The 72,089-nt window shown below is 41.9% G+C and overlaps 1 protein-coding gene and 1 pseudogene across 1 annotated transcript; one reads left to right on the forward strand and one right to left on the reverse strand.

The window, feature by feature from the left end:
• Positions 1 to 6,512: 6,512 nt before the first annotated feature.
• LOC136469319 (uncharacterized) lies at positions 6,513 to 48,544 on the forward strand (annotated as a pseudogene).
• A 19,235-nt stretch (positions 48,545 to 67,779) lies between these two features.
• LOC136469320 (uncharacterized) lies at positions 67,780 to 68,298 on the reverse strand. The gene has a single exon (XM_066467554.1). It carries the CDS (start codon positions 68,296 to 68,298, stop codon positions 67,780 to 67,782), a length of 519 nt encoding a protein of 172 aa, XP_066323651.1.
• Positions 68,299 to 72,089: the final 3,791 nt, after the last annotated feature.

Genomic DNA, 72,089 nt, shown 5'->3' on the forward strand with positions numbered 1-72,089 from the left:
GGGTAAAATTCATCAAATTGAATATTTTCCGCTGCGTATTTAAAGTTGTAATTTTCATTATTAAATTTGAACCAACGGGAGAATTTAATTTTGAAAAATGGATATGTCTTTAGTTTATTATAATATTGTTATTATTCTGACCAATGTTGATTAATGGCAATATTATGATGTTTTGTCATGCATTAATTCTATTTCTGCCCAACGGTGATGTAGAATTAGTGTAAAGGACAATTGTATGTTTTAATTTTGATGAACGTTGGAACTAAGGCATGCAATTGTTATTATTATGCTTATGTTCTCACTATATATGAATTGTGTTTTCAGACGGATACAACTTGATGGGTTGTATCAAAGAGATCCCCACTCTCAAAGGTGATAACTATATGGAGTGGAAGAAAAAGATTGACCTGACCTTTATCTTGGCTGAGGTGGACTGGGTAGTCACCTCACCATGTCCCACTAAGCTTGTGGCACTGGTGAGGGAGACAAACAAGGTTGATGCCGCTTGGGCAACCAGAGAGAGGGATTTTGCATCCCAAAAGATGTCCTATGACCTTGAGCATAGGAAATGGGTCACTACCAACAAGAAATGTATGGTTGTGATAAAGAACACGATTGAACCTGCAATTGTGGGCTCAATCCCAGAGTGTGACACCATCACCGAGTACCTCGATAGAATAAAGAGTCAGTTCACTGGCTCTTCAAAGATAATTGCTACCCAGCTGATAAAGCAGCTAGTGATAGAGAGGTACTCTAGAAATGGTGGCATAAGAGAGCACATACTAAGGATGAGCAATTTGGCATCCAAGCTAAAACCAATGGATCTGGCTCTCAAGGAAGAGCTCCTTATCCATCTGATTTTTGCTTCCTTGCCAAAGGAGTTTGACACTTTTGTTGTCAACTACAACATATAGCCCGAGAAGTGGGACATGGAGAGGCTCATAGCTATGTGTGTGCAAGAAAAGGAGAGAATGAAAGCTGCCAATGGTGGCACTATCAATTATCTGAAAGACAATAAGAAAAAGAATACTAATGCTAACTTCTCCTCAAAGTCAAAGGGAAAGGGTCCCATGCTGCATCAACCTCAGTAAAACAAGTTCATAGTAGAGAAAGATCAGTGTCTCTATTGCAAGAAGACAGGATATTATAAGAAAGATTGTCCCGATTACTTAAAGATGATCATGGCAAAGAATGGTGAGAACATTATTACGTTCATAAATGAATCCTTGTATGTACAGTATTCAAAATCTACTTGGTGTATTGACTCAGGTGCAACTATTCATGTTGCTAATTCTTTACAGGGATTCCGTTCGACGAGGACTACGCAAAGAAGAGAAAGACACGTTAAAGTTGCAAATGGAGTCCGAGCAGATGTCGAAGCTATTGGCGATCTTGTTCTAGAGCTTGTTGATGGCTTCACACTTTTACTTAGAGATGTACTTTATGTTCCTTCTTTATAGAGAAACTTGATTAGTGTTTCATGCTTGGACAATGATGGATATGATTGCCATTTTGGAAATGGCATATGTAAGATAACATTTAATAATGCATGTGTTGGTCTTGCTATCTTACAAAATGAGCTTTATTTGTTATCACTACGTGATGATGTGAATGTTGTATGCGATGATGGGAACGTTGCGTGCGACAATGAGAATGTATCCTCATATGCGGATATAAATAGAAAATGAAAGAGAGCTCACGATGCGTTGTCGAAATTATGGCACTGTCGTTTAGGCCATATTTTGAGGGGGAGAATAGAAAGATTAGTTAAGAATGATATTCTTCCTCCATTAGAGCTCCCAGATTTAGAACAATGCGGAGAATGCATAAAAGGAAAGTATGTAAAGAAAATTAAGAAAGATGCCAAACGAAGCGTAAGAATTCTATAGATTATTCACACAGACATCTGTGGTCCGTTTCCTGTAAAGAGTGTGGATGGTTATGATTCATTCATATGATTCATAGATGATTACTCCCATTATGGCTATATTTATCCAATTAAAGAAAGAACAGAAGTATTGGATAAATTTAAGATATTTAAGGCAGAAGTTGAAAACCAACACAATTTAAAGATCAAGATAGTCAGGTCTGACCGTGGGGGGAGTACTACAGTCGACATACCCCATATGGCCAAGTTCCTTGACCTTTTGTAAGGTTCTTACAAGAGAATGACATAGTAGCCTAGTATTCTACACCGGGCGAACCTCAGCAGAATGGAGTAGCTAAAAGACGCAATTGTACCCTGATGGATATGGTGTGCAGCATGATAAGTTACTCCACCTTACCGTTAAGCTTGTGGATGGAGGCGTTAAAAACCACCATTCATATTCTCAATAGAGTACCAAGTAAGTCGGTGCCCAAAATACTGTATGAGTTATGGACAGGAAGAGTACCCTCACTAATCCACTTACGCGTGTGGGGGAGTCCTGCTGAGGCTAAAGTATTTAACCCAAACATTGAGAAACTAGATCCTAAAATAGTAAGTTGCCATTTCATTGGCTACCTAGAAAAGTCAAAAAGTTTTTGTTTCTACTGTCTAGACAGACATACAAAGTTTGTGGAAACAAGACACGTTGTCTTCCTAGAGGATGAAATGACGACGGGGAGCATGGTAGCTCAAGAAATTGACCTTGAAGAGAAGCAGGTGTATACGCCCACTCCAATGATTCATGAGCCATTTTTCTCACTACCTGCTGTCGCTACACCAACAGTGCAAGATACTGTGGTGCCAGCACCTGTTGATATTCCGCCTGTGGCAACAATGAATGACGATGAGGAACCTGTTCTTCAGGATCCGGTAGAACCTATTGCCACACATGAGGGGGAGCAACAACAGTCTCAAACAGAAGATGTGCCAAATGTGGAGGCCCCTAGAAGGTCTCAAAGAGTTAGAAAATCAGATATTCCTACTGACTATGAAGTATACAACACTGAGGAATTTCAAATGGAGGATGATCCCACCTCATTTGAAGAAGCCATGAGAAGTGATCATTCATCAAAGTGGCTTGAGGCCATGAAAGATGAAATAAAATATATGAATGCTAATAAAGTTTGGGACTTGGAAATAATTCCTAAAGGAGCCAAAACAGTAGGCTGTAAATGGGTCTACAAAACAAACCTTGACTCTCAAGGGAATATAGAGAGATATAAAGCACGACTTATGGCAAAAGGCTTTACACAAAGAGAAGTGATTGATTACAATGAGACCTTTTCTCCAGTCTCATGTAAAGATTCCTTCAGAATCATAATGGCATTAATGACACATTACGATTTAGAATTACATCCGATGGATGTAAAGACGACATTTCTCAACAGAGACTTGGAGGAAAATGTTTACATGGCACAACCGAAAGGTTTTGTCATTGAAGGAAAAGAACGAATGGGATGCCGCATAAAGAAATCCATTTATGGATTAAAACAAGCTTCAAGACAGTGGTACTTGAAGTTTGATCAGACAATAAATTTTTTTGGGTTTAACGAGAAAGTTGAGGACAATTGTGTCTATGCAAAGTTTAAGAATGGGAAGTTTATCTTCCTTGTCCTATATGTGGACGACATCTTACTTGCTAGTAGTGATGTCAGTCTACTACTGGAGACAAAGAAGTTTTTATCCTCAAAATTTGATATGAAAGATCTTGGTGAAGCCTCGTTCGTTCTAGGGATCGAGATTCATCGAGATAGAAGTAAAGGGGTATTAGGACTATCACAAAAGGCATACATAGAAAAAATCTTAAAGAAATTCAGTATGCACAAATGTAGTCCTTCACCTGCTCCTATAGTCAAGGGCGATAAATATGGGGATTTTCAATGCCCTATGAACCAATATGAGATCGATCAAATGAAAGCGATTCTATATGCTTCAGCTGTCGGAAGCTTGCAATATGCTCAAGTATGTACGCGCCCTGACCTGGCATTTGTTACTGGGTTACTTGACAGATTCTAGAGCAATCCTAGAACAGAACACTAGAAATTGGTAAAGAAAGTCTTGCGTTATTTGCAAGGAACGAAAGGCCTCATGATGATGTATAGAAGATCTGATTCACTCCATATAGTGGGATATTCAGATTCTGATTATGCGGGAGATGATAGAAAATCCACGTCTGGATATGTATTCACTCTCGCAGGGGGAGCTATTTCATGGAAAAGCTCAAAGCAAACCATCACTACATCGTCCACAATGTATGTCGAGTTTGTAGCGTGTTATGAGGCAACGGGGCAGGTGAACTGGCTAAAGAAGTTCATACCCGGTTTGAAGGTGGTTGACGACATCTATAGACCACTTAAGTTATACTGCGATAATAATCCGACAGTACGGTATGCTCACAACAATAAGTCAAGTGGTGCTGCGAAATACATTGACATAAAGTATTATGTTGTGAAAGATAAAGTCCGGGATCATGTCATAAGCCTTGAGCATATAAGTACCGAAAAGATGCTCGCGGATCCGCTTACAAAAGGCTTACCACCCAACGTGTTCAGAGAACATGTAGCCGGTATGGGTTTAAGGAAAAGCCTATAATTCCTGGACAAAAGAAGGCCCAAAGATAAGTATCTATTTCAGAATAGAGTGGTGTGTTGTAGCTATTAAATCTATTGGCAATTGACCGTGACGATGAAACATGCCCTATGCGCTAATCTATAATGGAATGAACAAAAGTAAATGATATAAAATTAAAAGATGGTAGGAGATCAAGGGGGGAGATTGTTAGATTGATCTCTAATCTCAAACTAGACCCAACGGTCCAATTGGGCCTTTAATTCGCATCTTGATCGGGGGCGCCCAACCCACTATGGCTGGAGGGCCCCTGTCACACTACGCAATAAATAGAGGTGGGGGCCGGTGGCTCAAGTCACGAGGTTCGCCTGAGCCGAGCTCCCCACCGACAAACCCTAAACCCGATCTAGAGGGCGCGCAGCCAGTGACGGGAAGCCACCAGCAGCGCCGCCACTGGACTACGTCACCGCGACCACTGCACGGCGCCGCCACCCGTCTTCCCCGACCGTCGCTGCCCTAGCGCAAACACCGACTCCATGGTGGACGCGAGCAGATCCTCCTCCACTGCGGTGTCAGGTTTGACACGTCCATTTTCTACCTCTCCATTTCTCTCGTTCTACCTACTGTTACTGCACTAATAGATGTTCTAGGATTCATGATTCTATTCAACAGCAAGTACCCAGCTAGATCCATGCTCCTAGTGATCCTATAGGTCTAACACCTGTCAAAACCAGCATAAAGTTTTTTTGCATCGGCCTATTAGAAGAATCATTGGGGCACCTCTTCATTCACTGTCTCTTTGCTTCAGCTTGCTTGGCCTGGTTACAAATTCAAGTAAACCCTCACCTAGATTTTTTTTAAAAAAATCTAGAGAACTTCAGGAGACAATTACATGTGCCTTTCTTCATGAAAATTATAATCTTAATGTGTTGGACCATTTGGGAAGCACAGAATGGCCTCATCTTCAATCAACTGCTGCCTTCTTCACTCGAAGACTCAAAGAGAGCTTTCATGTCAGAATTTGTGCTGTTCCTAGTACGTGCAAAAAAGAAGCTTTTTTCTTTTATTGATTCATGGTTAAACAGTCTTGTTCAATCTCCTTAGTTTGGCTTTTTTTCTTTATATATATATGTTTTGTTTCTTGAGCACCTTTGCTCCGCCTGCTACTTTTGTTTGTAACAAAACTTTGTTTTGTTTGGTTATATTAATTCCAGTAGAGGCCTGCGCCTCCTCTACGTTTTTCTAAAAAAAAGGCCAAGTATCCAACCACCCTGCTACTTCATTTTTTTCTAAACAAAAATAAAGTGAGCCTAGTTCAACTGGTTGGTGGAAGGTGTGGTCATGCAACCGAACATCCAGGTTTAGGTCCTCTAAATTTGGATGCCTATTTGTCTTCTTCATGAAAAAAACAGCTAGTTCCTCCTAGGCTGGATCTCGTTTTTTTCTTTCTAAAAACATGGGTCCAGTATGTTGCCTTAGAAATAACCTGCGTATAAGAGTATACCTTTTTTTAAAGGTCACATAGTTTGTGATTTCTAAAAGGCCAAGTAGACAAAATTTGCACTTACTCCCACACAAAGAATTTAGCTTATAACTCTGGCAAGTAATTATTGAGTACAGTTTACCCTCCTTGTTTGTAAGGAAGTATAGTAGTAATTAAAAATATCTATTAATATTGTGAGCGGAACTCATCATTCTCAATTATCAATAATATAAAAAAATTATTATATTATTACTGAGTGCAGGAAAGACAGCCAAATTAACATGAAACGGCTAATCGCCGGCCGGGAGACCGGAGACGTTACACATCCTTTGCACTACTGCCATTTTTCCTTCTGCAGGCATCTCTGACCAGTGAAAGAGATTAAAGTTAAATTCAGAAAAAAAAACATGTGGTAAGCAAGTTCCCCATCCTTTTATTTTACAAATAATAAAGGCTCAAGAGCGCCCTCCAAAATCCCATTACGCCTCGCTCCCCTCCCCTCCTCCAAAATCCTACTCCACCCTGCTTTCTGCCATGGCTGAAACCGGTGGTTCTTCGACTACCATCGCGGACCCGGAGGAGAACATCGACGCCGTCTCTGCCGCCGGCAACGCTGCTGACAACAAAGAAACCCCCAAGGCGCGCCGGAATCGGATGCGGATGATCGCGGAGAGGAAGCGCCGTAGTCGGCTGAGGAATTACTTCGGCGAGCTGCAGGCGCTCGTGCCCCACGTCACTGACAAGGTAAGGCTCTCGATCAGATGACACGATCGATGCGAATTGCAATTCTCTGATGCGATAGCTAGCTAGGGCTTGGAAGAAGATGCAGTCACTCAGTCACTGGTGAATTAATGGTGGATACTGTGATCTGATTTGTTGAGTTTCTGACGACGTACAGAGTGACAAGGGGAACGTAGTGGGACAGGCGATCGACTACATCCAGTCGCTAGAGAAGACCAAGGCCATGCTGGAGAAGCGCAAGCAGGAGCTGGCGCTGGCGCGGCAGGTGGCCGCTGAGGGGGCGGCCTCCTCCTCGTCGGCGCCACCACAGACCGCCCAGGGGATGGCGCCGGCGGCCATGTTTTTGGACGTCCCAGATGGCTGCCACGACGATGTGCCGCCGTCGCCGCTGCAGCCACTTGCTGCGGCCGTGCCAATATCTGCGGACGTCCCGCAGCCACAGCCGCTGCAGCAGCCACTTGCTGCAGCAGTGCCAGCGCCACCGCAGCTCCCCATGGCGGCCGCGGGGCAAGTCGGATTCCAGACATTTTCATGGCCGAACCTTGTGCTCAGCGTGTCGAACGACAACGCGTACATCAACGTATCCGTGCCGCGCCACCTCGGCATGCAGAACATGGTCATGGTGCTGTCCGTGCTGAACAACCACGGGATCGACGTCGTCACGGCGCAGGTCGATTCCGACGCTGCCCGCTCCGTGCTCAACATCTATGCCCGTGTAAGTAGCTTCTACTTGATGGAGCATCATATCCTCTTGGTTTCATGGTTGTTGTAGTGGCTTGTTTGTATACAGGAATGGGAACTCGCATTAGTTAGTAACCATGACGTGGGGGAACTGGTTAGTATTTTTATTGGGTGTTTGGTTTGAGAAATGAAATCATTCTGGATGAGGTGGTGTATCACAAGTCCATTACTTAAGGCCTCGTTCGGTTATTGCGGTTTGATTCCCGGCCTCACCATTTCTTCGGTTATTTCTACAAGACCAGAACCGTTCCCTGGCCAGAAACGACCCGGAACGTCATAACCGAAACGAAGCCTAAGTGTGTGTTTGGTTTGAAGAATGGTTTGGTCCATCTTCTTTTCACTCCTCACTTTTTTTATTTGGTTTGTGGAATAGAATGAGTTGATTCATCATCACCTCATTTCTGGCAAGCTAATAATTGTATATGCATGAGAAATGAGTTGATTCCACCAAAATTCATGGGATGAACTCATGATGCATCACCTCATGAAGTATGGATGACTCTACAAACCAAACACACCGTAAATTTACCTCATATTAGTATTGAACTGTTATTTAGCTTGTGATGAATAAGGTGATGATAGATCAAACTATTTCATTCCACAAATCAAACAAAAAAGTATGGAGTGAGAAGATGATGATGGACCAACTCATTCCTTAAACCAAACACCCTATTAGAGGATTGGGGAGAGCCCGGAATTCAGTAGGTGGCTATCTCTCTGTTAACGAGGAGCCTGCCTGACCATTTACAAAGGTGACGCACAAAATGGTTTGATCTAAATACTGACCAACCTAAATGTAGCTAGACTATTGGACAAACATGGTTACTCTGCCTTTTGAATCTAGCTAAACTAATCAACAAATATGGTTATTCTTCCTTACTCGATTTCTTGCTTTTAAATTGAGATTTTGGTTTGCAAAACGGCTTGCAGAAGCTGAGACTGCGTGATTTGGTAACCATAAGAAAACAGTATGTTACTAGAGGTCTATTTTATTTTCAATATGTATTTTTTTTATGGAAACATGCTTTTGGAGTTGACGTAACAAACTACTCAAGCCAATCACTAAGGTTAGAAATACATATATGACCCAAGTTCCCATATCCTTCAATTCTTTTGACTGCACTGTGGATTTGTAACTCTGTAGGAATTATTATGTGACTAACTCTATGATTAACTTCTTGTTTCACATAAATGCTACTAGTTGGTCCGATTAATATAACTTTATTAATGGAGTCTAGCTAGTATTTCATCAAAAGGTTTGTTTTGCCATATTGATTTGATTAGTTCAGCAGTACACTATTTGAATAGTCACTCGGTAGTCAAGGCCACTTGTTACTTGAATGATGTGTGTACCATCTTGCAGTTCCATGTTCCACCAAAGATGAATTTGCATTCTGAGCATGATATCTTTCACCCTAGCAGTAATACAACATGAATGCATAAACATGCATATATATCCAAGAGGGAGAACCCAGTCACAAACAATAATGCCCACTGTAGACATTTTGCCACACTCTATATATCAGAATTCATTGTTCGAAAAAATATATCAGAATTCAGGCACCAATATCTAATTCAATATATATCTTCGTTGAATCTGACAACAATGCATTACCTGACAAAGTATATTCATACTTTTAGATATATACATATATATCTCATGCAGAGAACTTGCTTATTTGCATGAGGTAACCTTTATGACATCTCACTAACATTCACATCTTTTGACAAAATAGGTGATTAGAATGGACGGAGAGAATCCTTCACCAGAGGAAGTGTACAAGCTAGCTATGTCGGAGATCCTGCTATTGCTCAACACCAATTAGGCCGGATGCACCATCAGGGCCCCAAGGGCGTCTCAAGCAGCGCCACCGCCCGTACATTATTGATCTGCTCTGGACTGGAGCGATCGATCAGAACAAATAAACTTGTTTACTTAATTTGCATTTTTCATTTCGAAGGTTTGAGAACTGTGTGTGCTGCATGGGTCCGTTCTGGTCGAACTGATCGAGTACCATGCATTGGTGTGTCGACGATCCTTCAGAGCGTCTCGTCGTGTCGTAAATCCACTGTTGTCTTGAGAATTGTTGATGAACCGCTTTAAATTCTGAATCATGGCTTGTCTAGATATGGGGGTGTAAGGGTGTTTTTGTTCTGGTGGTGTGCACTGTGCAGCAGCTTGATTTTTATGATCCTGTGGATCCAATGACTCCAGTTAGAAAATGCGTTAGGAGCGCATAAATCCCAGCTCAGAGAGATATGTTGTCGTGATGAATGCGTCATGGAGCTCCATGCATGTGTCAATCAGCTCTGGTCAAATTGACCATGACCCGTGATTGTGTCAGTGTGTGTATGGAAGTTCCTTGATAGCATTTGGCCGTGTTGTAGGTATTATATTGTCTTCTCAATTGTTGAACCATCTAATTTTCTGGATCATTTGTTTGTCAAGATTGGATTGGTACTGCTGTCCTGATTAGTTTAGCATGGAATTTCCTTTGCACCGGGTTTTCAGTAGAAGCCCATTGCATGAGGAAACTGCAGATGGACGAAGCCCTACCGATTTATGTAGTGCGTTCCTGTTGGATTGTCCAGCAGGAAAAAAAAATGAAGGGCCCTAGCTCCAAGTCCAATACTGTTAAATGATTCGAGCTTGTGATTGGTCTGATGTGGTCCTCCTTGACCATCCCTCAGTCCCTTAGCCCAGCTGCCAACTACGACCATGGCTATCCCCTGGATCGGCTCATGTGATGGCCACTTTCATAAATTGTAAGTTGAGGTTCGTAAAGAAATAGTGTTTGTCACCTATCATATTGAATCTAGCTAAATTAATTGAAGAATATGGTGTTTCTTTCTTGTCTGATCTCATCCTTTTAACTGGAGATGTCCTTTTGTAAATGGCTTGCATAAGTTGAGGCTAGCTGTGGTTTGAGAATTGTATGAAAATTGTATGTTTGAGGTCCATTTTGTGATAGTATGTGTGCATATATGGCGAAACATGCTTTTGTGCCTTGAAAAAAATGCATCTATATATAATTTCTGCTACATGAATTTGAAAAGGACCATGAACTGTTGAATTAGGGGTATGGGCATGCACATCAAGAAGCCTACAGAATGGGATCAAAATATCGACAACCTTAGCTAATAAACTAATAGACTAATATAGTTACTCTGCCTTATTTCTATTGGTTCTCTAAATGATATACATCAGTTGAGGCTGTATGATTCATAGTACGTTAGATCTTTATTTTGTCGCACTTTAGTGGAAAAAGGTTATCCAAATAAGGACACAATCTACATAAGTTGAGGCTGCATAGTTGTAGCTAGTAATAACAACCATATGGATAATGTACAGAAATAGTGCATCAAACCTTTATGTTGTTGTACTTGAATGGGAAAAGTGATCAAGATACCAATCATACTAAATCTAACCAAACTAATCAATAGAGACACGGTTGTTATTCTTCCTTTTCTGTTCTCATCCTTTTAGCGAGAGATGTTGATCTGCAAACGGCTTGCAAAAGTTGAGATTACGTGTATATTGCTTGGTATTGTACGGAGATAGTACCCTAGAGGTCTATTTTGTGATAGTGTATATATGTTTATGGAAAACCTGCATTTGGATATGATGTAACAAACTACTCAAGCCTACCACTAAGGTTAGAAAAAAAATACCAAGTGTTTATTAGAGGTGCAGTTTTTCACAATGTGTATTTTTTTGGACAACATCCTTTTAGAGCTGATGTAACGAAGTGCCCAATCTACCACTAAGGTCAATCTGATCTGAATGAATAACAGGTGTACTCTGGTTATTGATAACATGCTAATCACTCAATTAAAATCACCTCAGGATAGAACTTACCATCTAAATATATAATATCTCAAATCCTAAACAGCTATTGATAATCTAGATTATGTTTAATTAACAGTAAATGAGAGTAGGATGGTTTTGAAGTTTGATTATAAGCGGCGGGAGAAGTGGTGTGCAGAACAGTTTTTTTTGCTGCTCCTCCATTCTAGTACAAATTGTAAAGAGTTTTGATCAATGTCCACCTGTGGAGGAGGTGGTTCTTTTGCCCATTTGCCTCAGCTTTAGAAAATAAAGCAGGAGTAGGTTGAGGAGCTCAACCAAAAGGCCCCAAAATAAGCAAACAAATGCATGAAGGATTGAAATTGAAAGGTTAAGTTATGCCTATCTACTCCATTCAGTGCTTAAACAATTCAGAAAAAAACACCATCTAAATAGTACACAATGTACAGTCTTACCTTTTTTGTACAACCATTTAGCCTTAGTTGACGAAACAATGGGTGGCCGACTATTTAGCATTTATGTGAACACTATTTATGGAAGGAATGGGTGTACTCCAATGTGTTATTGCATTTTTATTATTTGATATAGTGCTTTGTTGAAAAATGAAGATTTTAAAGAGTTGATAACTTTTGTTGCCAATTTGAATTTGTTTCACAAAATAATTTATTGTTTTGACTCTGTTTCTCGTCGGATCTTGTTTGTTCTTTTTTCATAATACCTCTCTAAACATGTCTTACACATCTTAGTATACATGTTAGTCCTATTGATTAAGTTGTCATTACAGTCAGCAAAAACCATAATAGAATATGACATCACATATTCCTTAAACAGTCTCAAGGACCACTTCATCTTAGGAGCCGATTGATGTGTACCACAAATTCCTTCTTGAATCTCTTCCATGGAAACATAGGCTTGATATGAATCCAAACACTTCGAAAGAGAATCATCTTTAGCGTTTCAACTGTGTACAAGTCACCATCAGTTAAAATATAATTAAATGCTAATCGCCGAATCATTCTATCCACTTCATAGCTAGGATTATGTAAACAGAGTAATAATATGTCTCCTCTAGATACAATAACCTGAGTGTCACCATGGTTTTGGGACATAATGACCGAGTTAGCACTCTTAACAGGCATACTGGCCAAGCTACTTTCAGAATCTGGACAAACCAATTTTGGCATGTGAGCTAGAAAACTAGCCAATTCGGTCTTTAGAGTGAAGCATAGTATAGATTCTGGCCATGCTGGTTTTCACAAATCTGGACAAGCTAGTTTTATTCTAGAACATCCATATCAACAAGCTTTAGCATCAGCTCTTCAATAATATAAACATGTATCTTCTAAGCATTATAGCCAGATTTTTTGGTGATAATATATGTGCTCGAAAATTCTCAGGCCCAGAGGTATAGGATATATAGCAAATTCATCAAAGTAAGATAAAACATCTAGGTACTTGTCAAGGTAATCATTCAGTGACCCATCTAGACAACGAATGGTCTTTGACACTTTCTGTGGTGCTAACAATGAGTCACCAAAAGCTTTTACATGTTTAAATCCTTGGATTTCAAAAATTTTAATAAGCCTAATGTATGAGCTTTATATGTAGCTTGATTGTTAATTCAAAAGTATTCTGATCAGCTAGAGGTCTAAAAAACATCATTATTGGGTAAAATAAACATAGCACCAATGCATTGACATTCATTGCAAAACGACCAACAAAATACAACTTACATTTAGTATAAGTAACATATCTGGCTTCTAAACCATGCTCATTATCAATCCAATGTTCAAAAATAAATTCTGCTATAATTCGGGAATTCAAATATTCAAATGCCAAATCATATTCAATAAGTGCATATGCCTCCTTATTAATTCTTACCACTGAAAATAGGACCAGCAACATATGTACAATAACATTGGCTTGACACATGCTACTATGCCAGTACTAGATAATAAATAATGCCTCAACTTAGTAGAAGCATAATATAGCGATAAGCATAATTTATCACTAAAGGTTTATATTGTCTCTGTCCAAAAGTCAACAATCGACATATGTGATAATAATATATTCCTTTCCTTCCATATCTTGAGCCAAAACAACGCCAATTACCTTCTCCTCCACAACCACATAAAGCTTAAAGGGTGCTCGCCACCTATGCACCCAAAGCACAAGTGGTGAAAACAAGCATTCCTCAGTTTTCTCAAAAGTTTCTTGACCCCCAAACAAATAAAAATAAATTAGTCCTCATCTCTTAATAATTGAAGGATAGGAATAATAAAAGCAATAATCATTCCTGGCAAATTTGATATGCTCGAATAATTCACCTTTCTTAGGAAAGGCCACAAATCCTTGTTACATGTAGGCACCTAGATTTTCATTATAGCATGGATTTTTTAGGATCCACTTAATTATATGCCATTTTCATAAACCTAAAAAACTTTATAGCAGATGCACCAAAAGCATATTTAATTAAGTGGGTTCAACTTCAAAGTATACATACATAACTTTTCAAAAGCAAGGTGTAAATTGATCAAATAAGATTTCAAGATTGCTGAGTTAACTGCTATGTCATCAATGTAGACTAATAATAATATGATGCCAAATCAATTCACTAAAGCATCTTGTTTGCTGTCCCATAATTAAGCACGATTTTTACCCTTTGTTGGTTTATTTGTAAACCTAGCCGTGCATCACCACAAAAGAGTGAGAGTTATCCATTGTTCGCCTAAATGATCATTTAGTCCATGTTAAACACCATTCAAGCATGCTGCATTGTAGTACACCATTTCTACTTAATTGGTCGTTTATCCCACTTAAATGGTCATTTTGCCCGTTTAAATGGTTGTTGTTGACGGTTGTTAATGTCAATCATAAACCGTCAACATATCCTACATATATACTTAATTCCATCACCAAACATAGGTATAGGGTTTTTAACTAATGAATTCCACACGTTTTGGTGAATATGTGAATGCAGGACGATTTATTCAGAAAACAGCCCCGAGACCACTGCCATACACTCCAAATGAGCAAACCGACGACAACAAGTGATTCAACTCGTGAAAACTGCAAAAGGCAACTCAATACGGAGTCAAGGACCCACCGCCAAAGGGGGAGGCCCAACTGCCACGAAAGTGGGCCGGCCGGCCCAACCCCTAGACTGGCCGGCCCACTCCGGAGCCCGTTCGGTCTCCGCCGCCTCGTATGCGTTTCTAAGATCTACACCATTAATTTTAAGGCGGTTTTAAGTCGGTTTATCCAACGGTGATCGAAGGAGTTGACGCAGATCGATGACGTGGCAATGCCTTGTCCCTACTCCATCTCCCCTATATAAGGAGCCCTCTGCCCCCTCTAGGAGGCCATCATCCCATAGAGAGCCATCTCTCATTCAGATCAAGATACACCACAAGAGAGAAATCTCCACAAAGCTTTCAAGATGTAGAAGTAGAATAGCTCTAGTTGAGAGTTAGGGAGAATTGAGCCATGCTCAGGTTCTGAAGAAATCTTCGGAGGCCAGGTATATCTTTATATCTTACCTTTGCAAGACTTATGCTTTAATATAGTTATCTTCCCTATTTACTTTTATGCCTTTCATGTGTATGGTTAATATAGTTTTCATATCTTAGCATGGGATCTTCGCTCGCATAGAGTGTTTTAGTTATCATATGTGACTAGAGTAGTAATCCGTAGTATAGACATGGTTTCTAGACTATAGGTTACCTGAGATTGCGTTCAATCCTACGATTAGTTGTGGTAGCCCCAGGGGTGACATCTCTGTCAGGCCGTTGTAATCCACCATGTTAGGATTGGTGTTCGTAGAGCTTTAGGCAGCCTTCCCCTAACTACGCTTTCTCAACCCCCTTGAGAGTTGGAAAGGTACTGTTGCTCCAAAGTGTTATTGTGTATGATCGCTATATTTACCCATGATTTAGTTATACCCTATAGAACCAAAGTAATAGAAAAGTATTCAGGAACCTTGAACTCACCCGTTGTCCTCTCAATTTAGCTGGACTGCTCATTTATGGAATTCTCTTATGTGTGTGTTATTATTCATAACTCTTATCATAAACAACACGTAACCTCACTTTAGTTTAGTCAGTATACTAGTTAGTAGATACATGATGGTGAACTATCAACTTCCTTAACCATTGTTTCCCTGAGGATAAATACGATACCTTAGAATACTCTCGGGTGAAAGCTACAACGGTATATGTGCGTTTACGGATTTATCTGTGTGCGTTTAAAAATACCTACAGTTGTTTAGCCCAAATAATGGCAACAATATATCGGTGTCCAACTCTTTACCATTTAGCATTTTGGAAAACATAAGCTACCTCTCTTGGTGAAACTCGAGAATACTAGAGGGTCCTTTGTCTAAAACCAGAGGATTTGGTTTTCATAGAGGCTGCAACGAGCGTGCCACTATGAGTGCATGTACAGTGCTTAGGTATTTGGTGCATATTTGTGCTAACACACACACATTTCAGTGGGTGAAACATGCTCTATATCTTTACCGTTTTATGCATTTTTTGGTCAAAAACCTTGCAAAAATCATACATAGCACAAATCAAACCATATTACAGTACATATCACTACTAGAGAAACGGGTTTTAGTCCCGGTTTTCCCAACCGGGACTAAATTCCCGGGACAAAGGTCCACCCACGGAAGAAAAAAATAAAGGAAATCCTCGAGGCCTCGCTTGCTCTACGTGAGATTCGAACCCAACACCTCTCTCCTCGCACGTAGGTACATTACCAACTCAACTGCACACCACTTGTGACAGAGTCATGTGCGCTCTCCTTTTGAATAGACTCGTGGGAGACCTTTAGTCCCGGGTAAAAGACCTTTAGTCCCGGTTGAAGATACCAACCGGGACTAAAAGGTCACTCTTTAGTCCCGGTTGGTGTTACCAACCGGGACTAAAGATGACTTTTAGTCCCAGTTGGTATTACGAACCGGGACTAAAAGTCCTTTAGTCCCGAACGCAAAAAATATCAAGACTAAAGGCTAAAATCGAAGTGGGTGAAAGGTCTGTTTTCTAGTAGTGTATATATACTTTCATATATGTAATGTAACTAGTTTTAGTAGCATTTCAAATCATATGGTAATTAATAGAGGAAATATATGGTATGAAACACATCCATGGTGAGTGCCAATGCCCGCTGCATGAAATATAGATAAGAGATCAAAGTCTTTCCCTACTCTCAAAAAGCAAGGATCCGCTATCTTTCACTCTGAACCTTCGTGACAGTGGCTCTCAATCACACACAACTTTGAATCCTACGATAAATTTGTTTGCGTGAGGTAATAAAACTCTATGCTAGATCACTACCATTCGATGAGCTTGTTGGTGTGAGGTAAAACTCTATACCATATCACTAACATTCGTGTCTTGCTACAAAAAATAGGTGACTAGAATGGGCTAGGTGCAAAGAATCTTTTGTCAGAGGAAGCGTGCATTGCTGTGTCAGAGATCATGGTATAGCTCAACCGCAGCTAGGCCGAAGCCGCCATCAAGGCCTCAAGAGCATTTCAAGTAGCACTACTTCTCGTAAATTTGCTCAGCTTGCAGTCTCTAGATTGGAGTGATATGAATGGAAGTTTGGAACAAACTTGCCTACTTAATTTTCATTTTTCATTTGAGAATTTGAGAATGCGTGTTAAATGGATTAGGTTTGGGCAAACTAAGTACCGTGCATCTTTATGTTGATGTTCTTTAAGAGTGCCTCATTGTGTCATAATTTAACTATAGTTGTACTTTCACCTTCTGAATTATTACTGATGGACCGTTTTAAATTCTAGATCATATCTTGTTTAGATCGGTGTTCCTGTTGTAATGGTATAATGGTATACACTATGAAGGAGCTTGATGGAGGCGACTCTATATATATGCATCATCCTTTGGCTCCATGCATGTGTTAGCTAGTCACGTCATGTCCACGTGATTGTGAACCGTGACTGTGTCACTGTGTATGTTTGGATGTTCCATGATAGCGCTTGGTCATGCCGTAGGCTTCATATTGTCATGTTCTAAATTGTTAAACTGTTTAAATTTTTGGTTTGTTTGCTCATCTAGATTAGACTAGTAAACAGGCCCATGCATTGCAATGGGATGTACATCTTGTTGCGCAGTTACATGGACGACTTGTAGCTTGGAGATTTTTTTTCAAATGCCATGGGTTCCAATTCTTCATCTATTGGATGGTCCTCCTGACGAAATGATTCATCATAGCTATGTACCTAGACATACACTGTGTTAGACCGTGTTCCTAGGATTGCATGCACCCATTGAAAATACATTGTCATCATCTTACTTTTGAGTAGTACTATTTGCTCCTCTAGATGGAATGTGTCTAACAATTAAACATGCATCTGAATTGCAATGGGATGTATATATCTTGTTGCATATCTGTTTGGATTTGACTTGTAGCTTGGAGATTTTGGGCCTGTTTGGTTACCAGCCACTGTTGGCTACGCCAAAGGTATGGCGCGCCACACTTGTAGAGTCCAATTTCAGCGCCACACTCTGTGGTAGCTTTCGTACCGCAATTTTTTGTGGAAGCCTTTGTTGCGTCACCAACCAAGAAGGTGCTTTCGATTTTTATGGGGAGCCATAGCTATGGCGTGGCGACGTGCAGTGAGCAACCCAACCACGCCCTTTACTTTATTCAACGTCATGCGTTCCAATTCTTCATCTATCAAATGGCCTTCCTAATCGAATAATTGACCGTAGCTACATACCTATACATGCATTGTGTTGGATTGTGTCCTATCCTGGCTTGCATACACCCATTACACTACTACAGAATTGACTGTCACTGTCGGCCCATCACTGTCAGTTTCTTACAAACTGGTAGTGATAGGGCTGATGGCAAATAACCGACAGTGGTAGGAGACCAACCGGCAATGATATTTGGGTCATCACTGCCGCTTTATATCACTGTCAGTTTTAGCTATGAACCGGCAGTGATGTTGGGTCATGACTGCCGGTTTTTTGCTAAAACCGACAGTGATACTATCACTGCTAGTTCGTGGCTTGAACTAGCAGTGATAGGCTGCACGAAAAACTTTATAACTTTCTCATATGATGTCCGATTAAGATGATCTTTATACCAAAGTTGTAGTACTTTTCAAGATCTACAACTTTGTAGTTCAAACATTTTTGATATGAGGTCATTTTGGATGTCCAAATATGCATCATAATATTTTATAGAGTTAATACCAAAGGAGTCCATATGCTCTATAGTCACAGGTGAGTGTGTAATTGTAGAAAAGGATCTCTGATGGAGAAACAATCAAAATAAATGTTTTAGATCTCGAAATTTTTTGCAACTTTGTACTTCACAACTTTTTTATTTAAAGTTGTGTTTTGATGCTGAAATATTTGTTTCACAAGATTTATAGAAGTTAATACCAAAGGAATTCATATGCTCTATAGTCATAAGTGTGTAGTTGTAGTTAAGGATCTCGGACGGAGAAGCACTAAAACAAAAGTTGTAGATCTCGAAAAGTTATGCAACATTGTAGTTGACAACTTTTTTGTTTGAAATCAACTATCCAACGAAAATCATATTTGAAATTCTCACATTTGAAATTTAAAATTTTCAAACGACCTCGGATGGAGAAACAACAAAAACAAAAGTTGTAGATCTCGAAAAGTTATGCAACTTTGTAGTTGATAACTTTTTCATTTAAAATCATTTATCCAAAAAAAATTATGGCCAAATTTCCTCACATTTGAAATTCAAATTTTTTAAACGACCTCTGATGGAGAAAGGATAAAGACCAAAGTTGTAGATCTGAAAAGTTATAAAACTTTATAGTTGGCAACTTTTTGATTGGAATTCGTTTAGGGTCTCAAATACTTATTTTAAAACCAGATGAAGATAGAATGAGGAGGATGAATATCTCATTTGGACACAAGTATATTTATAGATGGAGTGGTTAGGAGACAAACGCGTGAAGCCTGAGGTCGTGGGTTCGAGCACCGGTGGATATGAAGCGCGCGTTTTTCACTGGAAAAATCGTGTGGTTGCTCAGTGGGTCTCTCCTAGTATTTGAAAAAAAACCATTCCTATTTTTTCAGCACGATTTTTTTGGGTTTTTTGAAAACCTAATCACTGTCAGTTTTAGAACCGACAGTGATGAGGCCGCGCTTTGGTTGTGCCGGTTTACCGGCACCGATGTTCAATTCTGTAGTAGTGTTAGTTCTACAGGACATTGGACTAGCTATTAGAAAAATTTAGCATGAAACTAAGCTTTAAAGAGGGTGCATGGTCTATCTTAGGGATGCCTAGATATTTTGCAATATAGGACCTGTTATAGAAGTTAGCATCAAAATATGCTTCGAGAAGGTGCACGGTGTACCTTAGAGATGCCTTGGTCTAATCTTCTGATAGCTAGCCATTTTTTTAAAAAAAGGTAGAGATATATCGTCCCACAGATATGTTGTTTAGAGTATGTGTGCAACAAAATTAATATATGAGTACAAAATCTACAAAAAACTATTTATTGCATTACTATTAATATAGAAAACACGTAAATCTAAAGAAGTAGCTAACATTTATGAATTTCTTATAATCATGATGAGTTGTGTAGAACCACCATATTTTATTAGCATAGCATACATATATTTATGGTATACAGAAAAAGATGATCCATGTACATTTATTGCCACCATATTTAATTACTGTAGTATACATGGACATGCAAAATTAATTTTTTATTTCACTATATACTAGTTTTGTACAGCTGTGAGTAATATATATCTACAACATTCATGTCTATAAACATTATTGTGCTCAACAGAAAGTTGATCTAAAGTAGTATGAAAAATACAAATTGAACTGTCTTGATCTCAACATGGCTCCACATAGATGCTCACATGTTTCGCAGTCTCACTCATTTTCCTCTAGCTAAGTATTATATAATATAAGTCACGACATGGCGTGGTGCCCCTTCTCCATACCTAACTAGTGTGCTCTCCCTTGCCCTCTTTTCTGTCTCCACTCTCTCACAACCTCCCCTACTTCTCCTGTTTTTTCCAAGGCAGACAACATCAGATTTTTCCGACAGTATGTGCATTCGCTAATCTTACCAGACTGGTGTTACAACCTGAGTTTTTTTGCTTGCTTCCTTTAGGAATTTTTAGAAATTTTGTCCACTTCTCGAAAACTTACGTGTAGCAGAGTAAATTTTATAACTTTTTTAAATGAAGTCAGATGAAGAAAAACTCTACGTACAACTTTGTAGTTGACAAAATTTTCATTTGAATTCATTTGGATCTAACAAATTTTGTTTAAAGTTTTCATAATTTGAAATTCAAATTTTGATATTTCCTAATGATCTCCAATGGAGAAACAACCAAAACTAAAGTTGTAGATCTTGGAAAGATATAAAAACATTGAGTTGAGAACTTTTTCATTTGAAATAATATATGGTCCAAAAATTTGGTTAGAAGTCCTCACGTCTTAATTTCAAAATTTTCAAATGAACTCGGATTGAGAAATGGCAAAATCCAAAGTCGTAGATCTCGAAGAGTTATACAACTTTATTTTTGACAACTATTTCATGTAAAATATTTAACCATAGAAGAATATATTTGAATTTCTCATATTTGAAATTCAAAATTTTCAAATGACCTCGGATGGTGAAATGAAAAGCAAAGTCATAGTAGTTGACTATATGTACAACGTTATAGTTGAAAACTTTTTTTATTTACATTCGTTTAGGGTCCCAAATACTCATTTTAAAATCAGGCAAAATGAATATGAGGGAAATGAACATGCCCTATAAAGAGGTGACTTTGGGGTGGAGTGGTTTGAGGAGCTATGCGCGAGGCTACAGGTCTCAGTTTTGAATCCTGCCTGCTGCGCAACACACGTATTCTCACAAGAAAAGTCGGGTGACTTCTGATGCGTGACTGTGTGGCTGCCTTGTGGAGTCCCTCAGAAATTTTTTTTGGCCCGACTTATGATTTTTGGATGATTATGTGAAATGATTTGTAGAAGCGGATATGGTTTACAACCGATTATAGAAATCGATTTCTAGGGGCAGCTGTTGTTGCCAGCTTCCTCTACAGATCACATTTGCAAGGGCGGTTGGATAGCCATCTCTAGAAATAGCTTATTTCTATCAACACAAGAGAGTAGAGACTGAGTTCAGATGCTACAGCTTGTACTTGAAGAGTTGAGGCGCAAGAGAGAGAGAGAGAGAGAGTAGAGACTGATTGTCCTAGTCGCCTCTTTAGAGCATCTACAACCGTTTCTAAAAAGGCTGGCTGTAGTAGTAGTAGTGCGCATGTGAAAAAAGGTCCATCTAAATGTGGTAGTCTGGAATACGGTCATTGCACATATGTCCTGACTTAATGCAATTTCGACTGCATATGCAGTAAAAACGGGTGCATCAACCAAAACCGTTTTGGTAGTAGTGCTCATTTTGCTGACGACACTTTGCAAAGAAAAAGGTACTCAACCACTTACAACGTTGGACTAGCTATTAGAAAAATTTAGCATGAAAATATGCTTTAAGGAGGGTGCATGGTCAATCTTGGGGATGTTTACGTATTTTGCAATATAGGACGTACTTGCTATAAAAAATTAGAATCAAAATATGCTTTGAAGAAGGTGCATGGTCTATCTTAGAGATGCCTTGGTCCAATCTTATCATAGCTAGCCGTTTTCTTTTTATTAAAGAGGTGTAGAGAGGAGAAGATTAGAAATGTCATCCCAAAGATAAGTTGTTTAGAATATTTGTGCACTAAATTCATATATATGAGTATCCACTAGTAGAGAACAGACCTTTGATCCTCGACCAAAATGGACTCTAGTTCCGGCATTTTTTTGCGTCCGGGACTAGAGAGACCTTTAGTCCCGGTTGGTGGCTCCAACCGGGACTAAAGGTCCCTGCCCAACGGCTATTGCGCCAGACAGAGGTGGCAGGGACCTTTAGTCCCGGTTGGAACCACCAACCGGGACTAAAGGTAGACTTTTACTCCCGGTTGGTGGCTCCAACCGGGAGTAAAGGTCTACTCCCGGGCCGTGGTTGCGCCGGGGGTTGGAAAGTTACCTTTAGTCCCGGTTAGAGCCACCAGCCGGGACTAAAGGTCCCCCCTTTATATCCCGGCCGTCTCATTCTTCCTCTCCGAGCCCGAGCTCAGCACATTTTGAAGCTCACTGCACTAGTGTTCTTGCTTCCTCCCTCCATTGTTCCTCCATCCATTCTTCGATTCCTCCGTCAATTTCTTCGATTCCTCCGTCGATTCTTCAGTTGTAAAGGTTACCAATCTCATACTCTCATTTTTCATCATTGGCTTATCTCATATTGTTCACTATATATATATTGTTTTTATGGTGTTTTTTTTATTTGTAAACAATTTGAGCTCAAAATAACTTATAGTTTGCATATTTGGATGAAGAAAGGTTAAAGTAGGTATTTAAAATTAGTATTCACTTTTTATTTCTAGCATGCATAGCACACTTCATTGTTTAGAGATATAGATAATTTTATAGTTTCTTAATTTTATTTGTTTATAAAATGAGAAATTTATAGTGTATTAAAAAATGAGTATAGAGAGTAGATGCCAACTGCTTCCGGGTCCTCGGCCTCTCATGGGTTTCCAAAGCGACTTAGGCCGGGCCTCCCTCTCATTCCTTGCAGCAAGTGTCGTGATGAGACAAAGATTATGATGGAGTACCGAGTGAAGAAGGAGGGTCCCAACAAGGGTCGTATCTTCTACAAGTGTCTGGATCGCAATGTGAGTTATTTTATCGTATTTTATGATTATGGTTAGTTTATACCTATTTTCATGATGGTTGTGATTAAAGTTTTAATTTTTTGTTTTAATTTCAGTGGGATGATAGTGGACGATGTTCAGGCTTCTACTGGGAGGAAGAGTATGTTGAACTCGTGCAAAAATATCTTGCACAACAGGCAGATACGGCGGCTAATGAGGCAGTGATCCAGCCAAAGAAGCCCAAAGATGTTGCACAATCGGGGGATCTGTCTGTTTTAGTTGAGATTGGTCGCGAAATCCTTGTGCTCCTAAAATGTATTTTAGCCTGAGTTCTTTTAGTGGTAGCTGGGATTGTCTACATTGTAGCGATGCTTTCATAAATTTGTACCTTTTGTGGTGGCACGCATGTTGTATAAATAATTAATTATGATCTAGGTTTTAATATGATATTTATGTTATGTAATGCAGATGAGCCGGCATTGGATGTACAATGCTGATCACCGCTCCCAAGAGTTCATTGACGGCGTGCATTCTTTGTTACGTGCGGCCGAGGCAAACAAACGCGATGATTTCATGTGCTGCCCATGTGCCATATGTAAGAATATGGTGGAATATCCTTGCTCAAGGACTCTTTATTCACACTTATTCAAGTCGGGTTTCATGCCAAACTATATTTGTTAGACGAAGCACGGAGAAACCGGCATTGTAATGGAAGAAGGTGAAGAAGAACAATGGGACGACAATGATATTATTCCCGATGATGCGTGCTTCAATGATACTGCAATTGGAGAAGCTAAAGAAGAGGTAGCCGCAGAAGATAAGCCCGCTGATGATCTTTGTCAGGTCATTCGTGACACACAAAGAGAATGTGAAAGTGAAAAGGAGAAGATCAAGTTCGAGCGGATGCTAGAAGATCATAAGAAATTGCTGTACCCAACTTGTGATGCAGGGCAGAAAAAGTTGGGAACCACACTAGAATTGCTGCAATGGAAGGCAAAGAATGGTGTATCTGACAAGGGATTTGGAGAGTTACTAAAAATCCAAAAGAAGATGCTTCCGAAGGACAATGAATTGCCCGCCACTACCTACGAAGCAAAACAAGTTGTCTGTCCTATGGGGCTAGAAATCGAGAAGATACATGCATGTCCTAATAACTGCATCCTCTACCGTGGCAAAAAGTACGAGAAATTAGATGCATGCCCGGTATGCCAGGCATCGCGGTATAAGATCAGACGAGATGACCCTGGTGATGTTGAGGGCGAACGTCCACAGAAGAAAATCCCTGCCAAGGTTATGTGGTATGCTCCTATAATACCACGCTTGAAACGTCTGTTCAGAAACAAAGAACATGCAAAATTGTTGCGATGGCACAAAGAAGACCGTAAGGTAGACAATATGTTGAGACACCCTGTTGATAGGTCCCAGTGGAGAGCAATCGACAGAGAATTCCTGGAGTTTGCAAATGACGCAAGAAACTTAAGGTTTGCTTTAAGTACAGATGGTATCAATCCTTTTGGAGAGCAGAACAGTAGTCATAGCACTTGGCCTGTTACTCTAAGTATCTACAATCTTCCTCCTTGGTTATGCATGAAGCGGAAGTTCATTATGATGCCTGTGCTCATCCAAGGCCCAAAGCAACCTGGCAATGACATCGATGTGTACCTGAGACCACTTATTGACCAACTTCTCATTTTGTGGAATAAAGAAGGTGTACATGTGTGGGATGAGTACAAACAGGAACACTTTGATCTGTGAGCATTGTTGTTCGTAACAATCAATGATTGGCCTGCTCTAAGTAATCTTTCAGGATAGTCAAACAAGGGATATAATGCATGCACACACTGCTTTGGTGATATTAGAGGTGTATTCTTGAAAAAATGCCGAAAGGTCGTGTACCTTGGCCATCGTCGATTTCTTCCTGCAAATCACTCCGTAAGAAATAAAGGCAAGCATTTTAAAGAGAAGGTAGACCACCTGACCAAGCCTCGCAACCGAACCGGTGAGGATGTACTCGATATGGTCAATGATGTGAAAGTCGTCTTTGGAAAAGGACATGGCAGCCAACCTGTTCCGAACGACGCTAACGGTCATGCACCCATGTGGAAGAAGAAGTCCATATTTTGGGACCTACCCTATTGGCAAGTCCTAGAGGTCCGCAGCTCGATCGACGTGATGCACCTGACGAAGAATCTTTGTGTGAACCTGCTAGGCTTCATGGGTGTGTATGGAAAGCCTAAGGACACATTTAAAGCACGATAGGACCTGCGTTGTTTGAGAGAAAGAGACAACCTGCATCCAGAGAAGACAGATGATGGACGCCATTACTTACGTCCTGCTAGCTACACTCTAAGCAAAGAGGAGAAGGAAATCATGTTTGAATGCTTAAACAACATCAAGGTATCATCTGGTTTCTCCTCGAATATAAAGGGTATTATAAATATGCCAGAGAAGAAATTATGTAACTTAAAGTCCCATGACTGTCACGTTCTCATGACGCAATTACTTCCAGTTGCATTAAGAGGAATTCTACCTCTAAATGTACGTCTAGCCACCGTGAAGCTATGTGCATTCCTCAATGCAATTTCTCAGAAGGCAATTGATCCAACTGATCTAGCTAAACTACAGAATGATGTGGTTCAATGTCTCGTCAGCTTTGAGTTGGTGTTCCCTCCTTCCTTCTTTGATATCATGACACACCTCCTAGTTCACCTAGTCAAGGAGATTTTCATTCTCGGTCCTATGTTCCTACACAACATGTTCCCCTTAGAGAGATTCATGGGAGTCCTGAAGAAATATGTTCACAACCGTGCTCGCCCAGAAGGAAGCATCACCAAGGGCTATGGAACAGAAGAGGTCATTGAGTTCTGTGTTGACTTTATTCCTGACCTTGACTCGATTGGTCTTCCTGAATCAAGACATGAGGGGAGACTAAGTGGAAAGGGGACACTAGGGAGGAAAACATATATTGGTACAGAGGATGATTATTTCAATAAAGCGTACTACACAGTTCTATAGAACTTCTCTTTGGTAGATCCGTATATTGAGACACACAAGTATCTCTTACGATCCAAGTTTCCAGGGAAGATTGAAGCTTGGATTACGCGTAAGCACATGGAAACTTTCGGCGGTTGGTTGCGAAAAAAATGTCAAGGTGATGAGAGCATCCATGAGCAACTGTATTTATTGGCTATGCAACCATCATGGCATATCGTCACATACAAAGGGTACGAGATAAATGGGAACATATTCTACATAGTAGCCCAAGATAAAAGGAGTACCAACCAAAACAGTGGTGTCCGCATAGATGCCATAGACCCGAATGGGAATAAGCAGACATATTATGGCCGCATAGATAAAATATGGGAACTAGAATATGCACCTACTTTGAAGATCCCATTATTCAAGTGCCAATGGGTCAAGGTGACCGAAGGCGGGGTAACAGTAGACAATGAGTATGGAATGACAACAGTAGACCTTAGTAATATTGGGTACAAAGACAAACCATTCGTCCTTACCAAGGATGTGAATCAGGTGTTCTATGTCAATAATATGTCTACCAAACCAAAAAGAGGGAAAAACGATAATGACTCAACCAAAGAGCCAAAGTGCCACATAGTTCTTTCAGGGAAAAGAGTCATCGTGGGAATTGAGGACAAGTCGGACATGTCAGAAGATTATGAAAAGGATGACCGAATTCCGCCCTTCAAAGTGAACAAAGACCCTAGCATCTTGGTAAATAATGAGGACACTCCATGGTTACGACGCGATCATAACCAAGAGACATACGTAAAGAAGAAGTTCACTCCTGTGCCCACTTGATGATATAGTGATTTAATGTTGTGTGTGTTTGAGATATTATGTAATAATTGTAAATTCAGATGTTTATTATGTCGTGTTTCAAATTAAATCAATGTTTGATTTGGTGGGATTTCTCTCTTGAAAAGTTAAATTAGGATATTGAGTGATGAAAAATTAAAATATTAACGTTAAAATGATGTGAAAACAAATTTCCTGTCCAAAACTAATAGTTTTAATAATTTTAATTAAACACTATATTTTTGCATTAATGAAATAATAAATATTAGTTACATTATGTTTTATAATTATAACAAAAAATAAAAAAGTTAGGTTATAGATTTTTCCTATGTGCAATAAAGAAAAAGAAAATCCATATTTTTAACAAAATAGTTTTATGCCTTTTATTTAATTTACTACGTATTTAACAAGACTATTGCATTTCTATTAAAAAAAATTTGCTCAAAACAGGCGGGTAACGAAACTGCAACCCACCTTTACTCCCGGGTGGGAAGCCCACCCGAGAGTAAAGGTGGGCTGCAGTTTCGTGGCCCGCCAAAAAAACCTTTACTCCCGGTGCGTATTACCAACCGGGAGCACCCGGTGCGTGTTACCAACCGGGAGTAAAGGTATACCTACCTTTACTCCCGGTTGGTAACACGCACCCGGAGTAAAGGACCTTTACTCCCGGTGGGGGGCTGGCACCGGGAGTAAAGGGGTGTGGCATATATATGCCAGTGCCCAAATCCCTCGTCGCCTCATCTTCTTCCTTGCGTTGTCGATCTTCGCCGCCGCGCGCGCCATCACCGATTCCTCTCCCCCGCTGCGCCCACGCCACCCGGCCTGCCACACCGAGGACGCCGTTGCCACCCCGCCTGACGCCGGTCGTCGCCACCGCCTCGCGCGCGTCCACGGTCCTCGCGCACGCGTTCGCTGCGCCGCTGCCGCCGTGACCCCATCGATCTGCCTCCGCATTCGTGAGGTGGGTTCTCTCGGCTTTCTCTCTCCTAGTGCCTAGGGTTTCGCCATTCAGCGGCTAGTCGCAGTATGGGCATGGCGGGGTCGCATAGCCGTGGCGAGGATGATGGTGCGGTGCCGTGGCTTGCTCGTGGCTATGGAGTTTCACGGCCGGGAATGGGGGGATGGCCGACGCGCGGTGGCGTGCGAGCTGAAGGAGAGCAGAGGAAAACGAGTAGAGGATTGACTGTGATGTTGTGCAATTTTTTTTATTTTTTTGCAAAACATGTAATTGAGAAATTGCCTGGCCATTTTGTGGCGTTTTATTATGCATTATACCTTGACTGGACCGGCCATCCCAAAATTGTATGCCTATTTTCATGTCATCTTATTATGCATTTTACTTTGACGGTTGTTCATAAAATGTTCTCAAATAGTAAATCAAGGCAATTGAATTGCTTTTCATTGTAGAGTTTGCAATGCTATATATTGACGTTTGTATTGTGTTTTGCAAAAAGAAAAAAAACATGTGGACATGCATGCATGATATATAATATACTCCTTTTGATCACAGATATAAAATTGTATTTTGGCCTGGTTGATAAAATTTAAACTTTGACTATCTCACATTATATTTTGAGATTGTGGCATTTGGTCTAAAAAAGGACTGTACATATTATGAAACTATTATTTCCCATGATGAACCTATTAATAATAAGTTTACACCTTCAATCTATCAAAATATTTCTATATTATCAAGTACAACCGCAAACATGGACCGATGGAAGCCAAATTGACCAATGTGTGATGTTGGAGACGGAGCACCAGTTTACGGTGTTTTAGTCATTTTTAATGCCTATCCATTTATGTTTCAGATAAAACTAGGTCTTTCTCTAATTTTGGACCTACAGTGTAAGAAATGTTGCTTCTTGAGACAGTGCTGTGCTTCATATGAGTTTTGGATATCTATGCTTGAGTTCACACTGAACAAAAGAATGCTTATTGACAAGTCAAGTACTCGGTGCACTGTATATGGAGAATGCTAAATTAAGAATGTTTTTTGATTGACTTAACCCTCTTCGCGACGCGTCATATCGGAACCCGGGTATGGTGTTAAATGGGCAAGGGCCGGGTCGTCACCCCCGTGACGCGCCGTGTCGTGATCTGGGCATGGTGTCAAGTAACCAAGGATCGGGTCGTCGCTTCCTTAGTGGCGCGCTACATCGGCGCCCGGGTGTAGTGAAAAATGAGCAAGGGTCTTCGCATCTGAGTCGACGGGTGCGAAGGGTAAGGAAGCTAGTCGAACCAACTAGGATCCGTTTAGGTAGTTGGAATGTAGGGTCACTTACTGGTAAGTTAAGAGAATTAGTTGATACCGCGACTAGGAGGCGTGTAAATATATTATGCGTTCAAGAGACTAAATGGAAGGGTCAGAAGGCGAAGGAGGTGGACAATACAGGTTTCAAGCTTTGGTACACAGGGACAGTCACGAATAGAAATGGAGTAGGAGTTTTGATTGATAAGAGCCTCAAGAATGGTGTGGTGGGAGTGAGAAGGCAAGGAGATAGGATTATCTTAGTCAAGCTTGTCGTTGGTGATATGGTCTTGAACGTAATTAGTGCGTATGCCCCCCAAGTAGGCCTCGACGAGAGTGTTAAGAGACAGTTCTGGGAAGACTTAGATGGCATGGTTAGAGCTATACCTAGTAGTGAGAAGCTTTTTATAGGAGGAGATCTTAATGGGCATGTAGGTACTACAAGCACAGGTTTCGAGGCAGTTCATGGAGGTTTTGGGTATGGTAGTAGGAATCAGGAGGGGGAGGAAGTTCTAGACTTCGCGGTAGCTTTTGACCTGATGATAGCCAACACTTTTTTTAGAAAGAGAGAATCTCATCTAGTGACCTTCAGTAGCGGACAACACTGTAGCCAGATTGACTTTGTCCTCGCAAGAAGAAAGGACAAACGAGCATGCTTGGATTGCAAGGTGATACCAGGAGAGTGTGTTGTTTCTCAACATAAGCTTTTGGTGGCAGATTTTCGTTTTCAGGTACGGGCCCGTAGGGATAAACAAGCTAAGATTGAAAGAACAAAGTGGTGGAAACTGAAAGGAGAGATGTCAGAGGTATTTAGGGAAAGGGTTATCAAAGAGGGCTCTTGGAAGGAAGAAGACGACATAAACAACATGTGGGACAAGATGGCAACCAACATTCGGAAGGTAGCCTCAGAGGTGTGTGGAGTAACCAAGGGAAGGGGACGCGAGGCTAAAGATACTTGGTGGTGGAACGAGGAAGTCCAAAGGGCTATTAAAGAGAAGAAAGAATGCTATAGACGCTTGTACCATGATAGGAGTGTGGACAACATAGAGAAGTACAAGGTGGCAAAGAAGACTGCAAAACGAGCTGTAAGTGTGGCAAAGGGTACAGCGTACGAGGATCTTTACCAACATCTGAGTACGAAGGAAGGAGAGAAGGACATTTATAGGATGGCTAGGGTTCGTGAGAGAAAGACACGGGACTTCAACCAAGTTAAGTGCATTAAGGATGAAAGGGAGCACCTCTTGGTGAAGGAGGATGAGATCCGACATCGATGGCAAGAGTATTTTGACAAATTGTTCAATGGTGAGAATATGGACACAACATTTCAGTTGGATGACTCTTTTGATGACACCAATAGGCGCTTTGTGCGGAGAATCCAAGAATCTGAGGTCAGAGAGGCGTTGAAAAGGATAAAAGGAGGTAAGGCGATGGGACCGGATGGTATCCCAATCGAGGTGTGGAGATGTCTCGGGGACATAGCTATAGTATGGCTAACCAAGCTGTTCAACCATATTTTTCGATCGAACAAGATGCCTGATGAGTGGAGGAGAAGTATATTGGTACCGATCTACAAGAATAAAGGGGATATTCAAAGTTGTACGAATTACCGGGGAATTAAGTTGACGAGCCATACTATGAAGCTATGGGAAAGAGTTATCGAGCATCGCTTGAGAGCAATAACGCGGGTCTCTATGAACCAATTTGGTTTCATGCCCGGAAGGTCAACCATGGAAGCCATTTTCTTAGTAAGACAAGTTATGGAGCGGTATAGGGAGAAGAAGAAGGACCTACACATGGTTTTTATTGACTTGGAGAAGGCTTATGATAAAATACCAAGGAATGTTATGTGGTGGGCTTTGGACAAACATAAAGTCCCAACGAAGTACGTCGGGCTCATTAAGGACATGTACAACAATGTTGTGACTAGAGTTCGAACAAGTGATGGAGACACGGATGACTTCCCGATTAGGATAGGACTACATCAAGGGTCAGCTTTGAGCCCTTATTTATTTGCTTTAGTGATGGATGAGGTCACAAGGGACATACAAGGGGACATCCCTTGGTGTATGCTTTTCGCGGACGATGTAGTGCTAGTTGATGAAAGCCGGACAGGAGTGAACCAGAAACTGGAGTTATGGCGGGAGACTTTGGAGTCCAAAGGTTTTAGACTCAGTAGAACTAAAACTGAGTATATGAGATGTGATTTCGGCACTACTACTCGGGAGGAGGAAGATGTTAGTTTGGAAGGTCAAGTAGTGCCTAGGAAGGATACCTTTCGATATTTAGGATCAATGCTACAGAGGGACGGGGATATTGATGAAGATGTTAGCCATAGAATCAAAGCAGGGTGGATGAAGTGGCGGCAAGCGTCTGGTGTCCTATGCGACAAAAGGGTACCACAGAAGCTAAAAGGCAAGTTTTATAGGACGGCGATTAGACCTGCTATGTTGTATGGTGCAGAATGTTGGCCTACGAAAAGACGACATGTTCAACAGCTAAGTGTCGCGGAAATGCGTATGTTGCGTTGGATTTGCGGTCATACAAGAAAGGATCGAGTTCGGAATGATGATATACGTGAGAGATTAGGGGTAGCGCCAATTGAAGAAAAGCTTGTCCAACACCGGTTGAGATGGTTTGGACATGTGCAACGGAGACCTTCAGATGCACCGGTGCGTAGCGGAATCCTAAGCCAGGACAGTAACGTGAAGAGAGGCAGAGGAAGACCGAAGTTGACTTGGGTAGATGCAATAAAAGGAGACTTGAAAGGATGGAATATACCCAAAGACTTAGCCTTAGATAGGAGTGCTTGGAAGACAGCTATTCACGTGCCTGAACCTTGATTGCTTCTGATGGGTTTCAACTCTAGCCTACCCCAACTTGTTTTGGGACTTAAAGGCTTTGTTGTTGTTGTTGTTGTGTACATACTTGCATCCCCCATCTATATAAGTATACATGTGCTCTGTTACATACTGACTAGCCTCATTTTAGCCTCATGTTATGTTAATCAATGTGGTATAGCACCAATTGAAGAAAAGTTTGTCCAACACCGATTGAGATGGTTTGGACATGTCCAACGGAGACCTCCAGAGGCACCGGTGCGTAGTGGAATCCTAAGCCAGGATAGTAACCTGAAGAGAGGCAGAGGAAGACCGAAGTTGACTTGGTTAGAGTCAATAAAAGGAGACTTGAAAGGATGGAATATACCCAAAGACTTAGCCTTAGATAGGAGTGCTTGGAAAACAGCTATTCACGTGCCTGAACCTTGTTGCTTCTGCTGGGTTTCAACTCTAGCCTACCCCAACTTGTTTGGGACTTAAAGGCTTTGTTGTTGTTGTTGTTGTTGTTGTTGTATGTATGAAAGGATGTCCACATGAAAAATGTGCGCTAATCTCATGTATTCCATTCTAATGCAGAACTATTGGAGCTGCTAGTTCGCGCCGAGCACCGCCCCCGGCCCGGCCCGCCTCACGTCATCGTTGTCAGCAGAGACCGCAGTGTGCGTGCCCCCGACGCCGGTCGCCACCGCGCCGACACGGCCTGGCCCGCTCTGCTGCGCCAACCACCGCCCTGGCCCACTCTGCGTCGACGTCGAGACCACACCGCTCGTCTTGCCGTACGTCCTTGTCCTCGATCGCGATCCATATGTTTTCATCATTTGTATTCATATGCATGTATATATACGTCATGGAGCACCGCCGCCCTTGTTTGCCCATGCATTTCTATGTATACGGCGAAGCACCGCCGCCCTCGTTCGCCCTAGGGTTTAGGGTTTATACGGCGGAGAACCGTCGCCCTCGTTCGCCCTAGGGTTTAGGGTTTATACGGTGAAGCACCGCCGCCCTCGTTTGCCCTAGCTTTTAGGGTTTATACGGCGGAGCACCGCCGCCCTTGTTCGCCCTAGGGTTTAGGGTTTATATGGCGGAGCACCGCCGCCCTCGTTCACCCATGTGTACAAACATATATACGGTAGAGCGGAGCACCGCCACTCTCGTCACACCGCCCTCTCTCGCGAACAGTAGTCATAGCACTTGGCCTATTACTCTAAGTATCTACAACCTTCCTCCTTGGTTATGCATGAAGCGGAAGTTCATTATGATGCCTGTGCTCATCCAAGGCCCAAAGCAACCTGGCAATGACATCGATGTGTACCTGAGACCACTTATTGACCAACTTCTCATTTTGTGGAATAAAGAAGGTGTACATGTGTGGGATGAGTACAAACAGGAACACTTTGATCTGTGAGCATTGTTGTTCGTAACAATCAATGATTGGCCTGCTCTAAGTAATCTTTTAGGATAGTCAAACAAGGGATATAATGCATGCACACACTGCTTTGGTGATATTAGAGGTGTATTCTTGAAAAAATGCCAAAAGGTCGTGTACCATGGCCATCGTCGATTTCTTCCTGCAAATCACTCCGTAAGAAAGAAAGGCAAGCATTTTAAAGAGAAGGCAGACCACCTGACCAAGCCTCGCAACCGAACCGGTGAGGATGTACTCGATATGGTCAATGATGTGAAAGTCGTCTTTGGAAAAGGACATGGCAGCCAACCTGTTCCGAACGACGCTAACGGTCACGCACCCATGTGGAAGAAGAAGTCCATATTTTGGGACCTACCCTATTGGCAAGTCCTAGAGGTCCGCAGCTCGATCGACGTGATGCACCTGACGAAGAATCTTTGTGTGAACCTGCTAGGCTTCATGGGTGTGTATGGAAAGCCTAAGGATACATTTGAAGCACGATAGGACCTGCGTTGTTTGAGAGAAAGAGACAACCTGCATCCAGAGAAGACAGATGATGGACGCCATTACTTACGTCCTGCTAGCTACACTCTAAGCAAAGAGGAGAAGGAAATCATGTTTGAATGCTTAAACAACATCAAGGTATTATCTGGTTTCTCCTCGAATATAAAGGGTATTATAAATATGCCAGAGAAGAAATTATGTAACTTAAAGTCCCATGACTGTCACATTCTCATGACGCAATTACTTCCAGTTGCATTAAGAGGAATTCTACCACCAAATGTACGTCTAGCCACCGTGAAGCTATGTGCATTCCTCAATGCAATTTCTCAGAAGGCAATTGATCCAACTGATCTAGCTAAATTACAGAATGATGTGATTCAATGTCTCGTCAGCTTTGAGTTGGTGTTCCCTTCTTCCTTCTTTGATATCATGACACACCTCCTAGTTCACCTAGTCAAGGAGATTTTCATTCTCGGTCCTATGTTCCTACACAACATGTTCCCCTTAGAGAGATTTATGGGAGTCCTGAAGAAATATGTTCACAACCGTGCTCGCCCAGAAGGAAGCATCGCCAAGGGCTATGGAACAGAAGAGGTCATTGAGTTTTGTGTTGACTTTATTCCCGACCTTGACTCGATTGGTCTTCCTGAATCGAGACATGAGGGGAGACTAAGTGGAAAGGGGACACTAGGGAGGAAAACATATATTGGTACGGAGGATGATTATTTCAATAAAGCGTACTACACAGTTCTATAGAACTCCACTTTGGTAGATCCGTATATTGAGACACACAAGTATCTCTTACGATCCAAGTTTCTAGGGAAGACTGAAGCTTGGATTACGCGTAAGCACATGGAAACTTTCGGCGGTTGGTTGCGAAAAAAATGTCAAGGTGATGAGAGCATCCATGAGCAACTGTATTTATTGGCTATGCAACCATCATGGCATATCGTCACATACAAAGGGTACGAGATAAATGGGAACATATTCTACATAGTAGCCCAAGATAAAAGGAGTACCAACCAAAACAGTGGTGTCCGCATAGATGCCATAGACCCGAATGGGAATAAACAGACATATTATGGCCGCATAGATGAAATATGGGAACTAGAATATGCACCTACTTTGAAGTTCCCATTGTTCAAGTGCCAATGGGTCAAGGTGACCGAAGGCGGGGTAATAGTAGACAACGAGTATGGAATGACAACAGTAGACCTTAGTAATATTGGGTACAAAGACAAACCATTCGTCCTTGCCAAGGATGTGAATCAGGTGTTCTATGTCAATAATATGTCTACCAAACCAAAAAGAGGGAAAAACGATAATGACTCAACCAAAGAGCCAAAGCGCCACATAGTTCTTTCAGGGAAAAGAGTCATCGTGGGAATTGAGGACAAGTCGGACATGTCAGAAGATTATGAAAAGGATGACCGAATTCCGCCCTTCAAAGTGAACAAAGACCCTAGCATCTTGGTAAATAATGAGGACACTCCATGGTTACGACGCGATCATAACCAAGAGACATACGTAAAGAAGAAGTTCACTCCTGTGCCCACTTGATGATATAGTGATTTAATGTTGTGTGTGTTTGAGATATTATGTAATAATTGTAAATTCAGATGTTTATTATGTCGTGTTTCAAATTAAATCAATGTTTGATTTGGTGGGATTTCTCTCTTGAAAAGTTAAATTAGGATATTGAGTGATGAAAAATTAAAATATTAACGTTAAAATGATGTGAAAACAAATTTCCTGTCCAAAACTAATAGTTTTAATAATTTTAATTAAACACTACATTTTTGCATTAATGAAATAATAAATATTAGTTACATTATGTTTTATAATTATAACAAAAAATAAAAAAGTTAGGTTATAGATTTTTCCTATGTGCAATAAAGAAAAAGAAAATCCATATTTTTAACAAAATAGTTTTATGCCTTTTATTTAATTTACTATGTATTTAACAAGACTATTGCATTTCTATTAAAAAAATTTGCTCAAAACAGGCGGGTAACGAAACTGCAGCCCACCTTTACTCCCGGGTGGGAAGCCCACCCGAGAGTAAAGGTGGGCTGCAGTTTCGTGGCCCGCCAAAAAAACCTTTACTCCCGGTGCGTATTACCAACCGGGAGCACCCGGTGCGTGTTACCAACCGGGAGTAAAGGTATACCTTTACTCCCGGTTGGTAACACGCACCCGGAGTAAAGGACCTTTACTCCCGGTGGGGGGCTAGCACCGGGAGTAAAGGGGTGTGGCATATATATGCCAGTGCCCAAATCCCTCGTCGCCTCATCTTCTTCCTTGCGTTGTCGATCTTCACCGCCGCGCGCGCCATCGCCGATTCCTCTCCCCCGCTGCGCCCACGCCACCCGGCCCGCCACACCGAGGACGCCGTTGCCACCCCGCCTGAGGCCGGTCGTCGCCACCGCCTCGCGCGTGTCCACGGTCCTCGCGCACGCGTTCGCCGCGCCGCTGCCGCCATGACCCCATCGATCTGCCTCCGCATTCGTGAGGTGGGTTCTCTCGGCTTTCTCTCTCCTAGTGCCTAGGGTTTCGCCATTCAGCGGCCAGTCACAGTATGGGCATGGTGGGGTCGCATAGCCGTGGCGAGGATGATGGTGCGGTGCCGTGGCTTGCTCGTGGCTATGGAGTTTCACGGCCAGGAATGGGGGGATGGCCGACGCGCGGTGGCGTGCGAGCTGAAGGAGAGCAGAGGAAAACGAGTAGAGGATTGACTGTGATGTTGTGCAATTTTTTTTATTTTTTTGCAAAACATGTAATTGAGAAATTGCCTGGCCATTTTGTGGCGTTTTATTATGCATTATACCTTGACTGGACCGGCCATCCCAAAATTGTATGCCTATTTTCATGTCATCTTATTATGCATTTTACTTTGACGGTTGTTCATAAAATGTTCTCAAATAGTAAATCAAGGCAATTGAATTGCTTTTCAAAGTAGAGTTTGCAATGCTATATATTGACGTTTGTATTGTGTTTTGCAAAAAGAAAAAAAACATGTGGACATGCATGCATGATATATAATATACTCCTTTTGATCACAGATATAAAATTGTATTTTGGCCTGGTTGATAAAATTTAAACTTTGACTATCTCACATTATATTTTGAGATTGTGGCATTTGGTCTAAAAAAGGACTGTACATATTATGAAACTATTATTTCCCATGATGAACCTATTAATAATAAGTTTACGCCTTCAATCTATCAAAATATTTCTATATTATCAAGTAAAACCGCAAACATGGACCGATGGAAGCCAAATTGACCAATGTGTGATGTTGGAGACGGAGCACCAGTTTATGGTGTTTTAGTCATTTTTAATGCCTATCCATTTATGTTTCAGATAAAACTAGGTCTTTCTCTAATTTTGGACCTACAGTGTAAGAAATGTTGCTTCTTGAGACAGTGCTGTGCTTCATATGAGTTTTGGATATCTATGCTTGAGTTCACACTGAACAAAAGAATGCTTATTGACAAGTCAAGTACTCGGTGCACTGTATATGGAGAATGCTAAATTAAGAATGTTTTTTGATTGACTTCTTCACATATGAATTTTTTGTTCACATGTATGAAAGGATGTCCACATGAAAAATGTGCGCTAATCTCATGTATTCCATTCTAATGCAGAACTATTGGAGCTGCTAGTTCGCGCCGAGCACCGCCCCCGGCCCGGCCCACCTCACGTCGTCGTTGTCAGCAGAGACCGCAGTGTGCGCGCCCCCGACGCCGGTCGCCACCGCGCCGACACGGCCCGGCCCGCTCTGCTGCGCCGACCACCGCCCCGGCCCACTCTGCGCCGACGTCGAGACCACGCCGCTCGTCTTGCCGTACGTCCTTGTCCTCGATCGCGATCCATATGTTTTCGTCATTTGTATTCATATGCATGTATATATACGTCGCGGAGCACCGCCGCCCTCGTTTGCCCATGCGTTTCTATGTATACGGCGGAGCACCGCCGCCCTCGTTCGCCCTAGGGTTTAGGGTTTATACAGTGGAGCACCGCCGCCCTCGTTCGCCCTAGGGTTTAGGGTTTATACGGCGAAGCACCGCCGCCCTCATTCGCCCTAGCTTTTAGGGTTTATACGGCGGAGCACCGCCGCCCTTGTTCGCCCTAGGGTTTAGGGTTTATACGGCGGAGCACCGCCGCCCTCGTTCACCCATGTGTACAAACATATATACGGTAGAGCGGAGCACCGCCACTCTCGTCACACCGCCCTCTCTCGCGGCCTAGTCGATCAACATTCGTATTATCGTTATCGTTAACACTAAACAATCACACTAGGGCGAATTGCGTCGGTGACTAGGGCGAACCGCATTGTTGATGTCACCGACGTGGTTCGCCCTAGTCACCGACGCAATTTGCCCTCGGCCGTTTATGTATAGCCCTAATTCGCCCTAGTACCGACGCAGTTTGCCCTAGTGTGGTGAATTGCGTCCGTGATCGAGGGGCAAGATTTAATAATGCATATTGTTCGTAGATTTTACGCATGTAAGCAAAGATTTGACGTACTATATATTGGTTTTGTTTTTTGAAGCTAGATGGCCGACCCAAGAAACATGGATGAGGAGGAGTTGATGATGAATTTGATCAACACTGGCACTCAAGTTGTCGGCGATGATGGTGCTAAAAATAACGTGTAAGAGGATGTAGATGACGGGAGTCAGTACTTAGCTCTTGAACAAAATGAGCAACAAGATATTGGCCAAGTATATATATTTTATTATTAGCTATATATATTATCATATGTCTTATGTGTGCTCATGACATTAAAAATAATGTTTATGTTTTGTAGCCCCCTGGATCGACATCAACAACTACAACGAAGAGTAAAAATGTTCGAGGTCTCAAAAAGCCATTGGAGGGCCGCTTCATCATCTCGGAGTTCAATGTGGATATAGGCGAACCGGGGGGCAAATAAAACGAAATTCGTGCACCACTGTGGTTACCTTGTAAGGGACCGGCTCCCAATCAGTACTCGCGAATGGAAGAAGAAGACCAATGCTCCTCATATTAGTTTTGTCTCCGATCGTGACAAGACGTTAATTTGGAATGATGTCTTGGAACATTTCATGCTCCAAACAGATGGTTATGATGATATAATAGATGGTGATGAATTGAAGGAGCGAGTTAGGGATTGGGCAATGAAGAAGATGGCCACCCAGTTTCAGACTTGGAAGAAACACCTATACACGACATATGTCAAGAAGAACATAGCACCAGATTTCACTGTCCCAGACCTGATCTCAAAGCAGAGGCCCTATTGGGATGAGTTTGTACAGTACAAGACGTCAGAAGAGGGTGTGAGTCGGGTGATAAAGAACCAACGTAATGCCCAACAGAAGACATACCACCATAACTTGGGATCAGGTGGCTACCCGACTGCCATTAAGAAGTGGAACAAAATGGAAGCAGACCTTCTTGCCAAGGGTATCACACCAGAATCACTCGAGTGGGGAGAGCATGCAAAGAATTAGTTTTTCGCTCATGGGGGAACACTGGACCAGGAGACAGGGAAGTGTGTTTATGGCAAGACTGCAAGAAGCATCAGAAAGATTGTTTTATGCTCAGAGAGCTACTGCTAGTGGTGCGTTTAGGCCCAACAGAGAGAAGGATGAACTAACATACGCCATCGGGACTATTGAACACAGTGGCTGAACTAGAGGCAAAGGAAGTGTCTCTTGGGAGCATGGATTCCCTCAGGACAGACCTTCCTACAGAAGCCGCTAGAGAAAGAAGGAAGAATAGGCACAGCGACTCCAGAGGTTGGAGGAAGCGGTGCGTGAAGCATAGGAGCGGGAAAAAAACCTTAAAGCGAGAATGTAGGAGGAAATCAGAAGGCAAGTGCAAATAGCAGTGAGTGCAAGCAAGCAGGCATCAGAGCCAGGAATCAACATTAGCCCCCCTGTTCAGTTGAAAAGCAGCTGCGCTTTTACGGAGATACCAAATCAAGGGGACATAGGACTGTGCTTCCCTGTGGATGACGTCACTGAACCTTGTACATCGTGTGAGCTACACATTCCGAAGGGGAATTCCACAATCAAGGTGGCTATCGGTCTTGTTAATCCTATCGACCGAACCAAGACACCAAGGATTCATGGGAATATAATCCAAGAAGGATATGCTACCATCTCGGTAGATAAAGCTGAAAAAGGTTTTAGTGATTTGCCTCTTGACATTCCTAGAGGTGATGGCGAGAAGACTCTAGGAGAAGCAGAGAAGACATTCATTCTATGGCGCAAGCACTACATCATCATTCCCGAGATGTCGCCTCCACCTCCTCCTAAACTACCTCACCATAGGTGCGGATGAAAACACTACATCATTAATTTATATTGGCTTAAATAATTAATAATCTGCTCATGATAATATGTCATTTCTTTTTTTTGTAGCAGATCCTCCCCCAACCTAAGTCCAATTGTTCAATCGCCAGATCATCATAGTGCTCTGTACGATGACAATGTGTTGGAAGGCGAGGCTACATCCACACCATCTCCAAGGAGGTCTCCAATGCCGCAGCCGCCACCTCCAAGGAGGTCTCCAACGCCGCTGCCACCACCTCCAAGGAGGTCTCCAATGCCTCCCCCGCCCCCGCCTACCAAGAAGCCAAGTACTAGCAAGAGGCCAGCCCCGCAAACGAAGAACCAGCCCCCGCCGGCAAAGAAAGCCACCGTGAAACCAAGGGCTATTCCCAAAATAATATCTAAAGAGAAGGAAGAAGTAACTAATGCATATAAAAAAGATATGTCTAGATTCTATGACAAACTTAAAAAGGATCAAGAAGTAAGGAGAAACCCGGAGAAACCGTACTTCTTCGTAGCTCCAGATATTCTAAGAAAAAAGGTGGGTTCTTACCAGCAACAACAACGGGAATCTCGTAAGCCGTCCAAAGCAACGTTAACGGACTATGACCGCACTCTCACCTAGTCAATTGAGGTGGCATAGAAAAAGAAGCGGGCAGGGAAAGGAGTTGCACAACTCGGACAACAATCGCACCAATCAGTCCCCCCGCTAGTTGTTGGTAATGAATATGGTTCGAATTTAGGATTAATGCATCAGGCAAACATACCTCCGGATGTTGATTTGGATCACCTTGGTGAATTTATTGAAGAGATTGGTCTCGACCTTTACCAGATGTTTGGTGATAGAAACATTGAGAGTGCGGCGGAGGTTGATATTTAGAAGAAAAAATTTGTACTAGGCCAGAGTCTATACAACCCTCAAGCCTTAGGTGATCTGGGGACGCAAATGTACCTGCTAAACAAGTGGTACATGCAGGCGTCTACCGGTGGATACTTCTGCGTTGGTGTCAGAATTAGAGACGGACATTGGTTCCGTGGCGATGATGTTATGTATGTTGACTTTGCAGAATTTCATCAACTATGCCACCTGACCTCTCTGGACAAAGTTATCATTAGCTGCTATTGCCTCTAAGTAATAATTCTTTCGATCTATTATTAAACTCATCATATGTGTGTATATGCATATAAATTATCCTAACAAGTACTATATATATGCAGATTTACAATGACAGAGCGTAGAAAGAAAGGCTGCAATGAAATTGGTTTTGTTGATCCCCATATAGTATTCAAAGACCCAGTTACTCCAAAGCCTAATTAGAAGTCTGAGTCAGAGAGTAACCTCATGAACTTCTTAGTGAACCAACGCCACAAGAAGGATATACTCTTCCCCTACAACTTCAAGTGAGTGTTAATAATATCGATCATCCTTAATGGCTCATATGTTGATTCTAGTTAATTAATGAGTGTTATGCGTTATATCCTATAAACACATGCAGCAATCACTGGATATTGATGGACATCGATTTGGTGAAAAGTCACTTGATAATCTATGACTTGATGAGAAAACCACAACAAGACTACCAAGATATGATAGATATTATCCAGAGGTAATTTCGGTATCTCTAGCAACTATATATACACACAAACATGATGATTAACTATATCTGATGATGTGACAAATTTTTTATTGGGCAGTGTTTGGAAAGCCTTTATTGAGAAGCAACACATGGGAAAATGCAAAGCGCTACTAAATGTAATCCCTTTGAAAGTAAGTCCCCTAAATCGCATCATCTTTATTAATTAAACATATAGCTTTCACCGGATCACCAGATTGGATGACAAATCTTTTTCTCGTAAAGTGGTGTCTGAGGTAGGAAAAGGGGAACAACTACTGTGGTTACTATGTTTGCGAGTTTATCAAGCAGGTCTCCCAAAGAACTCCTACAGAGAGACTCAAAGTACGTTAAAAATACACTATATATTCATTTAATTATTATTATTGATTGTGTTACTATGTCTTTATATATATATATATATATATGTATGTACATATATTAATTTATTTTCCTTTAATTCAAACCTGTAGGCTCGATGGTTGGAGGAAAAGGTCATACGGCAAGACCAGTTCAAAGCAATTCAAGAGTCTATAGCCGGATTTTTTAATGACCAGGTCATCGATTCCAAGGGCGAGTTCTACTTCGACCCAACACTACCATGGAAGCCAAGCTAGAGGATGAGAGAAAACTTGTTATATCACAATAACTGTAATGCAATCTTTTGTAATATATGCACATGAAATAATATAATGTAAAATACACATATGCATGCATGCATGTAAATATATATATGATGCATTATATATATATATATATATATATATATATATATATATATATATATATATATATATATATATATATATATATATAGTTCTACGTTTGAATTGTGTCATTTAATACGTTCATTGTGCTTGAACCGAAACATACTATACGCGCGTATAAATGTATTATTAGCAGCGTACAATACGACTTTGAAAACCTATTTTGAAAAGAAAACAAAAAAATAAAAAGAAAAGAAAAAAGAAAAAAAAATAACCTTTAGTCCCGGTTGGTATTACCAACCGGGACTAAAGGGTGCCGGCCCCGTGGCATGTCAGGAGATACCTTTAGTCCTGGTTGGTGTTACCCACCGGGACTAAAAGTCTCCCTTTAGTCCCGGTTCCTGACCCGGGACTAAAGGACCCCCTTTAGTCCCAGATGCTTGCTCCCGGGTGGAAAACCGGGACTAGAGGGGGTTCCCCACCGGGAGTAAAGCCCGTCTCTGTACTAGTGATCATATCTACAAAATATATATATATATCATTGCTATTAATATGCAAATCAAATAAATCTTAGAGAAGTAGCAAATATTTTTTAGTTGCTTAGAACGTGTTGAGTTGTGTAGAACTACCATATTTCATCATAGCATACCACACGCATATTTGTGGCATCCAGAAAAAGATGGTCCATGTACATTTATTGCCACCATATTTAATTACTGTAGTATATATGGATATGCAAAATATTCATTTTTTTAATTTCACTATATACTAGTTTGGTACAACTATCCCTTGTAATAAAGAAGTAATATATATATATATATATATATATATATCTACAATATTCATGTCTACGTTACTATGCTCAACAGAAAGTTGAAAATGGTAGGAAAAATACAAATTTGAACTGTCGTGACCCCAACACGGCTCCACGTAGATACTCACATGTTTCGTAATCTCACTCACTTTCCCCTGGCTATGTATTATATAATAAGTCTCCTTATGGTGGTCCCCTTTCTCCTTACCAGACCAGTGTGCTCTCCTGGCCCTCTCCTGTCTCCAGCCTCTCTCACATCCTCCCCTACTTCTCCCTCTCTTCCAAGGCAGACAACATCAAATTGTTCCGACAGTATGTGCACTCGCTAATCTCGCCAGCCTGGTGTCGACTTAACCTGAGTTTTTTTTTTTTTGCTCGTTTCCTTCTGGAATTTTTAGGAATTTCTTTGGACTTGGAGCTCTGTGTGCATCTATGGTTCTTCACTCTACTTTGATATTTTTTTGTTGGAATGAGTTGTTTTCTGGGTAGGGGTGCGTGAGGAAGCAGGCAGGGAGGGTTCGATTCAGTGATGGTTGTGCCTGGATCGCTGGGGACCGGATTTCAACTTCTGCTGCGACCTTTGTAAATTTTGAGCATGTCCCAGGGGCTATGTAGGGATCAGATTGCAGGTTAAGTTTGCACGACATACGAGATATATACATGCTAGGATCGGAGCTGAAGGTATTCGATTGCTGTTCACTTTCAAAGTATTTTTCGCAAATCTGGTGGCTTAGCACTAGCCATTAAGTCAGCGAGGGTCCGTAGATCTTGTGGATGATTAAAGAAGTAGGGCTGTTTGTCTTCGTTCTAATCAGCTGGCATTTCCTCCCTTCCATGGCCCTTGCGCTGCGTGTTTTTTATTAGCAAATCCGGTTCAGCCATGTTTTTTTTTTGGTATATAGAATCCTGTGTCCTCTGTGATTCCTGGTACTGTCCCTGCAGGAGTCTGCCGCAGTATGCCACCAGGAGAAGGAGGGAGTACTCCTGGAAACATCGCTGATGGGGATGTACCATGGAGACGCCGCCGCATATTCATCGATCAGGCGTAATACAGAGAAAATGAACCCTGAAAATTTAGCGTTTGTATGTGCAGTCTTGGGATTGGGTTTATGTTATCATATAACACATAAACATGGCCTTTTCTTGTATAATTTATGTTAGTAATGATGGTGATTTAGAAAGTAGTCTCCAGGAAATCAGCACAGAAAATGAAAAAGATGCAACGATTGGAAAGTCCTGCTCCTAGTTCTACCAAGGCTGCTTCAGGTTCAGGACCTATTATAACACGTGAACTTGTCCCAAGAGCTCCATTCCGTGAGGTTATTACATTTACAATAGGACATTACATAAATGATGATACCTTTTATGGAAGAAAACCAAACCAGAAAAAGGGTGAATACCAAGAAGGCCCGCAGTTTGAGTAACCTGTCAAAGACCGGTTCTACTGATGGAGATAATGTTTCTGGTAGCAACACAATGCTTGTTATAACGACAGTGCACCAAGCAAAACCCAGGAGCAGTCATCATGTCATCCTAGAGGCTATCGCGGAAACTAATTCTCCAAGATGTCTTCCCAAGGAAGGAGAGCTGAAAGCTAAGGCTCCAGTTGGTGATGGCATCGAAGACACAGATTCAAAGGCACCATCTTCTGATAAATCTTCATCACTAGGTAGTCTGGCTAATTCTTCATGTGCTAATAGGGAGGAACAGAAAAAAGCTGTGGCTCTAGTTGTTGGTGACACTGAAGACATAAGAGCACCATCTTCTGATTATCCTTCATCACTAGGTCATCTCGATAATTCTTCATGTTTTGATAGGGAAGAACAGAAAAAAGCTATGGCCCTAGTTGGGGGTGAGACCGAAGACACAAGAGCACCATCTTCTGATAAAACTTCATCACTAGGTCATCTGGATAATCCTTCATGTGTTGATAGGGTAGAACAGAAAAAAAAAACTGTGGCTCTAGTTGGTGGTGGGAAGGAAGACAGAGATTCCAGAGCACCAACTTCTGTTAAAACTTCATCACTGGGTCATGTGGTTAAGTCTTCATGTGTTGATAGGGAAGAACAGAAGAAAAAAGCTATGGCTCTAGTTGGTGGTGGCACCAAAGACATAGATTCCAGAGCACCAACTTCTGATAAAACTTCGTCACTGGGTCATCTGGTTAATTCTTCATGTGTTGATAGGGAAAAACAGAAAAAAAAAAGCTATGTCTCCAGTTGGTGGTGACACCAAAGACACAGATTCTAGAGCAGCAACTTCTGATAAAACTTTGTCACTATGTCATCTGGCTATTTCTTCATGTGCTGATAGCGAAGAACGGAAGAAAGAAGAGAACATAATAGCATTTAGTACTCATGCATCATCTTAGTTGGATAAGGTTATTAAGGCCGCTAATAATGCATATGAAATTCAAGCAGCATCTGATGTGTACATGTTCAGTGGTATCCATGCCGATATTGAAAACTTTTTACATGCGGCCACCCCAGACATTGGACAGATATCTTGCACAAAAAGTAAAATCAGCTTGCAAGACCAGCGTTTGTGGAGCGTGTGGAGCTGGTATGAAGAACCCGAGTGCTGTGGGATTGAGGTACCGATGCAGGGAAATATAAACTCTATTTGGCCAGAATTTTCTACATATTTTCGACCTCTTCTATCAGCGGTTCAGTTGTTTGGACAGCCAGGGAAGTCACAAAATCATGGCGGACTCGTCTTTGAGTACTTCGAATTGGAGAATCCCTTTTCACGGCCTCCAATTTTCACCAAGTATGTTGAGCCTGTATTATTGTTTAATTACTTTGCTTTTTCCCTTACATTTTTTATAATTTATTATATACATAGAGGCTATAGGATCCAGAAACACTGTTTCTGAGTCTTTTCCATCCCTACTTGATCTTGTTGTCATGTAATATAGGATCAAACAGCTTCGCGATGGCATAAACCTTTCTGGTAATCCAATATTTGGGGATCCTAAGCAACTTGAAAGTGTCAAAAGCTATCTGATCTTCATCCGGCTTCCTGGTATGTGTCTGCTCTGATATTGGCTGATCTGCCTTGACTTTCCCAATTTATAACAAGATTCCTTTTCTGTTTATGCACTAACCAGATGCTCCATTTTTACGTTCTCTGTTGCCTGGTACCCTATTTGCCAGATACCAGCAGCTGCAGGGTGCTGCCAAGCTTCATTCCTGACATACCACTCCCTAGGAAAATTGGTTCCACAAACTTGGTCTACGGATAAGGCTGATCACAACTGGAACGAGGTTCTTTGCCGAGGGCCGGATACGCTCGGCAAAGAAGCCTTTGCCCTCGGCAAAGGCTTTGCCGAGAGTTGCTCTCGGCAAAGGACGGTCGGCACAGTACCTCACGGCAAAGGCTACTTTGCCGAGAGCCGCATCTCGTGCTCTCGGCAAAGGATTTGCCGAGGGTTAGCCGGCCGTCGGCAAAAATTTTCGCCGTGACGGGGAGAGGTCACGGTAAAGTTGATCTTTGCCGTGAGCCTTAGCAAGCTCTCGGCAAAGAATTTCAGAATTTTTTTTCCAAAAAACTTTGCCGAGCGTCTGTCAGAAGAGCTCTCGGCAAAGAATATTGATAATTTTTTTTTGACATTTTTTGTGCCGAGAGCTATGGCTCAGCTCTTGGCAAAGGCTTCTTCTTTGCCGAGCGCTATGGTCATGCGCTCGGCAAAGCTGGGATTCTGTGTGTTCCAGAATTCCCAGCTTTGCCGAGGGCATGACCATAGCCCTCGGCAAAGCCACAGCCAGTTTTAATTTTTTTTTGTTTTTTGCATTTCCAGTCAACAAATAAACATATATATGACATCCACGTCACAATAAGCACATCCACATATCAATAACCACATCCACATCACATAATTCACATCCACATCACATAGAAGTCTCGAAGTTCGAAGTCACAAACAAATCTCGACACATAGACAACCACAAGTGTAAAGTTCGACAAGCAACATAAACAAGAGGAATAGGAGGCGCCAAACTGGTCACGGCGACGGTCCGGGCTGAGAAGGCGCCGCGTGCGATCCTGGGGAGTTGACAAGGAGAAGGTTAGGGTCGTTCGATCACATGCGGAGATGTCTGGGTTTTAGGCATCGGACGTCGCAACTTGCTCGAAACCCACTCAATTTTTTATCACAGCCTATACATGCGATGAAATGACACCTCGACAAGTTTCGTGAATTTCGGACTTCGTTTCCATTTTATATAATTTAAAAATACTTTACACGCAAGTTCCTCGCCGTGTTCCGTGAAAACGATGCTCCAAATTTGGCATCTGTCACTGGATAAGGTCTCACACCACATGCAATACCATGAATATGATTTTTTGAATCACTCAATTCCAATATTCGATGCACCTGCAGTTCAAATTTGAATTACCGGGAAGAATTCAAGTAAATGAAATAAACTTATTAAATATAGCTAATAAAATCAAAAAAAGCTCCAAATTTTAATATGTACTTTAAGGTACAACAGTAAACCCAGGGAAAAATTTTGGAAGCAAAAAAAGCAAAAAAAAAATATTTTGCCGAGGGCACAGAAACGACACTCGGCAAAGTAATTCTTTGCCGAGGGCCAAATTCTGACCCTCGGCAAAACAGACGGCAGGTGAAGGCCGTTTGCCTGCCGTCACAGGTTGCCGACGGCCTTTCTTTGCCGACGGCCGGACCCTCGGCAAAGGGCCCGGTTGCCGAGAGGAATTCTTTGCCGACGGCCTACCGTTGCCGAGGGCCGACTCTCGGCAAAGCTTTCTTTGCCGAGAGCCCGACATTTGGCTCTTGGCAACGGCCTGTTTCCGGTAGTGGATGGGCATGATCGTATAATTTGTCCGATTGTCCGTCTGCTTTGGTTACAAAGACCAGGTAGTGGTTCAACTAACACTTGAGTACTACTAGATAGAAATATGTATATTTCTATTTCTATTTCTATTTCTCATTTAAAAAGAACTATATGTGTTCCTTATTGGTGTTAATTGTTGTGGAAGTTGTTTTGGTTCCGGACTCACAGTCATGCTATAACTGTCAAATTTTCTTATTTACAGGGAGAGAAGTGGTTTCAACTGCGACAACAACTAAGGTTCAAACCAACGCCAAATGTTTCCTCTAAAACCGACCATGCTGAACTTCTGAATAAGAGGCTGAGGGCACTGAGGCAAGGTGCATCAATCATGTCTAAGGCAGTGGTGCCAAGGACATCTGGAGAAGCCATGAACTATCATTCAGATTACGAGTTCTTTTGGTCAAGATCTCTGTAGTAAGCATGCGCATTATGTATGTATGTATGTGGCGTTTCGAATGGACTCTAGTCCATTCAGTACCTGCAGTGTCTCCATACTACTAATTTCCCCTTGCATGACCGAATTAAGTTTCACATTGGGGCTGACGTGAGGCTGCTTCAAACAAGTTGATGAGTTTGAGTTTTTTCTGGTACTAGTACAATACCCAAATGACATGGGGTTTAAGTTGGATGTTTTATGTGTTCCAAAGCCTTGATATATATATTGCTGTTGCTTCTGGATACCTAAGATGCATTTGATAAAGTTTTGATTTGTGTTTGCTTGTTTGGTAATTTCCACTATTGCAACATTTGTAGTCTTTTAGTTTTGTCTAATGTCAAAATTGTCAAACTTTAATCAATTTTAGAAAAAAAATACACCTACACCTATAATGTCAAATTAGTACCAAAAAAGGTCAAAATTTTCACAAAATCATGAAGAACGGAGGGGGTCAAAGACTAAGGCTTCAAAGCCTGTGATGATATGACCTCAACAACAAAATTACAGTATCTGTTGTGTGGTGGACCATAAGAGACACGGGAGAGGATAGGGAAGGCAAAAGCTAAGGTTAGTAGTTGGACAACAGAATATGGTTGCCGCTCAGGTGTATATGCCATGGATCTCTCATGCTCAAGTCAAGATCTAGACTATGAAGAGGGATATGAACAACGGACAAGGAGAGAGAGAGAGATAGAGAGAAAGTATGACAGATTGTGAGAGGGAGTATAGAGAGAAGCATTCTCTAGGAGAAACAAAAAGGAACAAGGTCATTGTGATGCATAGACATGCAATAGGAGTTCTAGAAATGAAACATTGATTGCATTATATCATGCTTCTACTGTACCCATTGAGAAGGCTGCCCTAATTCGAAAAAGTTGATCCTTTCTTCACTTATTCCGAACGAAAAGTAGCGAAAAGCTAACAAATGTATGAATAAAAACAGTAGCAAAACACCTAAACTATTTATGCTTTCATATTTCACATAAACAAATAGAAAAATTCGATTACAGAAATGAATATGACACAAGTATTGTAGGAATATAAAATATGGTCAGATTGGTTAGTATGTAGTAGCCAATTTGTAGCCAAAAAATGGTTACAAAACACCATGTCACCATACATAGGAATGACCATGACTCGCCAAGTAATCCATGCAACATCTGAACCAAACATAGGTGAAATTGAGGTTTAAGTTCAACATAGCACAAGTCAAAGTTGACATAAGTTCAAACCACACATAGGTTCAATATGGTGGAGGTAGTGTGGCAGAACAACATTTAGAGGGATGGCAACTTGTGAGATGACATGTGTCACAAGTCGTGGTTGTTGTCTGTGGAGTATGACATTAGGGAATGGGGATGGGTGGTCAAGGTTGTAGGCGCTGGGGCAAGCATTTTGTCTTGAGTCGGCTAAAGGATGGAGTTTGGTTTGTTTTGACAAAATTCTCTATTATTTCCATTAGGATTTCCAAATGCAATAAAACCTTTGGGATATGTCTATGACTATGTAAAGGATGTCGATGTTACACTTGGGAATAAAACCACTACCCTTGTAAAAAGAAAGTGAAGGTGTTGATAAGATGAGGTGGAAGAAAGTCAATTCTACGGGAACTACCTTACTGGATATACTTAGCAGTTTGCCACAACATACGTGAGAAAGAATTTTTCTAGGAGTTTACTCGGGACACACATGAAGAACTAGGGGAAAACCAAGAACATGCAAAAGCACGAGTCGACTTAGAAGATATGGGCATAAGGTCCAAATTGCCTGGAACTTTGTTCCATCATCTAAAAGGTTCGAATTGCCTCTTGAGGGCACCAGTACTCAGCTAACAACATCTGCAATAAATCTAACTAGAGAAGAGAAGAAGGAATTGTGCGACTTCTTCCGTAGTGCAAAAGTTCCCTCCAAGTAATCATCAAACATCAGAAATCTTGTGCACTACTATGAAATTTTTTTTTCAAGAGAGAACAAAATTCTCTCCGTGAAGTGCTCATCAAAGACGCGGTTCCAAATAACACAGTTTGTGATAAGTGCTTATAAGAGAACCCACCTTTATCCATACATATCTATGGTATGTGCGCATCAAAGACACGTTTGTGATAAGAACTTATCAAAGATATGGTTTAAATAACAAGTGTCTATGATAAGTGCTTATTAGAGATGTGCCTTTACAAATATGTGTCCATGACAAGTGATTATCAGATATGCACATTTATCAGTAAGCGTTTGTGATATGAGTCATCATAGACACATATGTCCATGACGATGTCTGACGTAGATCTTACACGTCTATTATGAAGGTTAAGACATATCTATGATGAGATAATATGACATAGTGTATGTTAAGTCATTAGTACAAATTAATAGGACCTTCTATGATGAGAGAAAATGATTCATACTGTTTGTTGATGTAACATACCACTAGTACAAATAATTCTACAACCTTATCTCTTCTTTCTCACTCCAATCCACACATCCTCTCTAGTCTCGATCTTCTCCCTCTACCTCATCTCTTCCCCTTGTCTCCTAACAGTAGGTGTAGGCATGGGCAAGGCTATGCCTTGCTAGGCGCCGTTGCACCGGCGTGCATGGCCATGGGCATGGCCAACACTGGTGGGAGGGACCTCCCCGGTGGGCGCAGAACCCTAACGGTCATGCGTGGCGCTGAACCCTAATGGTCACACGTGGTGTAGAACCAGCAGAACCTGGAGCGCGAATGCGGTTGTGATACCATACCGAGGATGTCATAGCCATGCCTCGTCCAACACCAATCCCTTGGTAAGCTCATTTTCTCGTAAGCTCAATTTCCCCCAAGTCGCTTATTATTCCTTTCCCATTGATCTAGATATGTGGACTGGCCTTCTTGCCATGGAGAAACCCTTTGTGGTTTATTTATTCTAGATTATCTATATGGAAAGCGAAAAGGTAAAAGTAGGTGTAATGTGGTGAAGACTACACTGATGGAGTTTGACGAGTACAAGCCTAGCAGGTGGCAAAAGGTTAGTGGTAGGACAACATAATATGCTTGTCGCTTAGGTGTTTGTGCCATGGATCTCGCGCTCAGATCAAGGTATAAACTATGAAGAGAAATAGGGACAGGGGACAAGGGGGGGGGGGGAGAGAGAGCATGAGAAGAGTATGATAGATTGTGAGATGGAGTCCAGATAGAAGCATTCTCAAAAAGGAAGGTCATTGTGATATGAAGCATGTACATGCAATAGGATTTCTAGAAAGGAAGCATTGATTGTGTTATCATGCTTCTATTGTACCCATTAAAAAGGTCACCCTAGTTCCCACAAGTTGATCCTTACTTCTCTTATTTGAAACAAAAAGTATAAATGAAAATAGTAGGAAAAGACCTAAACTATTTATGTTTTTATATTTTTTCATGGAAACAAATTGAAAAATAACATTATAGAAATGAATATGACACAAGTATTGTAGGAATATTCAATATGGTCGGTATTGGTTAGTAGTAGACAAATTGTAGCAAAAAAATGGTTACAAAGCACCATGTCACCATACATAGGAGCGAGCACGACTCGCCAAGTAATTCATGCAACATCAAACCATATACATAGGTGATAGGTTTAAGGTCAACAAGTCAAAGTTGACATAAATTTAAAGCACACATAGGTTCAACATGGTGGAGGGCATCGTGGCAGAGCGACATTTAGAAGGGGTGGCGAGATGACGTGCGTCACAAGTCGTGATTGTTGTCTATGGAATAAAGTAGTGGGGAATTGGGATGGGGCAGCAAAGTTTGTAGGCGTCAGGGCATGCATTTCGGCTTGAGTTGGCTAAAGGATGGAGTTGGTCTGTTTTGGCAAAGAAAATAACTTTTGCCAAAAAAAGGTTAATTCATTAAACAGTTAGAAATGTTACATTTTTCTATTATTTCCATTAGTATTTTTATACAAAATGAAATAAAATCGCATAAATGAGCTCCGGTAAATAATATCGTCCATTTCCACTTTCATCCCCAAAAATAAGTAATTATTACATGATGCTTCTATTTCCCTACAAACCAATTAGCCAAAAACAACATTCTAGTAGTAGGGCAAATGGGCAATCCCTATATCCATGAATACTATAGAAGGAAACATATACACAGTGGTGAGGAACAAAGATTAGTGTTATGTTTTTTGTTTAGGGAGTATGAAACTATTTTGAAGTTTGTCGGAAGTTGTCTTTCATGTTGGAGAGAGATGTGGGATATAATATCCATTAGCTTGTACAGATTTGAAAATGCACTAGACAATCAACAATGTGGTAAGTGTAAGTTCCCCATTATATGGAGAAGTTGGTCGCTCTACGTGACCAAAAAAATTCTCTTTCACATAGTAATCATATGAGAAAGGTGGGCAACAACACAAATCTAAGAGGTTGGACCCACTAGTACATAGATGAATTTTACTAACGGTAGAAATTAATCTTTAGTGGTAGTAATTTCATCTGTCAATGTGAAAGGCCAATAGAAATGATGCATTTCCACTAGTAGTTATATATGCTAATAGGGGCATTTGTACTAGCAGTTGCATTCTACCTGTGTAAAGCATTTTCTACTCAAGACATCTATGTTTTGTCCATGCTATGATTGTGAGAATGAAAAGCAATACTCAAGTTTATGGCAAGTCCATGCCCACCTGATCATCCGACGATTCATGGGTGATCTTCGAAAAAAATAGATGAGAAGGTGTTGTTCGGGATTTGCATCACTACTACAGATTGACTTATCACTATCATGACTTTCACTACCGTAGAGATAGAAGCGATGGTGTGATACCTCCACCATTGGTTGACCGATAGCAAGGCCTCCTAAGGAAGGAAACCAGCACTTGAAACTACTACCACTAACGGGTTAACGGTAGATGCAGCAGTGGTATTGGGGTTGTATTTCCTCCGTCGCATGAAAAGTCGGGCCGACTGGGATACGCGTTTTGGCCGACGGTCCAAAACTAGTGTTTGGTCAACCGGCGGTAAAAATTCAACACGACTATTGAATCCCTCAACTTCTAAGGTCATCAAATCACAATTACTTCCACCACCTGAAGCCAAAGAGCCGTACCCACTGCTCTACATATTCTTCAAACCTGGTGCCCTCTGAAACCACCTCTCTTCTTCATCCATCATCCCCTTCTCTTCCAATCTACAAAGAAAATGTCGGACAACCTCATCAAGTTTCCAAGCAGTCCGTTGTCCAGCGAGGATGACTTGCCAGCCCGCCAGTCCTCCGATGACTGGAGGTCTCTGATTATAGTCCTCCGTGGAGCTTCGAGAAGGAGGACCCAGAGGTGGAGGACGAGGATGGGGACGACACCGATGCCGTCGCCGAAGACAACGATGACTCTGACTCCAACGACTCCGACTCTGACTCCAACTTCGCCTCGCCTCCTCCCAAGCGAGCAAGGCGAGCGAGAGGATCATATGTTTAGATTAAAGTAGTTTATAGGTAGTATAAGTAGCTTTAATAGTTTAGGTTAGTTATTATGCTTTCGGATGAGTACAATCATATACTCGTCCAAATTGTATCTATATGTTACATATATATAATGAATCAATGAAAAAACTTCTATTCGCGTAGATTTGATCTCTTCAATGCCACCTTTTTTATATGAAATGCAAAGCAAGTTCTTTCCAATACTACTTCAAAAATGCCAGTGCATGGGTTTGATCTTTCGACGAATGTTTTTTTATTTTTCTGTATATTTGTGAATGAAAAGGGAAAAATGTCATGTACGTTTGCGGTTGTTTCTAGGAAAATCTAAAAGCGGTTTAACTGCTAACAATCACCGTATTATAGCGTTGGATTAGTGTGGCAATGGTCGGCTTAATACGACTTATCCCGTGCCGTCCGTTCTCGCTACCGATCAATCTGGACCGTCCATTTGGTAACAAACCTAGAAGCGCCCGGCCCATTCCCAACTCCCCTCGGGTCCTGTCGGTGCCTTGGCGGTGGTTCGACCAACTAAAAAACCCTAGAACGAAACCATTAGCTCTCCCCACTCATTGTTGCTTCATCTTGATTCTCCCCACCCATTACATCATCTTTATTTTGACTTGTCGCCTGTACTTGCCCTGCCTCGAGCACCTTGCATCATCGTCGTAGACAACGCCCTGTTTGCATTTGGTTCTAATTGGTTTTGGGTTCGGTATCAGTTTTGTTCATATTAAGAATTTCTTCATTGCAACAGATGTCTTACTTCGGAAGAAGCCATTTCAATGTGAGCAACCTTGCGTTTTGGTGGCTAGGGGTGGCACCAGGACCCCAGATGATGTTGTTTGCTACTTGGGGATGACGCATTCACCCGGACTGACTATTGATTGTTGAAGTCGCTGTTCTTCACCTTCTCGGACCATAAAATTTGACAAGAATCATTCAAGACCCTATTTGTGGAGAGATTTTGTGCTTTGCAGGATTAGACAGGAAGTAGACATACTTTATAGATACAACTAGGTAGCGTGCCCGTACGTTGCTATGGGACAACTAAATCTTTTGTACTAAAAACACACGGATCGCACGATAAGATAACAATACTGTTAAATTAAATACCGACGTCAAAGTGACATTTAATTCAAAAAGCAAAGTTCGTGAAATTAACACAGTCACGGAGAGCGCGACGTCGCAGGCTCACAAACTCTACTGTATAGACTTTTTCGTGATACGGCTAAGATAATATTTTATATCGATAGAAATAATTCTACGATATCCATTTTTTTCATGCGCCAATAAATCCATGAATAAGTTCCACTGCATCTCCATATAATTTTGTACACACAGGTTCGAGTATATATATAAATAGGTTCGTGCCCGTGCGTTGCTATAGGACAGCTAAACTTTTGTACTAAAAACACACGGATCGCATGATAAGATAACAATATTGTAGAAGTATATGACCGACGTTAAAGTGACATTTAATCCAAAAGGCTAAGTTCATGAAATTTACACAGTCACAGAGAGCATGGCGTCGTAGGCTCACAAACTCTACTGTGTAGATCTTTCCGTGATGCGGCTAAGATCATTTTTTATACCGGCAGGAAGAGATTTCCTATATCCATTTCTTTCGTGCGCCAACAAATCCACGAATAAGTTCCGCCACATCTCCATACCATCCTGTACACGGCGCTGGCAAGCGAATTAGCCACAACTTATGTAATTAGTTTTATAATTAGCTCATATTTAGTCCTCCTAATTGATATCTAAAAATTCAATGTGACAGGGACTAAAGTTTAGTCCTGGGATCCAAACACCCCCTAACTCTCAACTCCTGCTGGCTGCTCACTTACACCACCATGCCTATGTGTCTGCACGTATATACTCTAATGCCAGAACGTTTAAGATGGTCTTTAAGGTTGCCATTTGTGTATGCTGTTGGATTGGAATGCTTTGCACTGATCCATGAGGATGTCCATGAGAGTCGAAATTTTTGATGCCATTATGATATCTAAGCTTACCAATTAGACAGAGACGAACTTGATTATTAAAATATTTTCAACACCGCTTTCATATACTCCCTCTGTCCTAAAATAGAATTTATTCTCGCTTTTCGAGAAGTCAACTTTTTTTTAACTTCGACCAATTATAATACATGTATTTTTTACATGCATGTGGCCTCAGGAGTCGACCAATTGATTGTTAAATGTTGCACGTATTTTTTTCAAACCTAGTCAAAGTTGAGAAAGTTTGATCTGCACACATCCTATAACGACTTATATTTTGGGGCAGAGGAAGTATATGCTAATGGGAGTAGTCAACTTGAAGTTGTGATGAACACAACAATACTTTCATATTATATGCTAATTGGAGCACGAAGAAACACAGGGGAATGGACCTATATACGAATAGTGGGAGTATTCATTTAGGAAATTGCAGAAGGTTCACCAGTCTTGCCATGTATAACCTGCACATCTTTTATTTGGCACCACTGATGTTCTCAAGGAGCAGCCACTTTTTAATTTCAGGTCTGCATGCTGGAAACACTAAAATTAAGGGCCAACCTCATTGAGTCATCTTGCTTGATCTTTGCCAATTGTTTCTTCCATGCATGATTATTGTTTCCTTCCATGCATGTGGCCTCAGGTGATCGATTTGTTTCCTTTAAAGCAGGCGGGGATCGCAGGGATGGTAGTTTCTTTTTCTATCGCGTGGGGTATCGCATGGCCGGATGGGAGGAGTCTTGCTTGATCTTTGCCAATTGTTTCCTTCCATGCATGATTATTGTTTTCTTCCATGCATGTGGCCTCAGGTGATCGATTTGTTTCCTTCAAAGCAGGCAGGGATCACAGGGATGACAATTTCTTTTTCTATCACGTGGGGTATCACATGGCCGGAAGGGAGGAGCGACCCCAAAAAAAGTCGCACAAAAAATAGTCTTATTTTTAGTCTTTTTAGTTGTAGGAGAGGTCTCCATGGATGGAGATGTTGTCATCTTCGCTATGGTTCACTATCTCTGGCTTTCGAGAATGCATCAACCAATTGAGTTCCTTAGCAACTACCTACCCATCCGACATTTAGTCTTAGAATTTGTGAAACTTTTATGTTAATGAAGTTTATATGTACTGATGAAGCCTCTGGATTAGTATGTATGAGTACTTCATAATCGTTGAACTATTACTTTGGTTGAACTATTAATTGAATTAGTTGGTCTTGATTGTGGTCCACGTGTACACCTCTATGTAAGCACAGGGGATCCAAAATAGGCCATATTCTACAGGCGGATAGTACCCTAAACCGCCGGTGACACAACATTTCATCTTGGCAGGAGTGCGATGGTTTTCCAAGATGTTTTGGTGCCTTGGTTGGAGGCAAAAGCGTAGACAATAAAAGACCCAGGCCGACCTCTTCACTCAGAGTGTGCAACACTTTGAACTTTGACTGCTCCACGGCTGCATCTAGCTCCAACTCCTCCCAGTGGTTGGCACCATCCTAGGGCACCGTCATGAGAAGAACACCGGCTTCCAGTGGAGTAGGCTACAATGGGAGGGGGCCGCCCATCCCGTGCCATGTCGAGAACCACCCCTACGCATACCAGCCACTACTTTTGTGTGGTTGCGGCTTGAAGACGCCTCGGTGGATTTCATCGAGTGATGGAAACCCAGGACGTCGGTACCACAGATGTTGTAGGGCAAATAATGTAACTTGATTTCTTTCTTGTTCATTCTGTTTTCGTAATGCAAATGTTGAAATCCCGCTGTACTTATGGTAATTTGGTTTTTCATAGCCCGACTTAGATTGCGGGTTCTTTAAATGGCATGATCCCCCAAATAGAAAATTTCTGAGGACTTTGATTTTGGATTTATGTAACAAGATTTGGGAGCTGAAGGCGGAGGCCAATGTTACAACAAATGAAGAACATTTGCAGGAGGAGGAAGAGATTATGCCACAGATTGAAGAAATAGCTAGGGTTCCAACGAAGATGATGGAATATTTCGTACCTTTAAGAATGAAATGTGCTTCCTATTCTTCTTTCACCTATTTTGTACTTACCTTAGTTCTTGGCATGTTCATTAGCAAGTTGCTTAGTTCACCATAGTATATTCAAGTATCAATTTATGATGTATCGGACTGAAATCTGTCACTTTTGTACAATTATTGTTAAACTAAATGCAAGGTGATTATCCAGGTGTTCAATTTATTGAAATGTAAATGCTAGTACATCCAAGTATCAATTAATGTGTTGGACTAAAATCTATCACTATTGTACAACTATTGTTGAACTAAATGCAAGGTGATCACTACTAGGAATATCCACTTCTGTGACAAAAATTTTAATAACGAATCCGAAATCGTCATAAAAAATCATTTTTTATGACGATAATTTCGGTTTCATCATAGATCACCATGATGAACCTCGAACCCCCTTGTCTATGATGAAATCGGGTATCGTCACAAAAAAACATCACAAAACAGCATAGGATTTCATCATAGATCACTCGCACATATGTTCCTACTCGTTTGTGATGATCTTATTCAGAACTATGATGAACAGGGCTTCGTCATTGAATTAATTACTAGTCTGTGATGAATAATATTCAATCCGTAACGATGACACTTCATCATAGATCTCCACATGGTACCTTCTTCATCCAACGTGTACCTATGGGACCTATAGTTACTCATCCATGATGCTTGCAGTTCATCATAAAAATCTCCGCTCAATCCTTTCTCCATGCGACGTGTACCTATGGGACCATTCTCCATTCGACCTGTGGGACCTGAACTGTGGGGCCTGTCTCCATGTCCATTTGACCTATGGGACATGACGGCTTGTGTGTCACTTATGCTTGTGGACCCTTCTCCATCCGACTTGTGGGACCCAACGACACCTTTCTCCATCTCCATCCTACCTGTGGGACCCAATGATTTGCGTGTCACGTGTACTTGTGGGACCATCTAACCTTTGGGACCCGACAGCTTACATGTCACGTGTACCTATGTGAACTTTCTCCATCTCCATCCAACCTATGGGACCAGATGGCTTGTGTGTTACTTGTTGCCGCCGGGGTTTAATAAATTCAAACTCAAAAAAACAATGAGACCTAGGAGTCAAGCCCAGGACCCAGAGCAAGGAATAGACCGTCTTCACCATTAAGCTAGACGCCTAGTTGTGTTGACATGTCTTTGGAGTAGTATATGTTCTTTGTGTGGATAGGTTGCCTTATATATTGGATATGTCTCTATCCCTTGCAAGTGGAAACAAATATGTACCCGTTGGACTTGCGATGGCGGCGGCGGCAGCAATGGAGGATCCCTAGTGTGTTGTGGTGGCTCAGGCTTCCTTTTGGAGGCTAGGCAGTGGGTCTTCCTGGTGGAGCATGGTGGCATTGGCATCCATGTCCGTCGTGTGCCATAGCAGAGGCAACAGATCCGATCCGTAGGTCTCCTTTCTCGCTTTTTCCTGTTCGCTTCACTATTTTGGTCCTTGCTTGAACATGAGGTATACAAGAAACATTGTAGCATTTCAGATCTAGTTAGGCCAATGATGATGAAAAGAACTAGGAGGTGGCACTGGTTGGTTTTCTGTCGGCGTGTGTCACTTGTAGATCTGTCTAGGCAAACAAACAGGCCCTTTGCTTCTGCCTTAAACTATTTTTTTGTCTAGTGCTTGCTTGATTCTACATTTCTGTTTCGTATGCTCCAGTGCCACCAGTGAGTCCTTATGGTATTTTGAACTTGTAACATATCTGAGGACACATTTTTGTGCCAATGATGTCTACATGGCTGTTGGATGTATTAGGATGCAGCTCATATGTTTGCTTTATGTGTCTTCTCCTTGTTGACAACCAAGTTATCCATTTGGTTCCAAACAAGATGAAGACATCGAAAGCAAATCAATGATTTGTGTCCATCATTCACATGACTGTGGCCACTAATTAATGTCTAATTTGCCCATGTTGCTACCGATGCCAATGATGATCATTACCACTTGTTCACTAACATTCTACTTGTGAAAACTGAGGTAGCCTGTTCAAGTTGTGCATATTTAAGATGAGTCATCCCTGCTATGTTGTGTTCGATGGCCATGAGCCAGGAGTTTGCTACAACTAGCTTGACTGCCATAGACAAGTTTATAGGTTTCATGGTGCTTGTTATAAAAAGTACAACTCCTATCAAGAAGGAATTGCTACCTTAAAGTCAAGAACCAACTCAAATCTAGCCTTAGCTCATGATGATGACTTCTATCTTCAAAACCCAACAACTGCTCCACCCTCTTCATCCTTCAAAATAGTTGTAATTGTAGTCCTCTTAATCTTTTGTCTATCTCCTATGGAAGAAGCTCTAAGCTCGTGTACTGATTGTAAGTGTGATGGTTAGACTTGATTTAGTAGTCCTCTTAATCTTTGTCTATCTCCTATGGAAGAAGCTCTGAGTTTGTGTACTGATGGTAAGTGTGATGGTTAGACTTGATTTAGCTAGAATTGTAATGGTTATAGCTCCATTAACTACTACTCTAGTTGGAGTTATATATATCTATGTGGTGCTACTCTAAATTTAGATGAGGTCGTACCATGAAAATTGTTAATGGTTGTTAAAGTTGCACTTTGGTATGAGTTGTGGACTTCACTGATGGATCTTTGTTGGATTATTTTCCTCCTCAGTGATCTCATTACTAAGAAAGCTCTCATCCTACTGCATGCACATGACAAAATGGAGGAGGCCCCCAACAAGAGGAACGCACTGGCCAGCCTCATGGATGATGTCTTTGTCGAGATCCTCTGCCACCTCCTCGTAGCTCCTTGTTGTGCTGCAAATGTGTCTGTCGCTCCTAGAGATGCCTCATCTTAGACAACCATAAGTTGATGCCCCAGACTATGGTCGACTTCTTCTACGATGGAATCTACAGCTAAAGAAACTTCACCAGCATCACCGATGTTTACCCCTCCTTGTCCTTCTTGCCCTTCACCATGAACAATGTAGCTGTCTCATATTGTTGTCTGCTATGTTGTCTGCAATCCGGCAACCCATGAGTTGAAGGTACTGCCGCCTAGAATCTATTCTGTTGGTGAGGCTCGATTGGGGTTTGATCCGATAGCCTCCTCGCACTTCCATGTGTTTGAATATATGGAGGAGGATGGTCAGTGCGTGGGTGTGGACATCTACTCATCTAAAACTGTAGAATGGGTCTTTAAGGAATTCAAAATGGGTGAGGAGGCTGAGTGGACATTGTCAAAATCAGCAACTGTGTTTCTTAACGGTTGTCTGCACTATATTGGGTTCTACAAGGGTTACCGTCATACACTTGATGTGGATATGGAGGGAATGGCATGGAGGAAAATTTCTAACTAGCCGCGTGATTTGTCATGCTCCATCCAACAAGCTCAGGGTCACTTGTGTCAATGTATTGTTGGTGGCCGTAATATGTCCAAGCTTTCAATCTGGATCCTTGAAGACTATAGTACTAATAATAAATGGACATTGAAGCATACTATCAGCCTACATAAGTTGTTTGGAAAGACTAAGAAACAAATGGGTTACTTTGATTTTGAGTCATGCTACACAGCGGTTATAGTTCGCCCAGAATGGAATTTGGTTTTCTTTATTGGGGTTGGGGTGGAAAGAGCCGTCATCGCATATTGGATAGTAGAAAAGTTTATGTCATCCCTACACATTACATTCCGTATGGTAGATGTGACATCCTACCAGAAATCATCGGTAGACCTTACTATCTTCTCTATGTTCCCTTGTTCTTGGAGTTGGAGTCATTAGCAAAGTAGCAAATAAAGCTGCATTTGATGTATCTCTCTATCATGACATGTTTAAATGGATCAATGTTGTTTGATTGTCTATGGACATGATAATTTTCTCTTGGATGGATGTTGTCATTATTTTGCAGCAACTTTAACTTGTTTGTAATGTAAGCTAAGGTCTGCATAGTGTGTCAGATGCGTTTCAACACCAATGGCTTTTGCATGTGCAGTAACATTTCAACACCAGTGGCTCCTCTTTGTTCCCCAAAAAAACACCAATGGCTCCTCTATAGTAGTGATATATTAACCACCATGATCTCTTCCACAACTCCGCTTGTTTTCCTTCCTTCCCCAAGCCCTCCTATTCCCACTGCAGATCTAAAATCGCCAGGAACAGGAGGCCCCCAACAAGAGGAACGCACTGGCCAGCCTCATGGATGATGTCTTTGTCGAGATCCTCTGCCACCTCCCCGTAGCTCCTTGTTGTGCTGCAAATGTGTCTGTCGCTCCTAGAGATGCCTCATCTTAGACAACCATAAGTTGATGCCCCAGACTGTGGTCGACTTCTTCTACGATGGAATCTACAGCCAAAGAAACTTCACCAGCATCACCGATGTTTACCCCTCCTTGTCCTTCTTGCCCTTCACCATGAACAATGTAGCTGTCTCATATTGTTGTCTGCTATGTTGTCTGCAATCCGACAACCCATGAGTTGAAGGTACTGCCGCCTAGAATCTATTCTGTTGGTGAGGCTCGATTGGGGTTTGATCCGATAGCCTCCTCGCACTTCCATGTGTTTGAATATATGGAGGAGGATGGTCAGTGCGTGGGTGTGGACATCTACTCATCTAAAACTGTAGAATGGGTCTTTAAGGAATTCAAAATGGGTGAGGAGGCTGAGTGGACATTGTCAAAATCAGCAACTGTGTTTCTTAACGGTTGTCTGCACTATATTGGGTTCTACAAGGGTTACCGTCATACACTTGATGTGGATATGGAGGGAATGGCATGGAGGAAAATTTCTAACTAGCCGCGTGATTTGTCATGCTCCATCCAACAAGCTCAGGGCCACTTGTGTCAATGTATTGTTGGTGGCCGCAATATGTCCAAGCTTTCAATCTGGATCCTTGAAGACTATAGTACTAATAATAAATGGACATTGAAGCATACTATCAGCCTACATAAGTTGTTTGGAAAGACTAAGAAACAAATGGGTTACTTTGATTTTGAGTCATGCTACACAGCGGTTATAGTTCGCCCAGAATGGAATTTGGTTTTCTTTATTGGGGTTGGGGTGGAAAGAGCCGTCATCGCATATTGGATAGTAGAAAAGTTCATGTCATCCCTACACATTACATTCCGTATGGTAGATGTGACATCCTGCCAGAAATCATCGGTAGACCTTACTATCTTCTCTATGTTCCCTTGTTCTTGGAGTTGGAGTCATTAGCAAAGTAGCAAATAAAGCTGCATTTGATGTATCTCTCTATCATGACATGTTTAAATGGATCAATGTTGTTTGATTGTCTATGGACATGATAATTTTCTCTTGGATGGATGTTGTCATTATTTTGCAGCAACTTTAACTTGTTTGTAATGTAAGCTAAGGTCTGCATAGTGTGTCAGATGCGTTTCAACACCAATGGCTTTTGCATGTGCAGTAACATTTCAACACCAGTGGCTCCTCTTTGTTCCCCAAAAAAACACCAATGGCTCCTCTATAGTAGTGATATATTAACCACCATGATCTCTTCCACAACTCCGCTTGTTTTCCTTCCTTCCCCAAGCCCTCCCATTCCCACTGCAGATCTAAAATTGCCAGGAACATGTGGTTGCCTTCTCCAAACCTATATCACTCTTAGCCACCGCCATGGTGAAGGATGAGCCTTCTACGAAGCGTGCATGGGAGGGGGATGACACCGTGCCCATGGTAAAGGAGGATGACGCCATGCCCGTGGTGAAGGAGGATGATGTCGTGCCTGTGGTGAATCAAGATGAAGCTCCGGAGGATCCCTTTGGAGATAGAGACGATTGGCCATTGGCATCATGAGTAAGGCTTTCTTGAAGATCAAGCATGTGCTACAACAGAACATCGGTCTAGGCACCCTCAACCCGCCTCAGGAGGAAAAGGTGAGCAGTTACGTCTTCATTTTTCACCAACTCACCGATGTCCTAGAAGAACTGTCGGCCTACCTGAACAAGAATCGCGTAGACAACGTGGAGTACATCCTCGCCTGCTACCGGAGCCGGTTAGATGGCATCGACACTAGCATTGCGACATAGGGAATCAGCACCGCCCACAACACTGAGAAGCACTAACACAACCTGGTTCATGCCGATGCTGAGCAGGTGGCCAACTGCATCACCCCTGATGAGCAAAAGGGCCTCATGGCTATAGAGGAGGAGGACGATGTTGATACCAACGACAAGGACGAGGGTGAGGACAGTGATACCGACGACGAGTAGAGGCGTAAATAAAGTTCCATTTGATGTATCTCACGTTGCATTTGATGTATCTTCCTTATGTTGGGAGTACAAATGGAGTACATGTTGTTACTCTTTCCATATGTTGTTACTCTTTCTTATGTATCTTCCCTTGAATTTTATGTCAGACGCGTTCAAATGTATAGAGGTTTTGATTTGTGAAGTCTAATTTGCTTGTCTGTGTTTATTTTTGTTGAACTTTGTACTAGGTGGGTTAAACTCTGTTGAGCGTGGTGTAGATCAGGTCCTTTGGTCAATTGGTAGCCGATTTTAGCCCCTGTTGGTTGGTTTTGCCTACAGGTTTCTTTCTGGTACTCTCTCTGATTTGTAGTTTGGTAAACATGCATAATGGAATTCATTCAATCAAGTCTCGTGTCGATGTAATGCCTAACGGAGGAGCCACATAACTATTCAAATTTTACAGCACATGCAAGAAAGTCCGAGCATTGTAAATCTGATCGGGCCGAACACATCGCATGTTATATTATACAGGGAAACCTATTTCATATGAATACATTCATTGAATCCCTAAAGAAAACAAATAAAATTGAAACTAGTGACAAGTTCGGCCCATTCAAATTTATGTTGCTCAGACTATCAGGCGAGCAAACGGTTTACAAGAAATAGGTAAATGTTATTTCATCGAATATACTAGAGGGACATGGTTGGGGGAAAAGTTGTGATTGTTTGTTGTAGAGTACACATCCATGGTATGGTAACTAGTTGCAATCTGTAAGCATGATTTCGGTTAGTGTCAATCAACGGAAGGGGAAATCCACTCATGACTACTACTAGTACTACTGATACAAATGTTGTGACCGAGTGCACTCCGTACGCAATAGTTTTACTCATAGCTCTATACTGTATAGTGTCTCACGAGATCAAATGTGCCACATTCGGACTTTTTTGCAAGCGTAGTAAAATATGAGAATGAAGCGAATGCGGTAGGAAAGCTGGACACAAGAAGTGAATCGAGAAAAAGAGCTTTTGACCACCATGACACGCTTGAGACTTGAATGTCTGGTGAGGTTGTGATAGGTCTTTTCTGTACTTATTTAACTCCAATCCAAGTAGTCATGGTAGTCAAGGGGTAGACTAATTGCTACGACATTCTATTGTCCTATGAGATCAAATACGCAGCGGCCAAACTTTCTTGCGTTCATAGTAAAAGTCAACAGCTTTGGCTCCTCCATTCTACATTACATCGAGGCGAGACTTATTCAGATGAACTCCTCACTGCATCATTCTTTCAAGTTCAACAAATTTTATCCAAATCCCCATTAAGGAAATCCATCTTCACATCCATCTGATGTAATTCTAAATCGTAATGTGCCACTAATGCCATTATGATTCTAAAAGAATCCTTACAAGAGACTGGAGAAAATGTCTCATTGTAATCTATTCCTTCTCTTTGTGTGAAGCCTTTCACCACAAGTCGCGCTTTAAATATTTCCACATTCCCTTTGGAGTCATATTTAGTTTGGTAGACCCATTTACAGCATACTATCTTGGCCCCTTTAGGATTTTTTAAGTCCCAAACATCGTTGGTGCTCATTGATCTTATTTCATCTTGCATGGCTTCAAGCCACTTCGACGAGTGAGCGCTTCTCATGGCTTCTTCAAATGAGGTGGGATCACCCTCCATTTGAAATTCTTCACTAATATAGACTTCGTAGTCATCAGGAATAACTGATTTTCTAGCTCTTTGAGACCTACTGGGGGGCCTCATTAGTTGCCGCTTGTTCCATATGGGGCTATTGTAGCTCTTCCTTATGTGCGACAATGGGCTCTATAGGATCCTGAAGGATAGGTTCCTCATGTTCATTTATTGTTGCCACGGGAGAACTTACAACAGGTGTTGTCACTATAGTGTCCTGCACTGTTGATGCAGCAGCAATAGGTAGCGAGAAAAATGGCTTCTGAACCATCGGAGTGGGCATGTATACCCGCTTCTCCTCAAAGTTAATTTCTCACACTACCATGTTCCCCCTGACCATCTCATCCACCAAGAACATAGCATGTCTTGTTTCTACAAACTTCGCATGTCTGTCAGGACAATAGAAACGATAACCTTTTGACTTATCTGGACAGCCAATGAAAAGGCAACTGACTATCTTGGAGTCTAGCTTTCTAATGATTGGGTTAAATACTTTAGCCTCAACAGGATAGCCCCACACACGTAAATGGTTAAGTGAGGGTTCCCTTCCTGTCCACAATTCATATGGTGTTTTGGGCACCGACTTGCTTGGTACTCGATTGAGAATGTAAATGGCAGTTTTTAACGCCTCCATCCACAAACTTATCGGTAAAGTGGAGTAACTTATCAAACTTCTCACTAGATCTATTAATGTACGATTACGTCTTTCAGCTACTCCATTCTGCTGAGGCTCACCCGGTGTAGAGTACTGGACGACTATGTCATTTTCCTGTAAGAACTTTGCAAAAGGTTCAGGAACTTGGCCATATGGGGTATGTCGACCGTAGTACTCCCCCATGGTCGGATCTTACTATCTTAATCTTAAAATTATGCTGATTTTCTACTTCATCCTTAAATATCTTAAATTTATCCAATGCTTCTGATCTTTCTTTAATTGGATAAATATAGCTATAACGAGAATAATGATCTATGAATGTTATAAATGAATCATAACCATCAACACTTTTCATAGGAAAAGGACCACAGATATCTGTGTGAATTATTTCCAAAATTCCTACGCTTCGTTTGGCGTCTTTCTTTATTTTCTTAACATACTTTCCTTTAATGCAATCAATGCATTGTTCTAAGTCTGAAAATTCTAATAGTAGAAGAATTGATTTCTTAATTAGTCGTTCTATCCTCCCCTCAAAATATGGCCTAAACGACACTGCCATAATTTCGATGATACATCATGAATTCTCTTTCGCTTATTACTTACATTCATAGACGAGGAGGCATTCTCCTTTTTAGTGCTCACAACATTCACATTCTCACAAGGTGATAACAAATAAAGCTCGCCTTATCAGAAGGCAAGACCAACACACTTATGATTAAACATAATCTTACATTGGCCATTACCAAAATGGCAATCAAATCCATCATCATCTAGACGTGAAACACTTGTTAAGTTTCTACACAAAGAGGGAACATAAAGGACATCTGTAAGCTTAAGCATAAAGCCATCATTTAATTCTAATGGGAGTTCTCCAATGGCTTCAACTTCAGCTTTGACTCCATTTGCTACCTTAATGTGTCTTTCTCCTCTTTGCAGGGTCCTCCTCGTATGGAATCCATGTAATGAATTTGCAACATAAATAGCTGCACCCGAATCAATCCACCAAGTAGATTTTATATAACTTAAATACAAGGACTCATCTATAAATGTAATAATGTCCTCACCTTTTCTCATCAGGTGCTTCAGGAGCTCTGGACAATCCTTCTGGTAGTGTCCCTTCTTCTTGAACCATTTACAGGTATCCTTGTCTACTTTAACATTGTTGAATTTCTGATGGTGATCAGTCTGTGGGGCCTTTCCTTGTGACTTAGAAGGGGAGCTACTATCTCACTGAGGTTTCCCTTGTGGTTTACCATTCTTAAAGTTTTTTCTTTTATTTTCCTTCACATGGTTGACAGAGTCACCATGTGAGCTCTTAAGCCTCTCCTCTTCTTGCACACATATGGCAATGAGCTTCTCAATGTCCCACTTATTTAGCTGTAAGTTGTAATTAACAACAAAGGTCTCATACTCTTTGGGCAAAGATGCAAAAATCAAATGAACTAATAACTCATCCTTGAGCCCCATGTCCATTGGTTTGAGCTTGGATGTCGTGTTACTCATCTTCAATATGTGCTCTCTAATCCCTCCACCAGTGTATTTCTCATTAACTAACTTCTTAATAAGAGTGCTTGCATAAGCCTTTGAAGAGCCAGTAAACTGACTCTCCATCTTCTTGAGATTCTCAGTGGTGGTGGTATATTCTGGAATTGATCCCCTTATTGGATCCTCAATGGAGCCCTTAATCACCATCAAGCACTTGTAGTTTGAACTATCCCACTTTGCACAATCAAGGTCGTACTTCATTCTTACTGTTGCATGGTCACACTCCCGAGTAGCGAAAGAGTCTCATTTTCTGCCCTCACCGGGTCCATAGGCTCAGTGGGATAGGGAGAGGTTAGCGCTAGATCATTGTCAGACAGCGCAAGTGCTATCTCAAGCTTCTCTCGCCATATGTTATAGTTGCTTCCATTTAGAGGCGGAATGGACGAGATAAACATCATTGGGTTGTATCCTAAAAACAAAATCAGAGAAAATAAAAAACCTTTTACATAATAATTGTATGCCTTAATTTAACGTTGGTCAAAATTAAAACATACAATGTGCTTCTACATCAACTCTACATCACCATTGGGCAGAAATAGAATTAATGCATAAAACTCAAGAATAAACTTGTAATATTGTTATCACCAACGTTGGTCAGAAAAATAATAATACCATGATTTAAAAGAAAATTATAACTACTCTTCAAAATTAAATACTCCCATTGGTTCGAATTGAATTAGAAGATCATGAACTTCATCTTTGCGGCGGAAACATGAAAATAATCTTAAAATAATATTGTTCAGAAGCATTTATGAGTACTTATCTTTTCTCTAAACAAATTTTCCCATTAGTTTAAATTTGAGCAAAGATTGAAACAAAATTCATAAAAAAACTTCTGAAAATAATGAAACAAAAATACAGGATCTCCTGTTCATTTGGCCTGGTCGGAACTAGCGGCCTGCGGCCCAACTCTCGAAAATGGGCCGTGGCCCAGCCATGCACGCCGCGCTCCCCCCGTGCCCAGGCCACATCCTAGGCCTAGGCCAAGAAAGTGATCTCCCGCCTAGGCCAAAAGGTGGCCCGGCCATCCCTGGTCGTCCATCTGGATCGGACAGCTCACCTTTGATTTCAGCGGATCAAAAACCAGTGAGCTAGCCGGCCTCCCCCAAACCCTAGGTCATTTATCTCCCTCCCCTTTCTCTCTCTTCACCGTGTGGCAGCCGAAGGAGGAGTGCGGCACCGCCGCAGGCCCCCTCACCGGCGCTCGCGTTCACCCAAGGGTGAGCACGCTGCCATCGAGCGGCCTTTCGGCGGTGCTCTGAGCCTGAGCCCGCGCGCCGACAATGTGGCGGTCTGCGGTGGCTTGGCTCGTTCTCCCACGAGACTGTGGGGCTTCTTCCCGTGCGATGGCGGTGGTGACGGCGGTGGAGGAGCCCTGGTGAGTCCCCCTCCTCCGTCGACTGTTCTTTAGGGTTAGGGTTTTGGATCTTGAAAATGAATTCATCTTCTTCTATTTTTCTTCCCCGAACTAGATCTACGCGCTAGTGTAGGCAACTGATACCAATGTTAGAATTCTAGGATCATCTAGGCGTAGATCAGTGGGTGGTTTCTCTTCTATTCAGGATAAACAAGTACATCGTCCTAGAGAGAGAACTAGAGGGAGAGAGAGGGATGTAGAGAGATAGACCATCGGGCTAGGTGGAGGAGGTGGCCATGGCGATGGTGTCCGGTGACGGCGGCGTCCCAGCGGTGAAGTCAAGTGACGACGAGCCGATGTCGAGGACGGTGGCGGCGTAGACCAGTGGCGGTGACGCTTCCCGTCACTATTAGTGCTCCCCTCTAGATCGGTTTAGGGTTGTAGGTGGGGTTCTTTGGGCGGCGGCGAACCTCATACCTTGAGCTCCCGGCCCCCACCTCCTCTTTATAGTGCTGTGCGATGGGGCCCACCAGCCATGTGTGCAGCTAGACGCCCCCGATCAGGGCGCGAGTCAGGGTCCGACTCGATCGTTAGACCGAGCCGGTGGAGATCAATCTAACATCAGAATTAATAGGACTGCTGTGCAACAACTGGGGACGATATATCGTGCCATCAAAAGAATTTCAGCATCCAACGGTCCAACTTCAAATGTTGTTCTTAGAGAATTGTTTAATCTGAGAGAAGTACATCAATTTGAGATAGCACATAATAGTGGACATAATGCAGATGCTCTTAGAGATGCTCGGGACAATCTAGACAAGAGCCTACAAGATACATACCTGGTATGGTCTATACCACTTGTACTGGATCCACGATATAAACTCCAATTTATTGAGTTCAACTTCAAAAGAGTATTCAGTAAAAAGGCAGCTGCATACCACATCTCTGAGGTAACAAGCATGATCAATAAGCTGTATACCGATTATGCTGAATATGATGGAGGAATCAATGGTACAGATGTTCCCACAGTGATGGCTGAAGGTAGCATTGATGTACTAGAACAAGCATGGTACAAGCACCGCCGCACACAGCAGGGTGGTAATGGCTAAGGAATTGTCTTTGAGAATCAGATGGAGCTTCTTGCATGCAAGTTTTAGGCAGAGGTGTTCCAGGTGCCGGAAGAAAATGGTTGGAAGTCGGTTTGGTGAGTTAGAAGATACACATCGGTTTCTTTTGGAGGCCAAGTTGTTATGGCCTCTTGTTGTACCCCTAGAATGTGAGTAGTCCGTTTAGTTCTTTCCACCCATATTGATAGTCTATCAATCCTGGGAAGCTGTTTGCGCTGCTTGCGCATGTAATTCTCTCCTCTCCTTATATATGCCGGCTATGTTCTGGATCTTTCAAGAAAAACACCTGAAGTCACCACCGGTTATTCAGAAGCTGAGAGTCAACTTGATCGTTACCTTAAAGATGACCTTGCCACTGAGACAGAAGGTTCTGATATTCTCGGCTGGTGGAAGGGTCACAGTAAAGACTACCCAACAGTGTCTCGGATGGCAAGGGATGCTTTGGCCATGCCCACATGCAGCCAGCTTTCTTCCGAGCAGATGGCCCATGTCAAGAGCATCATTCGAGGCTTCTCCAAGAAAGAGTATAAACTTCAAGTAGGTCTGATGTAATAAAGCAGCAGGCTCATGTAAAGGGCGAGCCTCTTGGCAAACTTTCCCACTTTAATACTTTCAACCTTTGTGCAGCCCATCATCATTTATGTTGTTGTATGCCAAAATGTTTTTTTGTTGTACTCGCAAACAGAGATGTTATAATTGTTGCAATGACTGTATGTAAGAAATGTATGATCAAGCATTAGTGATGAAACATACTGATGTGAGAAATGTGTGGTACTCTTTGTTAGAGTGTAAACCAGCCCGTGGGCCTGCCGACCTAGGCTCCCCACAGTGCCAATATGTACGCACTGTTATTCACTGAGTAATACATCAAGTATTCCCCAATTCATACGTTCTAATGGTATTATCGAGATGGTTCGCTCTTGCGACCTCTCCCCGCTTCCGCAAACCCTAATCGCGCCGCCGCCGATTCCCATGTTCACTGGCAATCTACCAAGCCATCGCAGAGCTCGACCTGCTCGCCGGTCCTTCCTATCCTCGCACCGTCGCAGACTCGTTCGCCGGCCCGACTACTTCCTCCGTGCGATCCGCGCCTCGCCACCCGAGCCGACGCCGCTGTTTCGCTTCGCCATGCGCGATCCACGTCGAGCACACGCTACGCGCGATCTGCCACTGACTCGCATTACCACCGCTGCCTCGCACTACGCAACCCACATACGCGATCCGCCGCTACCCACACGCCACCGCAGAGCCTCTGCTCACCGGTTCGTCCCTTCCGGGCGTTGCCGATCGCGCCCCGGGCCGCTAGGATCCCGCTGCCACGGCTGAAACCGAGGCCGAACGCCAGGCGCGGGAGCAGCGCAAGGAGCGCGAGCGCGCTACCGAGGAGGCTTGTCTTCGTTAGGCCACCGCCGATCGCGCCACCGCCCTCGATGCCTACGAAGCCAAGCATGCCGTTGTCCACGCCCATGCCATTGCCGTCGTCAACATCAAGGTCCTCGTGACTCTCA

Source organism: Miscanthus floridulus, chromosome 8 (assembly GCF_019320115.1).
Source record: "Miscanthus floridulus cultivar M001 chromosome 8, ASM1932011v1, whole genome shotgun sequence".
In the NCBI taxonomy this organism is placed as follows: Eukaryota; Viridiplantae; Streptophyta; class Magnoliopsida; order Poales; family Poaceae; genus Miscanthus; species Miscanthus floridulus.

Excerpts from the sequence above, each read along its gene's own strand:
- LOC136469320 (XM_066467554.1), bottom strand. The coding sequence starts at position 68,298 with ATGAAGTACGACCTTGATTGTGCAAAGTGGGATAGTTCAAACTACAAG.